Source organism: Crassostrea angulata, chromosome 5, assembly GCF_025612915.1.
Source record: "Crassostrea angulata isolate pt1a10 chromosome 5, ASM2561291v2, whole genome shotgun sequence".
Lineage (NCBI taxonomy): Eukaryota > Metazoa > Mollusca > Bivalvia > Ostreida > Ostreidae > Magallana > Magallana angulata.
This window is the reverse complement of record NC_069115.1, coordinates 10390159-10462247: the sequence shown is the minus strand read 5'-3', so window position 1 is coordinate 10462247 and position 72089 is coordinate 10390159. Positions and strand designations below refer to the sequence as shown.

Here is a 72089-nt window from a genome sequence, read left to right as displayed (position 1 = left end):
TTTTAGTCGAAAGTCATAACAACGACAACACCTTGTTACTTTCTTGGATTCACTATCACGTATTTACCTCTTAGGCTGTAGTGCCGCTGGGGCCAACTATATGATGTAGACAGTGTGCACTCTGTATATATGAAGGTCACATGTGTTCGATGTGCTCGCGAAATAGGCAGCTTTATCTGTGATAGATAATAGCGAGCGCAGCTCGCCGGCGCGCAGCGCCGGCGCGAAGCGAGCTCTACCGGCAAGGCGTGTGTGAATAGAAAATTCGGACTAGTTGCACATTCATTCAACGGATTTTTTTGGCGTCAGTAAATCGGACCAGTAATGCATCGTTTTAATCGTCCCAGTAGTTCCCTGTAATCATGGCAATTTTTATCACTTCACACTCTCACGAGAATCAGCAAGACAAATTTAGACAGTAAAAACAATAACGATGTAAGCGACATACACAGTCAATGTTACCTCTAAAGTTCACCTCAGTACACTTTCAATCAAAAATAATCGTGTGACGTCACAAACGTTTACACATTGATCCGATATATTTTTTCGGAGTCAGTAAATTTTGACCCACAATTCATAGTACCAATGGTTTCCAACCTCACGTTCCAACATCACGTTCTCCCGAGAATCAAAGTAAAACCTTTGAAAAGCTTATAAGATGTGTAATTTTAAGAACATCATGCTTTTTAAGTAAATAAAACAGTATACTTCGCATACTTTTATTTCTCAGGGGAGTTTTAAAGAGTAAGACGACACTTAACCAACGTCAGCTTTGACGTCACAATAAGCACTGATAAGGGGAAATTACTCTAATTGAAGTTATTGTAAATCTGCTGAAATGACCAAAATCCTCTTAAAATCTTGCAAAGGCTAAGATAAAGAACAGCTGACGAATAAGGACATTTCTTCAGATACAGGAAACAGTTGTAAATTGCACTAATTTGGATGAATGCTCACAAATATTTTATTCACTATAATTACGGTAATTTCCTGAAACGTAACGTTATACGTAGCAGCACCTTTTTTTAAAGGGGGTGGGTGGGTGGATGGCAGCCTCATCCAAAAAATCTTTGCAAGCAAAAAGAAAAATAAATCATGAAAATTCTAATCCTTCAGCTCTTTAGCAGTTCAATGGTTTCTTTATTTTCTCTTCCATTTATTACATGCGGGGGGGGGGGGGGGGGGGGGGGGCAACACCATGTTCTTTTAACATGGTAAGGAAATATTTTTAAGCGTAAATTAAAAATAAAATTAAACATTAATTATTTTTTTTTAAGTGGAGGGGCAAATCCATGGTAAGTCGATTTTCTATGTATAAATTGACAAAAATGAAAAAAATTTTAGCATGGGGGGAGCTCTATGATGAGTCAAGTTTTATATGTAAGTTAAAGAAAAAATGTCTACTGCAAAAAAAGGGGGAAATCAATCAATCAATCATAATCACAATCACTTTAAAAGAGGAGATGCAGTGCAATGAATATTTATATATTAAAATCTTTATTATTTAACAACATTGTATCTGAGATTAAACTATTGTTCTACATATAAATAAATAAATTATAACAAATCTTATAAACTATGAATAATGAAAATTTACTGAAAAAAAGGTATGTTTTATTTTTTGGCATTCAAATTTCACGTTATTTATTTTATTTTATTAATTTATTATAATTCATTGTTTGATCACATGCTGTGCTCGCCCCAACGGTCGCACCGTAAAACATATTACTAATACAATACCTTTGGATTTTTTTTTTAAAGAATAGTACCTTGATGATTGTAGTTTCTTTGTTCAAACATATTGCTACAAAGTTAAGTTATTGCATTTAGAAGTCCATTCAACCTGAATGTCTCTTTTGGACAATTACTTTCTCAACCGGTATGTACATGTAAACATGTACCCCGATAATGTTCGCTTAAGCACAACTTTTGTCCAAAGGTAAAACAATCTAACTAGGTTCAATAAAATATCTATACAATCATAATATTTATTGTAATATTTCATATATATTTACAAATGCTTAAATGGTTTGCAAAAAATGCTACTTCAAACGATATCTTATGATTTAATGGAGTGCTAGAGCGCAGTTTGAAAATATATGCATTGTTTTATTAACTAGATGTTGACCAAAAGTTAAATTTCTTTGAATTTTTTTTTTTGTTTGTCAAAGTGGATAATTTTCAAAGTTTGTTACAACAATATGGTGTCTCAATCGAAACTGTATCAATTACAAACAAGTATCATTAAGGTGTTGGAATTAATGGTATACATAAATACACGTATTCAAGGAAGTGTATTATTATATTGCCACTGCGTATGAGGGTGCATGAGACCTTGAGGTTTAGGTATTATTGTTTTCCTTTTAACAAAGTTTTTCGTGGAAAAGTTTAAAAACTGGAAATTTTCATCATGTTAAATAGGAGGAAATATATATATATATATATATAATATTTCTGTTTATTCCTCTAGATAAATTCCCCAAAATCTCATTTGCAATTATGTTAAGGATATTGTTCCATTTTCTTATTATTATATTCTTATAGTCGATCACAAAAGCCAAAACAAATAACGTTTTCAAGTTTTTGCTTATAAATTTATCTAACACTTTCGTCAAAATGTGAACAAGATAATACAGAAAATTTGGAAGATTTTAAAACTATCAGATCGCCACGATACTTGTATGCTGTGCATACTCCACGTATAAATATCTCACCCCTCCTTTCCCATTCTTTTTCGATCAATTTTCATTCATCAATGCTTCTGCAGCTTGTAAAAAAAAATCAATACACGCAGAATAGTATTATCGAATCCAAGAATATCCTTTTTGTGTGTTGCTAAAGATTTATGAAACAAATATGATATAGGCTATGTCAATTTTAACAAATGCTAGACTGTTAAGTTTGAGATTGTATTGGAAAATTGGAAATGTTAAACTAATGCTCCTTAGGTTTTCTTAAAATCGATATAAAATGTATTCATATGTTCAAAGTTGTCATATAATTCTGGGGTTTTTTTCATGTCTGCTGAATACCATTTCATATGACTTTTATTGAGTTAAACAGCAAAGTCATATTTTTTCATCAAACAATTACAAACGAATTTTTTAATCATTGATCTCGAATATACTAGGGCTCAGAAATTGTTAACTCAATCTATAATATTTCATTCAAAGAGGACATAATGAAATCAAAATAGGTGCCTTACCTAAAATGAATTGAATGAATTTCTTGTTTGGTGATTAACAACCGTAAAAAGGGTAAAATGTATTTCAGAATGTTCTGCATGCAATATGAAGGTGCAAGAATCTCCAGGTGGGAAATATTTCAAATGCCTTGAATGCGACATTGTCCTCTGTAAGGTGTGTTACGAGCAGGAGGTTCAGCTTGAGGAACACAGCCTAGCTCATGATATGAGAAAAATGCGTAAGCTATACATGTATTCATTGCCCAGTAACGCTTTATAAAGTCATAAATCTATCTCGTGACGTTCATTTACTGTTTTTGATTTAATGTAATTCTAATTTTTAAATGCTTCATTTATATTTATCAAATACTTATAAAAATATTTCCTTTTTAAAAGCCGTAAATTCGCCCTACCGTGTAATATAAATCCTAGAGATAAATAAAATTCATTTTTTTGCACCCCTCCCTCTCCGACAATCTTCGGTTGATATTACACATCCCATTCGTTATCATCGGCTATTACGACGTTTAAGTTTGCATGCGTCGTTCAACTCCGATCTTCTACTATTGGCGTCAAATAAATACGTCGACGTCAACTTGCTTTATAAACGTTTTGAATATTTATAATGCTCATTTTTAATCATTGAAGTTCACAAAATTGCAAATTGGACTTTTTACAAAACTTAAAGACATTTAATACCATGTAATCAATGCGCATGTCGGAGTACTCTGTAATAGAATACAAAGACTCCCCGTGATTTGTGGTGGTATATGACTTTTATCCAACTCTCTATAGGGTTACTATGTCTGATATACTTTAAACCACATGTTTTCATCCAGTTTTAATGTGCAAATCCCTATTCCTTATTCTCTATGTTTTTTGCAAATGTTTCTAACGTCATTTCAATAAATTTACGTAAAATCCATGCATTGCGTCTGCATCTCAGTGCATTTTCAACCAATTTTTTGGCCCAAACTGGTGCTGCCGCAGATTTAGACAAATAAGTTTTTCATTTTATTCGTCCATATACTAGATATATCCAGCGAAGGAACAACAACAAAACAAGATGATGAAGACGACGACGAAGTGGTTGATGATGATGATGATGATGATGATGATGATGACGACGACGACGACGACGACGATGATGGGGATGAGGATTCAGATGACTGATGTTTCTTATTTGTTACAGATAACCAGTTGAACTTCAATATCCTGAACACTGATATCTCAAAAACAATTAATATGTCGAAAAGATTTTTAAGTTCTAACCACTTATTAATAATTTTGAGTACAATTTAAACATCGATATCTTGAAAAAAATGAAGCTTTGCAGGAGTACGCTGTAAGAAATAACATTTCAGAAAAAGTAAAAAGTGTACGTCTTTGAAATTTTAAACACATATTAATACGACAATTGGGGTGGATTTTTTTTAGTATAAAATAAATTAATTGTACCAATCAACATTTGCAATACTCCAAATATTAGGTAAAATTTGGTGGATTTTCTTAATTTGAGAATACCCTGTTAAAAACCAGACGGTAGGCTTTGATGTAATTTTACACCTAAGATTTGAAAAAAATGTGTTATCAATCACATAATTTAATTTTAGAAAAATTCCCATTGCAGTATTTTTCAGATCTGCTTGAGAAGTGTTGAGAATGACAATTTCTTATATTCTTCCTTTAGTAAATATATTTTTTTCTTTGTTTTTAATATAAAATGAAAAAAATAAATCGTCAAAACAGCCATTTTGTCTCGTTAGCTTGTCAAGAGGGATATGTATGGTTTTGGAAAGCTTATTTTAAAGAATTAATATGATTCGTATTCAAGACAATTTCCATCAGTGAATTCTAGTTGTTTAAAAAGAGTATGTTTTCAACAGCAATTGAAATACCAACATCATATTATTAATAGCGTTCTCATGTTTATTATTTTCTCAAAAAAACATATATAATCAGCTGCTCATAAAATTATACTAAAGCGTTGCATAATCAAAACGTTTAAATGAATTGGACTAGTTCACAATAGCTCTGCAGAAAAAAAAACAGTTTACATAGCAATGAGCCAACAAATATTTAGGTTTATTCACAGATTGCACAATTAACACTTTTCCACAACTAATATCTTCATGCTGATGATTGTTCACAACTCTTGTCTGGCACCTAACTTCTGAAACAGGTCTCGCAGACAGTGCTCTACAGAACCATCTCTACTATTCCTCACGGATGTGGTTGTCGTTCCTGTGGCTTGATCCACGCATATTCCGATGTATTTCCATTTAATTCCCATGAGTTTTCCTGTAAACGACCAACTCACTGTTTTTCCATCGCCGCGGTCAAACTAAAAATGTTTTCAATTAACAAGCTTGTCAAAAACAATGCGTCAATGTCTACATTTATTACTTTTAAAAATGGTTGATGAATCTGTGAATTATAACACATAGCTAGCACAGCCCCGCTTTTAATTTTTGAAGATTAACTGGTTATTTAGCTTCCTTGAATATGCTTACATTTTGTGATTTATGTGTTTTGGATATATGATATATCATTAGATTATTCCAATTGATATGCCATTGCTTCAAAGATATGTAATGATTAAATGAATCGTAATCATATTATTAATATTGACCATATCTAATTGTTTATTTAATAGTACAATTCTACATTTAATTTATCAAGTATTATAAAAGATGCATTGTAGTTAAATATATCTATCATAACAGTTCTACTTATTGAAGATAGGTGAGAGAGAGAGAGAAAGAGAGAGAGAGAGAGAGAGAGAGAGATTTAACCTGTCCTGAACCAGATGTTCCTCCAATGGCATTTACGAGGGACTCCGCAGAGGAAAGGAACGACCCTAAGTTGTTAAGAGCATTTCCTGATGACACCTTAAAAGGTACGGATATAATATTTAAACCAAAGATATTTTTTAACAGAAATATGTTACGTACACGTATTTTCTTATTTAAGACGTTCCGTTTATTATAATAAATATTTGGTAAACGAACAAAATTATAAATCAAAAAAAATTATATCCATCTATCTACTACTATGTCAATACATGTATGTACGTCATTTCGTTTGACTTTCACATTTAGTCAATGATCAAAATTAATGACAACATTAATATTAGAGGCTCATACAGAAAGGTTGTGCGTGACGTAAAGGTTAAAGCTTTTATCTTAAAGAATTCTCGTTCATTCATTATTAATCATTTAATCCTTTTTCAAAAAGATGATTTTTTTAAACAACAAAAGAAGACTTACAATGTACTGCTAATTATTTTCACAATTGTTACATTGTATATATCTCAGGATATTAACCTTTGGGTGTTGTCTGGATAACAAGTCTAAAGAACTTACCATAACCAATCCGTTTAGGATAATGCACAGCAGAATAAGGGATTTAAGCAATTTTGCATCTGTAGTGTTCAACATGGCGTAAACGATTGTTTCTGTGTATTCCCTCGAATGTAAAGCCACGGTGGTACAAAATGATAAAAAACATATGTATTACTCTTAAAACATTCAATGAATATAAATAGCGCCAACACCCATCTGAAAGAAAAACAAATATTGAATCTTGGTTTTTACTCACAACGCCACGTTCCAAGTATAGTTACATAATACTTAGTTTCGTTTTCATGTTTATAGCATTATTCACCGGCAAGAAAATGAAAGAGGAAATCAGAAAAATCTGCATTTGTTGCATGGATGACTTACTGTGGTTTCATCAATATTCGTTGAATACCCATTTCGTGGATTTCGTTGTTAAGTTGATCCATGAAATTAAATGTTCATTGAAACGCAATTTCTATTAACATTTTGTATTGAAAGTGTCTTTGGCCACGAATTTACGTATCCTTGAAACTGTGATTTTCACTTTATCCACGAAAATTGATACCCTTGAATATTAATGAAACCACAGTAATTTTCGGCTGCATTAAACCAATCGTTTTTCGACAAATGTTTTGTAACCTTTTACTTTAAATGACTGCACGCCTGAGACATCAACTATCAAATGAGTCACGGTCAGGCATATATACTATGAGCTAAATTCTAAAAAAGAAAAAAGAAAGATTATTTAAAAAGTCAGATCAAACTGGTACTTATTGTATGTTTGTCTGCATTATATATTTTTATTATTGAAATATCTAAAAAAAAAAAAAAAAAAAATCACAGTTGATGATCGAAGTATATATAAAAGATGCAAACGTAATGTAAATTTTGCGCATTTCTTAGGTCCGCTTGCTCTGCAAAAACGGCTGTGTAATATACTGTTAACTTTTATCTAGCACACATTTGTTAACGTAGACCGAAACTTTATTAGTAGAACAACTTACTATTTGCAGGTAATTAAGACGATTTATCCCAAACAGTAAATCAACTTTGCCACATTGAGACCTAACCTCTCATTCATTGAAAACCAAACGCACCATAAACACATTTTTGATTATTATTATTAAAGAAAAAACAACAAAGAATAATTTATCATGCTCCAAGATATTTTTTTTTTGTAGCGCATTATCTGAATTAAATTATCCAACATTCATAAATACCCAAGGGTTCAGACGATGTTCAATCAATGGTATCAGAAAATCCAAGATTTCCGGTTTGAAACGCCTTCTAGCTTGTTAAGGTTTATTACATGACTATAAATAAAATGTCTTCGCCGATTTTTCATTGCAAACAACATGAAAGTATCTCAAATGATAACATTAAGAAATTGTGCAAGGCGTTCCGAGTACAATCGCAACTTCTCGTGCCTTTTCGAGCCTGCTGGAAAGGCCCGAGAAGTTGCGATTGGTCCCGAGTACTAAAGGAGAAAAGTTTTACATACATTTCCTATTATGATAAAATTCCCGTAAGATTTGTTTCCGCGGGTTATATATTTTTTCTGCAATGTCGCTACCTTCATATCCCGAATCAATCACCAAAGAAAGCATTTTATTGTTTATATCATGATCTTCTTCAGAACTGCAATGCTTAGTTTTTGATTACTATGAAGTCCTCCAACATTACAAAAGGAGCTCAATGTAATACTTAAGAACATCTGAGGGAAATTTTGAAAATTCTTTAAATCTATACAAGATCTATTAAACTGTTCTACTGAACTGTTCAGATATTTTGTATACGATTCCATAAAGCTGGTTTTATTACGGCTATTGTTGCTTAGATTCATGAGCGATATGGCCCACAGGCCTCTTGTTTTTCCTCGTCAATTTCTTTTTCTGCCTGTACTCTCGATGAAACAAGCAAGCCCTCGCCACAATGACATGTATTAGTATTTTTTGAATTCTTTTGTTTACTTGTTTTTTTTTTTCTTTCCGCTTAAATATGGTAGCTCAGTAGCTCTAATGGGAAAAAGTGGTTCGATCATTTTCTGCAAACCTTTAAGACCTTACGATCTGTGGGAATAAAATGATCGACCATATTTTCTCCTTATAGCTTATCAAATAACTGACAAAGACAATGTAAGACTTTCAAATCGTTTTTAAGCATATTTTAATTTATTCAGCATTCACATGATTCATACATGTACAACACATACCTAAGTACTTGGTTTCATGAGGTCTCTTGTGGGCACCAAAATACTGAAATAATATTAAACGTAAATGTAAATATATATTTGATTTGGTTATTGTTAAACGTACAGAAAAAAAGTCATGTTAACAAGAGAAATCCAACCCAAAGTTTGTGATACAATGTCCTGATTATAGGAAAAATTAAGACGATGAATTCATGTAGATTTAAAACGCACGAAGTGCATGGTATATTCTTCGTACTAGCAGGGGATGGAGGAGGGGCCGGATTGGTATCCATAAACCAATTCATGTCAATTTACTTTCACTATCAGTTTATTATATTTATTCAGAAAATGTATTGGTCCCCTTGCTTATATAAACATAAATTACTTTGAAAAACTTATTATGAAATTTAATGTGAAAAAAAAAAACAAAGCTTTATTTTGAACGAGTTCTACCGCGCTCGTTTCCTGACAATGACGCTTAGTACATGTATCATGATGAACCACCTCAAAAGTGACCGCTACTATAGATCATTCTGTTTTCTCTGATATAGCGTTTTTTGTAAAATACATAAATAGAGCCGTTTTAACAAAAGCTTGGATAATGGGCAGTACCTGACTAATATCTGATTTAATGAAGGCGGGGACCACTCGTGGTTAATTGTCCAGTCATTGGCCAATAGATGCTTGATTTCACACAACAGAGCAGAGTTTGGCAAAAAAAAAAAAAAAAAAAAAGCAAACAAACAAACTTTCCAATATTGACAGTCTGAATGTTACAGTTACCGTACTTACATTGTATCGTAGCGATTTAGGAGATAGGAGATCAATATTTGATAGCTTGTTTAAATAAGCAAAAAATAAGGGGGGGGGGGGGGTAACGCTGAAAGTCCAAGCTCTTGTTTAAACGGCTCTCCGTGTATGTGATGTACAGGTTTTAATAGAAGTGTATCTTTTACTTCGTTCAATGTTAATTTTTAATTTTAGAATTATGTACTTAATTTGTACCCCTTTGCAATATAGTTTGATATTTTAAATTAGAGGAGATCTAAATGCATGATGCATCCGGATATAATGATGTCCATTATCAAATTAATGCAGTCATTTTCAGAATTTTTACTTTAAAAAATCGAATGCCGAGTGTTAGATTGCACTACACATCTAATGATTATATTTGAAAATTGTCCTTCTGCATACAATGAAGTGTTTTAATGAAAATAAAATTGATCATTTTCGTTGTCTAAGCGGTCGTTAATTTCGATCGTTACAGAAAAGAACAAGCTTCCATCATAGCCTCATAAACTACAAGACACAAAAAGCATATTTTCTTTTCAATAAGAGACTTCGTTGATAGCAGGGTGTCGATTTTGCATCAACAATAGCTTGAAGGGGGCCTAGTTAGATCCCTTTAACGTGGGCTATAAAAGATTCGGTCGATCCGTAACTTTGTAATATACATGTACATTGAATTAACTAAATGCAATAATATTAGCATTACCGATAACAAACTTGCGATATGTAACAAATCAGTATAATTTTATACAGGCTAAAGTTATCATAGTCTAGTGCGATACCTAATCTCGGGTCACAGTGATATAATTAAGAACCCACTACTAGTATACGATAACTTAAACTCTGGCTACAGAATAGTCTTCTTTTCATGCAGTAGATAAGCTTACTTTGATCTCTTAAAACTCGCCGCCATGTTACAGACAGGACAATAGCAATATATTTGCAAAGAATAGTAAATTGTACATTGTACATGTAACATGAATAGCATAGTACAATACATCATCTTCTACTTTAGAATAACCCCCGGATACCCGATAATAAAACCAATAGTAACTATAGGGTTACTTATAATATTCAACCAATATAGAATCCTTTTTCTTTATTTTTATAATAAGCTTGAAAAACATGGTAAGATAACTCAGGCTATCGCATAGCCTTGCCTATGATAACTTGGAAAGCCTGGTATGCTTACTATATAGTATTCAGGTGCGAAGACTTGAAATTGTGTTTTTGAATTTAGTATAATAACTCAAACGTAAACTACATGCTATCATATACAATATTTCTAAACTCCTGCTACAGGATATTCCTGTCCTATAACTTTAACAGCTTACATGTACAGTGTAGTACGTAATACATTAAACTCAGCCTATACCATACCCTAGTAAGATACCGGTATCTTGAGTAGCAAGGTAAAACAAACATCAATTTACCCTGGTATGGAATAATTTAGTCGGATAACGTAAGCTCAAACTACGTACAGAACTGTATATTATGGGAACATTAACTCGAGCAACAGATGACTTGGAAAGCTTATTGAGGAAACTTTAACTCACACTATCTAATAGTCAAACTATAGCTTATTAAGAAAACTTAACTCAGACTACATAAATGCCTACCTACAGAGTAGCCTTGCATGATAACGTAACTTCAACTCCAACTAAAAAGTCTATTATGAAAACTTAGATTTCGGCTACGAAATCTTAAGTAAGTTCAATCGCTGGTATTAACTATAGTACTGTTCTTGAAACGCGGGCTATCTTTAAGGTATACACCCCGGTACGATGACTGTAACTAAGACTACATATTGTCATATAACGATGACTGTAGGAAAGCTGGATGGGCAAAGCCATGTTCGGAAAAATGAAATATGTAGAATTTTTCTTTTTATATATATAGTTAATTACCTTACAATAATTATTTAGAATTTAAATGTAGATTTAATGGTTAGTTTGTTAAACAACCAGCCTCCTTAATATAACATATTCTTATAACTTGTGATTTCTATTGCTCGTTATATACCGGTACATTAGGATATCTTAGAATAAGGCTTTAAATGCACGTTATAATAACTTGTAAATCTGGTAAGTTAAATGTAATAGATATTGTCAAACTAATTGACTTTATAAAAATCCGACGAGAGATGAACAAACGCAATACTTTTGGTGTATTAGTAACCAAATTAAATTCCGTTCGTGCTTAAGGCTTTATAACAGAGCTTAATGTACTTCACTACACCGAGACTTAAACTTTTTAAGACACTACGTCACAAAATGGCGATTTAAATGTTTTGTTAAACTGTTTGTATCAATCGATTCAGATGTATATCGTCATAGCTCAGTGGTTAAGTATCAGGCTTGTGAACCGCAGTTCGATTCCACCTAAGGCTTTTGTTTACGTTTACTGAAGGAAATTTTGGAAAATATCATTTTTTCACTAGAATTGCACATTTTTTCGCCTATTTGAAATATGTGCTTCTTATCCATCATGCTTTCTATCATAATGAAGTAATTTTCTGCTGATTTGAGAAACTTTTTTCATGGTGTAGTAAGGCACCTTAAGAGGGTGTTCGTGGCACTTTTATACTACATGAATCTCCTAAAAATGCAGGTCATTGTCTGGAGATTTAAGGAAATTAAACTTAAAATATATTTATAAAATATAATAGTTTATAGCTAAACCAACGTTTAATCTTTAATGATTGATAAAGAATTAAAGAACAAGATAATGTAACTATACATAAACGATACTTTTATTGTGAAATTTTATTTATCCAAGTATCAGATAATAAACACTTGTGAACCAAATTAATGTGTTTTAATTAAATCATAATTAATAGTTAAAATATAGATAAAACGTCCTGAAAACAGCAGAACCACTCTCCATCTGGGTCATTCCAAGGTCCCCTCTGATGAAAAAATTATGGCTAAAAATAGTGCATTTTGAACCAGAAACATCTTCTAAATCATTTACCAAAAGAAACGAAATAATTGATTAGTAGAAATGATTTACACTTAAAGGAGCTGTACTTAAAAGTACAATGAGTTTGTTTTGATTTCCATGTGTGCATTCATAATGTATTACATTTATAATGACATGTTGAATGAAACCTGGCAATCATCTTACTGACACCAAACCCCAATCTTTAAATGTAGAGAGCTGTGGACTCTTAACTAGTCATCAAAAACTGTAATTAAACACATAAGCAACAATCCTCTCTCATCTGAGTTGGTCAAACAAAAACAAAACAACTAATCTACATGTGTATATATACAATCTATGATATATACATTGCAGAAACGAAATTTAAATCAAAATATTTCTAGTGATAGCAATGAAAATAAAATTATTTTCATATACATATTTCGGATACAAAATCCTCATCAGTGTTGCTGATAATTGTAAAATAAAATCATCATGCTTTGATGAACACGAAAAAAGAAAATAAAACACCCCCCCCCCCCTTTAAATAAAAACAAACTTCCGCAAAAAGAAAGTGACTTTGCAAAAAAAAAAAAACAACCCCAAATTCCCTTTGTCGCATTTAAAATTCATAAGAAAAATTTGGATGAAAGAGTTAGTTAATGTTCAGACCTACTATTATCCAATAGGTTCCTAGTTCTCCTACACTACATGTATTGTGTTGAACATTGATACAACATAACTGCACATTGTGCAACTTCTAATTATTTTAAAAGACCCACTACATTAATAGAGCAACATCAAGACAAAGAATTCTTGATACATTCCTTATTTTTGAATATTAGCCAAAATCTCATATTAAGCCACTACAACTTTCCTTTAAACATCCCTCTGCCTATCATTCATTCATGTACATATGGAATTTTATATTGTGCCCTTTATACAGATGTCATAAAATAAAACAAGCATAAGCAACCATGCTCCAGAACTCTAAACAGTCTCCGCTATTTTACTTCTTTTTTCTCTCCCTTTACAAAAACCATGTAGTTAACAACTGCTGTCAAGTGAATCTTTTCTTTTGATCAAAATTTCTGGTACAATTTTACTTTTCCTACCCCCCCCCCCCCCCTCCCAAAAAAAAATTGCAACATATATGTATATTATTTCTTTTCGTTTTACATTTTTTTCTAATCTTATATAAAATAATATAAAATGTCAGTAAAATGATAAAGTTCATGCATTTGCTTTGTTTTATGAATGATATATGATTTTTGTTTTTGTTTGACCAACTCATGCGAAAAAAACTCGTACTGTCCCTTTTATTGACTCCCGGCAAACTGGGCAGTTTTTTAAAGCAGGGGAGCACTGGGCACAACTGACCAAGTGACCGCAGGGTAAAAAAACAATGGACACTCTCTCCTCGCAACACAAAATACACATTGTCCTCTCTTTCATTTCACTGTTTTTCTGAACAAGGTCCTTCATATCTGGAAAAATTGAAAATAACATATTTCTGTATAATTAATTGTAAAAAAAAAAACCCCCAAAAACAACGTTCAGATTCTAAGAGTGGTAATTGAGGGAACTGACCCAAATATACACAAGTACATAAAATGCCTGGGGGAGGGGAGTGAGAGATAGAGAGAATAAAATTTTTTGTTTTAAAACTGGAAAAAAACTACTTTTTGATTAGAAATCATTGAGATGATTACCTTTTTTTAATTAGAGGCTGAAACTGACACCAATGTACAAGTGTACATAAAATACCTTTAAAGAGAAAAAGCAAGAGGGAGGAAGAGAGAGAGGAAGAGAGAGAGAGAGAATTTAATTCATCAATATTAATAATTACCTTCCGGTACTCTTTCATTCACTTTCTTCCAGGAACTATCAAACTCAACTTTTGGGACCATACAGCTGTTCTTGTCAATTTCACCTGATTCCTCCATATCGAAAATCTCATTAGCGATGTTTGATCCGGACATTCCATCCCAACCTGTTATATTTAGTTTATTGATTTTTTTAAAAATTATACAAGCATTAAAATGCTAAAAGCTTAATATAATTTCTCTTACTTGATCTACTTCAATTTCCCTAACAATTAAAAACGTTAAACTTGAAAGGATATCTTAATAATAAAATGAATGAATGAAAAGGTAATTTAGTTGAATATAACTCTTACATGTATGCAATACATGTTATGTAATAACGCCTTTATAGTGGATACAAATTGCCATGGTTTTTTAACATCATCAACAAGAATAGAAATTTTTTGTCATTAAAATATATTTCATAAGTGTTTTTTTCCAATTGTAACTGAGATACAACCAGTTTTATCAAACCTTGCAGGGAAAAATTCATAAAAACAGGAAATTCTATGAGAAAAAAAATGAAGTCATATTGATTATATCTCTTATTTTGAGGGCCAATGACCCTTTAATCTAATCTTGAAATCTTATGTCAATTTGTTCCTGTAATCTTTCTACTTAAATATTACCTTTAGACTGGAGAACTTTGTCCACCGCCATCTTGACAATTCGGGGGAGGTAACCCATTGCCAGTACACTCTGAGCCGCATCACTGAGGAGGGGGTTCTTTCTCTCGGCGTTCGTCGGTTGTTTTCGTCCTGACGTTGAGGGCTGACTTGATGCAGCATTACTCTGAAATTCTAATGAGCACAAAGAGAACAATCAACAAATTGACTGACTTCCAAGCACAATGTGACTGATTTCCAAGCACAATGTGACTGACTTCCATACAAATCAACAAATGTATGTTCTATTCCATATGATGCTACATCAATTCATTTAGCAAATTTCCTTTGCGTTAATATTACCAGTATAAGAATCTCTGCAAATATAGTAATTACGCGGCATCAATTCACTTAGCAAATTTCCTACGGTTAATATCATCTAGATTTATAGGACAATTCCTGTAGGAGCCTCAGATAGTAAACAAATCTTCTTTAAAAAAGATATTGATGGTGTCACAAATTCACAATCCTCCTTAAGTATATGTAGCTTTGGAATATTACACTGTGTAGTTGTTCTGTTCAGGGCACAAGGACAGACTTCCTCCTTTTGTAGTTATTTAAATGATTGCATTCATAGCATCTAGCACTCCAGAGAATTCCTGAGCTACACAGATTTACAACTATATATCTTGAGAAAAACTGATGGTGTGGTGCTCAGCATACACCATCCTTAACCATATTTGACTCTGGTGTATGTGTATATATATTTCAGCATGTTCTTTGATCTATGTATGAGACTTCTCCATATTGATATTTATAGATTATAAGTTGATTTGTGTGTTGAAGTTATTCAAACTGTCTTATCCTGCATACTGTGGATGTTTCAAGGTTAAACTGCCACTCAATAAAGCTGTTAAAAAGCAAACTGTTCAAATGTTATAATATACAGGCTACAAATGTAAACCTTGAAAATTCATATACCTATCATTCTCAAAAATGGCAAGTAAATTAAACATCAAAGTTTATTAATATTCATAAGGAACCTTATCTATAAAATAAATGCTGATACATGTACATAATGTGTAAGTAATGTGATATGCGTTAAACAAATTACTTACACATTATGTACATTTCTGATTTACATATGAAGTCATCAACAGGTGAAAAATGTTCTACCTGTTTTCTTGTATATTATGTATCTTGGTCAACTACACTGACTTTGCCTTACCTGTTTCTACATTGGGCGGTACACAGTCCGCCGCTATGTCCGTGGCTTCTCTTGCCATAGCATCAGTTTGCTGCTGTAATGCTTCTTGCTGCAACAAATACGGAATATATAAGTCATTCATCAACAGAAAAAGATATTTCATTATTCAAGTGCCCAAAAATCATGAGCAGTACTTTTAACATGTTTAATTTAGTATTTTGTGAATTAATTAACACTGATTAATAACTACATTCTCTGAGTATTTTTGCAAAATCACAATAATTCTTAGTGTCTAAAATATAGTTGCTAACACAGCCTCGAGATACACGAACTTATCCGCTGTATAACATTTATAGTGTGCATTGTATGTGTTGTTTAATATATATATACATGTATTAAAAACTCATATGTCATGTAATAGAATTAATTTATATATCTAAATGAAACTACATGTAAATGCAACAGAACCACTTTACATCTCCTCTATTAATTACATCTACATGTATGTAACAGTCCTGAGCATAATCAGGTATATATAAATAATTATATATTCTTATTCATGTGTTTCTTCTCAAATGTACTGCAATGATTAACATTACAAGTATGTATGACAAATAACATGAGTATCACACTGTGGAAAAAACACAAGATTGATGTAAGCTATGTGATAAGTACTATAACCAAAATGAGTCTTTTAATGACATCATAATCATGATAATGACAACTGTATCATGTATAAACATCAGTTGAATAATGACTTAGTCTGGGTAACATGAAATGGCGCCAGCCGAGCACCTCTGAATTAAAGTTCTTATGAAAAGTGGAGTATACAATTGCAAAATTTTGGTGTTTTTTCTTTCTTCTTTTTTAAAAATCTTTCCATGCATATTCATTATACAAGTGGATTTTAAAATGTCCTCAAAACACTTCCCGACTACTCAAATTTTTTCAATACATTCCTTGTTCATGTTGTGTTTTTGCCAGGATTTTACTTTCAAAATTTTACTACACATGTATAAAAATCTAAGACTACAGGAAGATTTTCTAGCTGCCAGCAAATCAACTGCCTCACAAAACAGCAGATAGAATAGGGTCCAAGTTATAGTTCCACTTCTGACTTTGCTTTTGAGTCCTATTTTCTGTATCTTGCCAATAGATGAGCACGATGGTCCAAAGTAGGCAATGAGCCATAGCTCTGAACATCATGAATAGAGTAGGAATAGCTAAATAAACAATGCGTGGCAATAACTTCTTCTTTTTTTTTTTTTATTTTACTATGGCTTCATTTCTGTCTGTTACCATGGTTACTAATAAAACCTTACACCAGCTAGACTAGGTATTGATTGAAGAATTATGTAACAAAGCTTTTTTTTCACTTGGCTCATTGTAAAGCAAACATCCATTATTCAACGAGTGGAATACTTCCAGATTCTGCACAACATTTTCTGTCTGCACTTAATCCTATCTGTATGAACAGCTGAATTTCTAAAGCTATCCACTGCACCTTGTGTACAGCAGACAAAAGATAACAATGCTGAAGTATTCACTTTAGTCCTCTCATCATCTGACACAATACATCAAACGGTCATAAAGTTCCAAAACAAAATAAACCTTTTTCACTGTTCAAAGTCGTTCAAAACTAATTCCAAATGAAAGCATCAGTGTAAAGGTCCTGGGTCATGTTATGAGATGATGTTGAATGCTATTGTATTGGTTGTTTGGAAGGGTCCTTGTGTATGCACAATCACATAAACTAGTAAATTAATAACTATATTGCATATTTTTCTGATAGAAACAGACCGGTCAAACCCTGATGGTATAGTAAATGCTGCACAATCCCCGCCCTGCGTCTTATGATTCTTTAAATTCATATGATGGTTGCCTTCTACCAGTTATGGCCGGACGGTCCAGTATTTTTATATGAATTTTTGGTCCGATCCATAGCTGGTATCCATTTGCTGCTTAAGCTAATTAGACAGAGGCAATCCAGATTGAAAAAATTCAACAGTTTGCATATCACATAACAAAATTTTCTTCGCATTTTAGGATTCCAAGCAGTGTCCTTTTAGTAAGACATAAATTCTATTTTCCAGGCTCTACTTATCATTTGATTTTTGAAAAAAAAATCCACAAAACCAAAGGAAAAGAAGATGCAAATATATCATGAGATTATAGCCCCTTACCATCTGTTGTTGTCGCACAGCGACCTGTACAAGATTGATGAACTCTTGACCCTTGTTGTCACGGACATAGAAACACTCTGGGGCCCAGCGAGCATGCTCCACCCAGGGCTCATCCTCGGGGTCCCAGTTACGAAGTCCTGTACCACACAAGTAACACCTCACACTGTCCGCTTGACCTACATTCATTAAATTATATAGTTACATGTTTATAATTAAATGGTTTTTAATTAAAATTATATATGCAAAGAAATCTCAACAACTGACTTCATGTGTGACAGAGCATACATATTTCAGAATTTCATAGAAAAATAATCAAATGTCTTGTTTACTTGGTAATGACATTTCATGATAATTAACATCTGTCATAACTGGCCGTGTGCTATGTACAAAATGTATGTATAACACATGTACTGTATAAATACATCACGTATGCATGCAACTTTCCTCTCAATATTTTGATAAGAAATTGAGAAACAAACAACATGTAACCTACTAATTAAAGAAAAAAAAACCCAATGCTTTATGAATCTTAAACAAGACAAATTCCTTTAACATGTTTAAATATCTCTGGAATATTAAAAATTAAAAATCTTAAAAATTAATTGTTCTATGGTTTGGTGGTTTTCCCAATGTCAGATACTTTGTGTATAATCCATTGAAATGACATAAGTAGGGTATTCCCCTCAACTTTCACAGAAATACAAAATTTGTGTGTCACACATATTGCACGCAGGGGAGTAACTTCCCTCAAAAGTGTTGACTCAGAAAATATCAATTGGCCAAATGACCAAAAAATGACAGACTTTCCATTTTTTCTTATGAAACCAAAACTGGATTCTATTCATACCATCTTGATTATCTTATTATAATCTAGCTTAGTATTAAAGAATCAAAATATGTTAATATTATGATCTTTATCTACAGTACCGATCAGACCCAACCTAACAGAAAGTAAACCCCAACTAAACCCTGGGTTTACTTTCTGGGTTTACTAGAGTGGACCCAGAGTAAACCCCAAGTAAACCCAGAGGGGACACAGAAAGTAAACCCTGATCAGAAGTATACCTTGAAAGCAGATGCTATATGTGTATTAGGAATATACAAGGGGCAGAAATCACAGGCAGCAGGATGATAAGATAAAATACAGGTCTGCTTCACACTTCAGTGCGTATAGTTGACTACAAAAGCAATTCTCGAGTAAACCCAGAGTAAACCCAAAGTAAACCCCAAGTGGACCCAAATTTTCAAAAAGTAAACTCAAAGTAAACCCAGAAAGTAAACCCAGGGTTTACTCTGGTGTTAGGTTGGGTCTGATCGGTACTGTAACAAGAGGTGCAGGGGCCACATTGCTCACCTGAGCAACAATAGCCTTAACTCTGATCAAATTAGGCCAAAAAAAATTAATCATTAGTTTCTCGGGCCAGAATTTTGAAATTTTGATGAGGCAGGCAGGTTTTTTTTTTTTTTTTTTTTTTTGAGACAAAATTTACAATGACGGTAACCCATACTTTATGATTTATTTGTGTACTCATCAGCAAATATTCATCAAGCTCATACATTGGCAAAGTTTAAACATTTGTTTTAATCTGTTCTTTTTAGTTTAAACTGTTTCTGTTTCCTATTCAAAGGTTGAGTTTTTGCAGATGAACAAAAATTACAAATGGTTTGTGCCCCTGGTTCATTTTGCCGCCCATTTTTCCCATTCACAGTAATAACAGAAGTCTAAACTGAAATACAAGGGGACCTCTTATGGCATTTTACAGTTGAATTTGCCATTTAAAAATTATCAAATAAAGCATTCATTTGGAGTGTTTTCTTATCAGTCTTCAGTGCCTTGAGGACAGAAATCAAGGAAAAGTAAATTAGTCATCATAAAATTCTCAAACAATACAATTGTCCTTTATTCCTGCTTCTATGCAATATCACAGAGGCTTCAATTTCTGAAGATTACAGAGAAATTTCAGTGGTTGTGTTAACAGGGACCAACCCAGAGCAAACTTAGTTTAGGGAGACTTCACTTCTGATTAAGTTCTCCCTCAAAGAAAAATAGGGAGAAATTTGAGAAATCTGGTAGACTTCCATTCTTTGACAATGGCATAATGCTAATGATGATACATTTATACACAGATTCAACCTTAATTTGAATTTGATTAGAAGCAAGTCAATTAAAAATAAAACAACTCCTAAACAATCTAAAATCTTATCCAATTTTTAAAATTTAATTTATTATGTGTATTCATATATTTTGTAGCTTAAATGTTTCATATTTGTGTTGGCTAAATGACAAATAAAATCAGTCTATGTGTTTAAGTGTATTTAGGAGGTATTAGTCCAACCTTTTGACCCGATTACTACCGTCATATGATGGTTGTACAGAATTTCTAAATGTTAAAGATAACTGTAGACAAACGGTTTTATGATTATTTTAGCACTAACTAGGCAGAGTTATTAATTAATTACAAGTTACCAATTAATTGTAATATCAGCACCTAAAGTTATACACTAAACATCGGTTGTAATTTCCAGTGCCCAGTATGTGGTTGTATCAACTGTATTTATAACCTCTGAAGATAAGACAGTCGCTAGTTATTAATCACAACAGGGGTTTACTTAGGCTATCAAAATGTGTTTTGAATTAGATCATTATCATTTTATTGCATTTGGGGTTAACTTTCCAATCGTGAACTCAGAATACAGGGCAACTTCCACCTCTCTTTCTGAGGAAATTCTGGCGAAGTTACCGACCACAAAGCGAGTAATTATATTTACATAAACTTGTATTTAGCCCAGGTAGCCCCCTAGGTTGGTCACTGGGTAGATGTTTCAGATAAAATAACGTTTTTCACTGACAGAGACAAGCATTTGTCTGAGCGTTTGTTTACATTGCATTGATTCCATAATAGAGAAAACCGACAATGATAAGATATGAAAAATCCGGAAAAATAGCGATAAAAAAGTTTGATGCGGCGATGATTTTACTGATGCGGCGGTGCCTGAGAAACAAATCATTAATTTTTTTTGGCCTTACCATTACATTATCAAAATCAAAATATCTTGACAACTAAGTACCGTAGATCTTGCTAAAAAATGTAAATCTGCCGATTTTTATCCACGTATTTTAATGGTAAATTAAATAGAAACCCCTTTTGTTGTTGTACCTGTAAGAAGATTTTTCTCTATTCCTATATACCCCCCCCCCCCTTTTTTATGGCCCCACTTTTCTCTAGGAAATCATTGTTTATCAGACTTTAATCTGCACAACCCGTTCTTTCACACAAGTTACTGCTTTTTGGACTGAAAACTTTCCAAGAATATTTTTAAAGATTTTCTCTATATACGCCTATGTAAAAATTCACCCTCCCCCCTTTATGGTCCCAACTTACCCCTGGGGACCATGATTTAAATAGACTTGAATCTGAGAATGCTTCCACTCAAATTTGAGCTTTTCTGGCCTAATAGTTTTTGAGAAGATTTTTAAAGATTTTCTCTATATATTCCTATGTATAAATTCATCCCCCCCATTGTAGCCCTACCCCAGGGGATCATGATTTGAACAAACTTGAATCTACCCTACCTAAGGATGCTTCCACACAAGTTATACTGGCGTGCGACCAGTTCTCACCGAGTACCATTTCTCGCCAGTACATTGTAACGTCATTTTATCAACACATAAAATAATAGACGAAAAATTACGTCACAATGTACTGGCGAGAAATGGTACTCAGCGAGAACTGGTCTCACGCCAGTAGCTTTTCGAGAAAAAGATCTTTGAAAAATACCAACAAATTTTCAATAATTCTAAATTATCTACCCTTTAAAGAGGGTGTGGCCCTTCATTTGAACGGACTTGAATCTCCTTCACCAAGTGATACTTTGTGCCAAGTTTGGCTTAAATCTGCTCAGATGAGCTAAAAGTACATTCTGACTTATTAATCAAACAACATGACCATACATGAGTGGGAATAGAAAAACATGTTCATGCATGAGCATACTAAAATTTTTAAAGGGAATAGAAAATTATACACATGATCATGAATTTAAACTAGCAGATTAGAAACTGTGCTTAGGTCTGAATTGATTATAAAGACTGACCTTAAACTTTAAAGTGCGTAATTCCGAATAGACTATTTATAAATCCTTGTCAGCTTTATTCTCAGCCAATGGAAATTTGCCAATCCTTACTGTTTACTGCATTTTATCCAATCCCCGTTTTTTTATCATATGACATGATTTACGTCAAAAAAGTGACCTTCCTTATCCAGTTATACATAATGGTACATATGACATTTCATATGACTTTGAGGTGGTCATTATATCAGGTGATTTTTATTATTTAAAGTCATGGGCAATTTTCCAAAATTCAGTAACTTGTCATTCTTATCTCAAGTGTCAAATTATGTTAAACATGGCGAGACAGTCAGACACTAAGTGGAAAACCGGATGAACTTTAAAAAAAAAAATCCATTTGACTCTTTCCTTGTTTGAAAAGCAATCATAATAGAAAAAGACATTCAATTTCTTATATAATACAGCTCCTCATATTTTTCTGTAGTGATGAGGGCGTTTGCCCAAACATGTTGAATAAATAAAAAATTAATCACCTGTATAGAAAAATCCTGCATCTACTAAGTTTTCTGGTTTTTGTTTTGCCGAAGGCGGCCAGTTCCTGTAGGACTCAACCCGTTTCTGTTTGAGGGAATAGTCAGCATACTTGGGATCGGGTCTTGACAAAGAGGTGAATTCAGACACAGGGTTCAAAGGTGGACAACCACCATTGGATGAAACACTGTCACTTTGATTTAAATTAGGTCTTCGAATAAAATCCCTACTATGATAATTTGACGGTACACGGTCAGAATTAAATCCCAGTGATCCCCTATTGAATGTATCTGGGGTATCCTGTCCATGTCCAATCAAAGGAGCACTCATCATGGAAGTAACTCAGAAAATCTGAAATTTAATCAATATAATTTTTAAAATCAACAACAAGAGTATAATTTAAACCTTTTTAAAAACAACTACATATATGTAAACACATTTTTAGCCTGATAAGGCTGAAAACTCATAAACTCTTCATGAAATTTACAATCAAATTTACAAAATATTAATATCATGTTCTGTTTTTTTTTTTTTTTTTTTTTTTTTTATTAAATATCACTTATATAAAGGTTATAGTGAAAATATATCGTTAAAATATTCTAAAACCTACTGTCTGACTTAAGTTTAATTTGTTACTATAAGAGTACAGTTTCTTACAAAAATATCAGAAGATTCCAAAATAAATCAAAATGGCGGAAAAAGATCTCGTGCATATTATGCCTATAATTATAGTTCAATCGGCCTACCATACATACCTTGTCCACTTTAGATGCACAAAAAGTGCATGCGTCACTTAATTTGCTGCAGCGGATTCAAATATTCCAATGTTCCTAGATATATACCGTCGACCAAACCTCATCGGCTGAATATCAAATGTCAATCATGTACGGCGTTCTCTCATTGGCTGTTTGTGAACATTTTTGTTATGCGACTCAGGGACATGGAAAACATGGAAAAGTAGGCCTACAGTATGCGATTTTTTTGGTTTTTTTTGGTTTTTGGGAATTAATTTGTAATTTTTTAATCAGTTCATATTTGTATTTTTATACTGAAAAAAACCCCCAAAAACCAAGACGCCAAAAATATTGCAGTTGATCAGGCATAGTATAAATAGAGGATTATAAATAGAACTGGAATTTTGCTCTAAATATAGAACTGTTTAATTTTATCGAGTAAACAGCTGCAGCTCTCCGACTCGGAACAGGGACGGCGGCTCTGATATAAGCATGATAAAGGTCATATTCTTATAAACAAAATTATATTACATGTTGACGGAATATTACAGTAGCCTAGCTTGCGTTTTTTTTTTAAAATTGTGTGATTTTTTTTAAAGTTGTCAGGTAAAGAGCCCATTCACGGTAACTGTTTGTATTTGGGTTGGTGAAGTAGCGTCAATTGTTTTGTTTACGTCATTTTTAATTATTTACATGTAGCCTACATGTATGCTAAAACTTCGAAAAAACTATAGCAAGTTAATTGCCCTGCAAGAGAGCAGTACGTACCGCAGTTATCGTGAATGTGTGTGTGTGTATATATATATATATATATATATATATATATATATATATATATATATATATATATATATATATATATATATATATATATATATATATATATATATATATATATCAGCTGAGATTTTCCATCCCATACTAGTGGAAATGATTGAGACAACACGAATATTTCCCTTTCTTAGTGACGAATAATTAAATTAAGGTGAAAATTGGCATAAACATTGAAGAAATCCCAACAAATATTTAAACAATCAAAATTTAAAAAAAATATAATATTTTGTTTACAATGGTTAAGGTTTTTTTTTCCACTGATTGCTTAAGTAGGATTAAGACATAGGGACTAGATATCAAGTACTTTTTACACACTAAGTTGGTAACTGATGTCAACAGTTCTGAAATATGTACACTGAATGACTGTCAGTGACATATCACAGGAATTTAACATTCGATTAGAAAAATATATATGCCAGTGGGCACGCAAAGTTGAGAAATAGGTTGAAATCAAGTTGCAACGATGATAAACCATTATTCAACGTTGAATAAACGTTGAGGTTTCAACGTTGAAACCCAAACCATAAATCAACTTTGATTCCACCTTGAAGACTCATTTTCAACATTGAAGACATCAACCACTTTTCAATGTTGAAATATTGTTTTAATATATAAATGAAACTGAACACATATTGTTAAATGTTAACTTAAATTTTAACTTCCTTGGCATATGTTTAATTTAGGTTTTACTTAAATTTTGCAAACAGTGTAAGCATTAAATGACGTGTTTTTACAAATATTCCTGTTAATTTGAATATACTTTTATCTTATATATTTTCGAATAAAATTATTATATTTTTGCATTAGCCAATTAAAATATCACATTTCTTTTAAATGAAATGTTAAACGAATATTTTACATTACATTTTTCAAGAAAGATTTTTTTATACAAGAATTTGAGATTGAGCTGTGCGTACAGCGAGTGGCTAATTGCATTTTAAAACTAGGTCAGTGATAAGGGGATGCACAGACCCAGCACTACTGCAAGCGCTGCTGATCTAGGAAGTTATGCAATTTACCAATTTACCAGGCTGCTCTATATATGTCAGCTTGACTGCTAAAGACGCTTAATTGGTGAAAAAAGAAAGTCAGTTCTTAGGTACACCTCGTGCAGTCATTACACAGATTTTATGTACAGTAAAATTTTAGCCTTAGGACTATTGTGGCTGTTTTATATTTTGCATTGGAGTATCATGGGAGTTTTTTTTTAAAACAACCTGCAGAGTGCAAATGATGACCTGACTATTGTGGATTGTACGTTTTTGTGTTGACATCCTTTGTTTGATGTCATGGAAAACAAGCATGGCTACCATTTGGCGGAATGTACGTGGTTTCTTTGTGATCATTTTCCTACAGCCTAACTTAAAACATTTTGAAATGCCAATTAAGTTCAACTTTTTAACGAGGACTTTATACACAAGTTGTTTAGCGAAGGATATACTCAGATACAACGATGATTTAAATAAAGAGCGACTTTATACATTTGAATTCTTTTTTTTAATAAAGTGTCAAAACACATAAAACAGCACAACAATAACAAAATAAAATATGTTTTACTTTATAAACAACATTTGGCAAAAAATCAATTTTAACTTATTTTCATTGTCATATCTATATATTTTAAACCACATTTCTAAATATTTTAAACACAATTTCTACGTTGGATCAACGTTTAATTTTCACGTTGAAACGACGTCACATTTCAACGTTGCCTCAACTTTCATATGCAACCTTATTTCAAAGTTTTAAAGCAGAATCATTACTGCATTTATTTAACTGTGCTTTACACGCGTGTTTTGAGAAAATTCGGACGACACTGACTTCGATGCACAGCTCAACTTTTCAACTGGATTCACATCCGTATTAAAACGCTCTATATAGACATTGAGAACAATAAGATATTCCAACTTAGATCAGTTCTAACTAGTTATTAATTTCCTGTGTATCTATTTGCTACATGTGTATAGAGTCTAGAGATTACACCCCTGCCAATGTTATTGTCGTTTGAATTTAGAGCTCGTGGTTTTATTTGATCAGTTTCGCAGTAAAAATCGTGCCTCGTGTTATAAAGTATATTTCCTAGAATAAAGGTTCTTGTAGTCAAATATATAATCTAGACGTTTATTAAACTTTATCTTAATTAGTTGGTGGATGAAATGAGTTCTCGAAATAAATGTTACATTATATAAATAGTGCCTGTTTGGGAGGGTCAACTCAGCCATGGCTCTTTGAAATTAACATGATTTGCAATCTGTGTATATTTCACTTGAAACCTGCGTCATTTTTAACTTCTTTTGACGCAAAAAAGATATACATGTAGTTACATGTTCTACCGAAAGTCCAAGGTCTTGTTAAAATTGTTCTACATAACCCGCGTGCGATAGCGCTATTGTAATTTGTATACATTTTTAGCTCACCTGAACCGAAGGTTCAAGTGAGCTTTTCTGATCACCTGTTGTCCGTCGTCCGTCCGTCCGCCTGTCGGTCCGTCTGTAAACTTTTCACATTTTCGACTTCTTCTCAAAAACCATTGGACCATATTTAACGAAATTTAGTACAAAGCATTCCTTTTGAAAGGGGATTATAGATTGTTAAAATATAGGGCACAGCCCTTTTCAAAAGGGAGATAATTGCGAAACAGTGAGTATAGGGTGCGTGTCTTTAAAAATCTTCTTCTTAAGAACCACTGCACCAGAAAGGCCAATTTTTACAAAAAAGCTTGTATATACATGTATAGTGAAGATTCTAAATTGTAAAAATCGTGACCCTCAGATCAAAACTGGGGCCTCAGGCGGGGTTCAAAGTTTAACATAGAAATACATAGGAAAAATGTTTAAACACTCTTCTTCTCAAGAAGCACTGCACCAGAAATGCCAATATTAACACACAAGCTTGTATATATAGTGAAGATTCTAAATTGTAAAAATCGTGACCCTCGGACCAAAACTGGGGCCCCAGGCGGGGTTCAAAATTTAACATAGAAATACATAGGAAAAATGTTTACATGACTTTTGTTCCATTTATTCAACTAAATTGTGCATCAAAGAACCCAACTGTGTCTCCCTGATTATTGACAACTCATTGCATAAGTATATAAGGTTGTTTAATCAAGAAATGACGGATGAATAAGAAAAGGTGTAAAAATTCATTAAATGTTAATTTAGTTTATCGCTTACATTTTATTTAGATACCGTGCTCGATAAAATAAAAATTGATATGTAAATTTATTTGTTATCGGGCACGGTCTCCAAAATAAATGTAAGCGATAAATTCATCTTGTAATTTTGTTGCAATATTGCAGCTAGTTTGGTTGAGCATTATAGATACGGCAGATCAACGCACGTGGTGTGGATTTATTTGTAAACAACCATCCCAAAGATAATCTTGTTTTACACGGGAATTGAATAAATAAAAGTATGTTTTATTATAATTAGGGAAACACTGTTACTGTTTTTCCCTCGTATACAAATGATGAACCCGTAAAATTTGTTTTTAAAAAGCAGAAAGAAGATAATTTATTTTTGAACTTTGAAATTTCTTCGATTTTTGTAACCATGATGAGTTATGATTCATTGTATTACAAATGTATCACTACGTATTTTATAAGGAGATATACTGAGTATACAATCACATAGTGATGTTAAAATTGCATATAAAAATATAGTTGCATATTGTGATATTTATGGACTTATTGTACGTACCGCGTACGACCTAACTCAGACAGCGCGTGCAGGGATTTCTATCTCGCGGGCTCCCTGGTCGAGGACGGATGTGTCCCGGTGCATGGCGAGGCTATTAATTGTGAACTCTTGTTGATGAACCCATGTTTAATGTGTATTTGTATGTTGTCTGCTTGGCAATAAATACTATAATATGTACAAATTTAGTTACACAAAATATTTGACATACGACTATTGGTACAGAAATTTAAATCAATGATACCTATATTAAAGAAAATGTCAGCTCGAGGCCTTTGTGGGCGTTCCGGCCTTTGATATCAGTACACATGTATAGTGAAGATTCTAAATTGTGGAAATCGGGACCCTCGGACCAAAACTGGGGCCCCAGGCGGGGTTCAAAGTTTAACATAGAACTACATAGGAAAAATGGTTAAAATTTTCTTCTCAAGAACTACCGCACCAAAAATGCCAATATTTACACAAAAGATTGTATATAGTGAAGATTCTAAATTGTAAAAATCGTGACCCCTGCACAAAAAGTGGGGCCACAGGAGGGGTTTAAATTTTAACATAAATAGGAAAATGTTTGAAAATCTTCTTCTCAAGAACTATAATGCAACAGTTGGGATATTATTATGCATACATGTACATCCTATAATAATGATGATTCTAATTTGTAAAAATCGTGACTCCCGGACAAATAATGGGGCACCAAGAGGGGTTCAAAATTGAAACATTTTAAAAAATAAACAGGAAACGTTTTAAAATTTTCTTCTTAAGAACTACAACGTTATAGTTTGTGGAATTATTATGCATGCATCCCTTACTTATGTAGATTCTTAATTGGTAAAATATTGACCTCCGGACCAATACTGGGGCCCCAAGAGGGGGTCAAAGTTTATTTAAGAAATACAAAGGTAACATGCTAAATAATCTTCTTCTCGAGAACTACAATGCTTCAATTTGTGAGATTACTATCATGCATACAACCTTGGATAATGTAGGTTCGATAGTTTTAAAATAGTGACCCCTCGACTAATACTGAGGACCCAAGATAGGTTAAAAGTTAAAGGTAGAAGTATATATGGAAAATGTTTAAAAATCTTCTTCTCAAGAACTACAATTCTTCAATTTGTCAGATAATTACGTAAGCATCCTCAAATAGTGTAGATTCGAAATTATAAAAGCCGTGACCCTCGATCTAATACTGGGGCCCCAAGAGGTGTTCAAAGTTAAGCATAGAAATATAGAGGAAAAATGATTTAAAATCTTTTTCTAGGGAACTATAATGTTCAGCTTGTGAGATTACTATGCAAGCAGCCTTAAATAATGTAGATTCCAAATAGATAAAGCTTTGGCACCGGACTTATACTGGGGCCCCAAGCTGGGGTTCAAAGTATAACATAGAAAGATATATTGAAAATGTTTTAAAAAGTTTTTTCTCGAGAACTATAATGCTACAGTTTGTGAGATTACTATGCAAGGATCCTCAAGTTGTGTAAACTCTAATGTAGTGGAACCAAGAGTTATCTTTCTTGATGTTGTTCTGTACAGTCTGAGAGGTATACCTCTTGATGTGGAACTCTTCTACGTTCAGTTTTTCAGGCTGTGTACGTACGGTCCCGCCGCAGTGCTACACATTTTCATTCCTTTGTTACTATTTATGTTGTTAAAGCCAACCATAAACCTCGGACCAATACTGGGGCCCCAGAAAGGGGTTCAATGTTTAAAATAGAAAAAGTATATGCTACGAAATAGAATGTTACAAGGAACTGCTGTTCAGGTGAGCGATGTGGCCCATGGGCCTCTTGTTTTATGCATTGATTCATACCTTAGTATATCGTATAAAACAACAAAGAAAGTATTTTTCAGTTTATACATGTAAATATACCGTCATCATCTTAATTTATATTTTAAACACCCGGTGTTTCGATCAGAGAGCGGGACTCGATAATTTTGTCGATCAATCTTATATTAAAATATATTAAAATAGACTTGTAAAAAAAAAACCTCTATGATAGTATGATTTTCATTATTTAAGTAATAAGGAATCATTCTTTGACTATTATGAGGTCATAATTTTGGTCCGGGCGTGATCAAATCCAATAAAGCCCGAGGGGCTTTATGATAGATTTGTATAGTTATGTTGTTATGAAAAACATTTTTAACAATATTTTGATGTTTCTGTCGATATATTTTGTCATATTTAGCTTATATTTCACAGAAGTCTAGAAAAAAAAATTAACTCCAATTTTTTCCAGTTTTAAAATTAGCTAATTTTCATGTCATATCTCAATTTTTTGAGATGTGACACCTACTTTTTTTTAACTTTAATATGAGACATTAAATGTATGTCTATTTGTATGCGAAGTTTTGGAAAGTTGGCATTACTATTATTTTCTTTTATTTGCGTTATAATTTGATTACTCCAAAAGTTTTCAACAATCTTTACATTTGTTGTTGTATTCATTATGTAGTGGCATTTGAAGCCATCGGTAAAGCAATGTTTTTTAAACTTTGACTTGGATATTACTTTGATAGCCACTCATGTGTTCAAATTCATACTGTATTGAAATCATAACTAAATAATAGACTATCAATCTTTCTTTGATTTTTTCAAATAATCAATTTCCATGACAGAGGATGACTGCACTCAGTGCCGGGTTTTGGGCCCTTTTCGGTTGCTTCTGTTGCATTTGCGTTTATTACTTAATCTAATATCACTTTTGTTAATTTTTTTACAGAGTCTAGTCAATTTCTAACATCAGTTAAGATTTTAGACTGTGATACAATAAGCTCCTTCTAAGTTTTTCTCCTTACAACTTTCGAGAAAAGGAGAATGTTCACTTATCTGCCCTTGATCAAACATAAGATTGAAATTAATATGCATCAGAGGTGGAGCTGACATCATCAGAATGGTACTAAAATTAGACTAGCATGAATAACAATGCCAGTTATAAACATTTATGTGATCACTCTTTCACCATAACCCTATTCCTTATGATACAAGTATCCTATTTACTATCGTTTCAACAATTAGACTACGCCCATGTTAGTACAGAAGACATTATAGATCAATGCTTGGCAACTTGACGTGTTAGAAAAATTGTCCTAGTTAGCATATAACATTCTACCTTACACGTCACGTGATTGAATTTACGTGAGTAACCTGAGGTGAGAAATCACGTGGTGAATTATATTGCATGTGTCATAACAGTATTTCAATGAAGGTTCACGTCTAAACATGGCTGAGACAAAATAATTCCCGAATTCCCCTTTGAATTTGGGACGTTCCCGCACGCGACAGGAGCTGATTTTTGTATGAGATGAAAAACAGAGGTCTAACAATCCCAGTTTTGTAGTAATGCGAGGTTATTTGAAGTTTTGATGCGTGTTGTTTCCGGAGGGGGGGGGGGGGGGGGGTGAAAAGGCCTTGGCTTGATTTTCAAGCACATGTATAACTTCGAGGTAAACAAAGTCTCACGCCTTGCTGGATGCACGTGTGTATTTTGCTTGAAAATTGTAAATGAAGTGTTGTTTAAAAAGATGTCAAGAGGATTTTTCCCAGAAGTTCGTTTTGAATTTTTAATCTGTATCTAAAGTTGCGCAATTTTTGTAAGAATATATAGTAAAATTTAATACTGAAGTGACACCTGCAATACTCAACATGCATCAGCCCTTGGTTACAACAGGGAAAGCAAAAGTAACTAAAGAAGAAGCATTTTTTTTTTCTCATTTAAACCATGTTTGTCTATTTATCTCCCTTCGACATAACTTGATAACGCAAATATACAACTACTGTTAAACGGAGAACAATAGACAAACATGTGCTGACTATGTATGAAGTCAGTATAAAAGTGGGCGTCCTCATTATCGTATGGATATTAAAGAACTCGTGATGACCCCCGCCTATGAAAGCAAATTCGTACTTGGTAACAACATACTTTTGTTTAACGCAATGACTTAAAGTTGCAGTTTAGATGTTGACCATTTTTGCAATTGAAAGAAGAATTCTTGTTTTAAAAGTTTATTTTCTCGCCAATATCGCATATCCTTAAGTGCAGTCATACTTTGAGCAAAAATTTAAAAAAAAATGTAATTTCTGACATAGGTCACAAATAAAATGAATGAACATCTTAGGTCCCCATCTTTATATCCAAGATGTTTTGGAATGATTGACATTACAAGTATTTCAGATGCCAACCTCCTTAATTCGTTAACAAGTTCATCGATCCACGTAACATCACCGTATGCCTTCTCCATGCAGTGGCATGCACAATGCTATATCTAGCATGCGGCAGATGTTTAATGATTTTCGTCATTCATTCAACACCGATGACTAAGGAACATATTTTCTTGGGAATTGATACTCTGGCGAAGCGAAAGTGAAACAGTGTGTGTTTGGACCTATATAAGCACAAATCACCGTCGCTATTCAGATCTAGACTTAGTACGTGAAATTAAGCTATAAACTCGATATAATGCATTCAGAAGTATTGTTTTTTCCAGGAAGCTTTTTTTCATAAATACCATGGAAATAGTCAGATTTTATATAGCATGAACAATTTAAATATTTTTAGTCGTATGTTTCTACGCCAGAGTTCAATGTTGCATGGATACAATTTCCAGAAATATTTTAATTACTGATGCAAGGTACGCGCATAATGCATCTTAGAGTTTGATGGCGTTAATATTACTTATTAGGTTAGTTACTGACTCACTACGGAAATGTATTGGGTTGATCAATCTCATAGATGGCGAGGCGCAGCCGAGCCGTCTATGAGATTGATATATATAAATGTATCAATTATTTATCCGCAATTATTTAGCGAAAAATGCATGCTTCTTACAAATAGATTAAGTATGGCAAGCCTCGCGAATATATACACCATTTCAACTCGTTGGATAAAGCAAATATAAAATCACACAATTATAGATGTTCTATTTATCTCATACAATTTGATTTATATTATGAAGCTTTTGAGACAGTCCCTTACATGACCCGAATTGATTTTTTTTCAAAGATTAAAAACGATGATGCAACGTTGTGTTATCCGGTTATTGTGACCTTGCGCAATACAATTTAGTACGTCATTTCTGAGATATATCTAACTGTTTTAATGTAAAGTATCACTGAAATAAACCTTGAAACGATTTTTTTGCTCTAAATAATTTTTCTTAGAGCTTATTCATTTGATTAAATGGAAATACTGATCAGAAGACTTGAATTATCAAGTTTGTTGACATACACAAAGTTGCGAATGCACGTTAGCCTAGTTTGAATTGACTCGAACAAGGAACAGTTGTTGATGTTTTATAACACAAACACCAGCCTCATGATTAGGGATTGAAATTAGTGAATAAGGATGCTTACTGCATGGTGGTGGAATCAAAGTCTTATGAAACATTATTTCGGTAAGGTCTTGTATATAAACACAATTTGCACAACCAGTACGCTCTGTTTCCATCGCGTCGTCAGGATGAACTCGTTAATAGTTAACGTAATTTGCATTTTTATAAACTACACCAAGCAAATTGAAAGTTTGAATGGGGCTAAACTTATCAAAAATCTTGACAAACAATAAAAGGTCTTTTGGTTACAGTTATGTATAACTTTGTAAAACGAGTTGGGTGGGGTGGGGGGTGGGGGGGGGGGCTAAGCCCCCCCCCCCCCCCCCCCCCCCAATAGCCCGGGTTCCGACGCCCATGCTACGCAGTTATGTGTTTTCCTTCATATTTGTAAGTAATTGAAGTCTTTGACAAAATCCATTTTATATCACTTTTTGTAGTTTATACTGGCGTGTGACCAGTTCTCGCCGAGTACCATTTCTCGGCAGTATATTGTGACGTCATTTTTCGTCTATTATTTTATGTGTTGATAAAATGACGCCACAATATACTGGCGAGAAATGGTACTCGGCGAGAACTGGTCGCACGCCAGTATAGTTATGTTGAATTCGAAAATAGGTCACTAAAGCGTTGAAGCGAGGGGCTGTGTCAAAAGTAGTTCCGACCGGAAGTATTTGATATAGCATCACCCGTGTGATATAGCAAAGATTTATCACACGGGTAATATACACCACACGTATGAGATAAATAACTATACGATTTTTTATACGATTTTTGGTACGGATAGTATTACATATACACGCAACACATAGATTTTAAGATAAGTAACATTTGACGAAATAAATAATTCAAGTATATAGAGCAGGATTATATTTCTACCCAAGTTGTATATGTTATGTATAAACATCCATCTTTGTTGAAGAAATGGAAAAGATTTTAAATAGAAGACAACTTTTGTGTTCAATAAGCTTTCATTATTTATTTAAGACAAATCACACGTTATCCATAATATTTTTCAAATCTTGGATCAAGATTTTCGTTGAGATAAAAATATTCGAGTATGAAATTTACATGCACAGTGTATATTTTCCCTTTAAAATGTATTCTTATTTTAAAACAATTGTTCAGTCACATGTGATTTGCACAAATCACAATTATTTTATACAGTTAATCAAAATTACGAAGTGATTTGTATCTTTTCTTATAGCAACATACAAAGAAATTAGCATTGTTTTGTGAACTTCTAAATCAACTGATTGTGTTATCTGAATTTTGCAATTTACAATTTCGCAAAATTTTACCCCGGCAGTATCATAATTGCAACGAATACAGAATAATAGTTTCTGTGGGATTGTTATATTGTTCAAATATTGCTATATCATTTATACAACATCAAAAAATCACCAGGCACAAAAATGAATATTTTTGTAAGTCATTAAAAACTCTTCTTTTATGGGAGATTAAAATAGTCTAATAATGGCAAAAACCACCCATCCCTTTAACGGTTTCTCGCTGAGGACCGTCTACAAGGCGTTTCTGGCAGCAAGTCTCTGGAACAGGTCCCTCATGGAATGCTCTATGGAGCCAGCTCTGCTTTGTTTGACGGCTGTGGCGGTCTCCCCGGTGGCTTGGTCCACACAGATCCCGATGTACTTCCATTCAAAGCCCATGAGTTGTCCTTTGAAGGACCAGTTAATTACCTTTCCGTTACCACGATCAAGCTTGAAAAACGATAAAAACAATAGTTTCTAAAGTCTTGCGCAGAGAGAGAGAGAGAGAGAGAGAGAGAGAGAGAGAGAGAGAGAGAGAGTTAATTAATTACCTGTCCCGCCCCCGATGTTCCTCCGATGGTATTCGCAAGAGTCTCAGCGGAGGAAATGCATGCTCCTAATTTATCCATATTGTTTTCCAGGAAAATTTCTGGAATAAAAGTAAACGCACGTGCATTAAATAGTTTTTTTTAAATTTTTTTGACCAAGTGAACCTATGATATATAAATTTCATATTTTTAGGCATTTGAGCCGAAGAATGTCAACTTTAAGCTTGGAACGAATTAACTTTTATACTTTAGACTTAAAAAGACGGCCTGAAGTTAACGTTAACAATCCCGTGTTTGTTAGTTTGTCCGTGATCATTATAATATAAAACTCCACCAGGATCACTAAACAAAATTCGACTGCATACAGTATTTGTTATTCATTGAATGAAGTGAACATAAATAAAAGACACATCTTGTAAATGAAGATATACACACATGTAATTGCAAGTAGAAAGGAAGCAAAAAGTCTTTTTGGATGGTTTTTCCTCATCACTCAGACATACTACCTCAGGTGTTCCCCAAGGATCTGTTCTTGGTCCATTTTAATTTTTATTATATATTAATGACATGTCTTATGATATATCAAACAATCTTCGTCTTTTTGCTGATGACACTTCTATATATGTTATTGTTGACAATGACACACAGGCTGTAACAAATTCACTTGTTTCTGATCTTGACAAAATATGTAAATGGTCTGACATATGGGCAGTTGATTTTAATCCCAGTAAAACCAAAAACCTTGATTTCAGTAGAAAAAATATATATCATCCCCCTGTGCAGTTTGGTGTCCATGGTCCATTTATACAAAAAGTTGATAGTCACATCCATCTTGGTGTAAATCTCCAATATGATGGAGGTTGGAAACAACACATTAATTCTATTCATGAAAAAGCTTGTATAAGGTTAAACCTATTGAAACTTGTTAAATATAAGCTATGTAGATGCTTTCTAAAAAAATATATTTTTCATTTATAAGACCAGTTTTAGAATATGCTGATATAGTTTGGGATAATTGTTATGATAGAGAAGTCAAACTTCTAGAAGATATTCAAGTAACTGCTGCAAGGATTATATCAGGTCTTAGAAGTAACTCATCCAGGTCAGCTCTATATGATGAATTGGGTATTGATCTACTATCAGATTAGAAGAAAGGTTCATAAACTCACATTATTTTATAAAATGGTCCATGGTCTTGCTCCCAAATATCTACAGGATTTACTTATGCCATGTACACCGCAAAATAATTACTCACTAAGACGCCAAGATGATTTTAAATTTGTTATTAACCCCAGATAAAAACAACTGCCTTTATGAACAGCTTTCTACCTTCATCTATAAAATTATGGAATGAATTACCTCTTCACATTAGAATTTTACCAACTGAGTCTTCATTCAAAACAGCCATAAAAACATATTCTTTAGAAAGCCAAACAAACTTTATGACTTTGGAAACAGAAAAGCAAATATTATACATTGTCAGATAAGAAATAATGCAAGCAATTTAAATGCTGACCTATTCAATCATTTTTTGTGTGAAAATTCTATTTGTGATATGTGTGGTTATGTATCTGAAAATGCTTATCATTATTTTTTTGTCTGTCCACATTATGATGCACAGAGGCAAGTTTTTATACAGTCAATAAGTAATTTACACTTAGATATCCCCATCTCTCTGGACTTATTGTTATATGGGGACAGTAGTTTGCCTTATAACGAAAATGTTGCTATATTCAAGATTGTGCATGATTATATATTAGCTACCAAAAGATTTAAGTTTTAATGCATTATTCACAGTGTCACTCAAACAGCTGAACTGCTAGCTTTCTACAACTATTTTTCATTTTGTACATAAATGATACCCGGTACCAAGCATTTTGATTCCACTTATTTTTTCCTTTATTTTTCTCTACTATATTTTATTGTTACATTGTACCATCAATGTTTGTCAAATTGACTGTTAAAGGAGAGGGCTCAAATAGGCAGATTGCCTGCTGCCCAATCCTATTATGTTATATTTTTTACATAATAAAATATTGTTTAAATAAATGTAATTGCAAAGCTAAACGCGGCAAGAATCATTTAAGTTTTAATACTAAATGTATTTTAGCCCTTTTTAGGTGCTATCCTTTATACATAAGTACACTTAATATCTTTTAAAAACAATTTATTTAAACTAAAAAAAGGAAAACAAACGTACATTAAAAGTTTGATTTAACAAAGTTCTATTCTAAGCATTTAAAAGACAATTTACTTACTTTGAATTCGACTACTTTGGTCAGTTTGAGAATATTCAAATGATCAGATATATGAGATTTTTGCTTTTATATTTTCCAGTGTGGAAAACCCTAAATACAGAATTAGAATACTAAATATTTAATTGACCCATATTTTGAATTGTTTTACAGATTTGAAAGAGAATTAGGATTTGGAAATTTCAATGCCCATCAAAAAAGAAAGTAGAAGACCGCTTTCATTTTAGCTGACCCCGCCTTTTGTGTTTTGTTCTATTTATAGAATATGATCTTTGAGATTTTTGCAAAATTTCAAGCTAAGAATAGAATGGAATATCTCAAACTTGGAATTTACGGTAATAAAGGGAAAAATTATATCAATATCGAAACAAGGGGCAGTTCACCAATCCTACAAAAATTCATTTTTTTGACACACACCAGTTTCTTATAAAACTCAGGTGAATCAATTACGTCTCAGTAACAGATTGATACACGCATCTGGAACCTGACTACACGCGCGCATTCGATGAATAAGATCACAGTTAAAACTTATTTCCTTTGAACACATGCAGGCGACCTAGCGGATAGCAATCCATGCACGTGTTGCCAAACTCTATTACGGTAGTTGTAAGTCTTAATAAATTCTGTAGTTTGCAAATTAATTGATTAATTAAATCATGGAATACATGTAGGTCAAACAATGAATATTTCACAGCTTACATTATACAATTACAATTATTATAAATTAATTTGAAAATGAATTTGAGTTACATATTTTGTGAAGAATTGTAGAATTTTCAACGGTTTTAAACGTGACGGACTTGTGGCGCATGGATATTCAGTTTAAAGACACTTTGTGATTGTATTCAAGATTCCACGGATATAAGGAAAGGTAGATTCCATTAATTTTAAACTCTTGAAACTTAGCCTTATATAACCGCTAGTTCTTTGAAAACATAGTTTTTCGGGCATGTTTCCACAAACTCATTTACTACTTGTACATTTCAGTTTTGTTTCAACATTTGAAAGCATGCAAAGTTCTCACATGGCTTACCTGTTACATGTAATTAAAAATATATATATACCGGTATACTTATAGATTGCCATGTTTGACCCTAAAATTTGAATAACGAATATTGTTTATGGAAAAGGTACAAGTTACAGAAATGATTTTCAGCTTGTCTTTGCTTTATTTTTCTGTTATTCATTTCATAGAGGGATAAATTAACAATCATATTTTATTTCTCATTTAGATAGCGTCAATAATATATTATGTAAAACGGTGTGACTAAGGAAAATGTATATATGTTAAAAAACTGAACTCTGTGATTTTACAATGATTGATAAACATGTTCTACAACTTATATTAATATCTTTCGTTGGTATGGATATTAATGCGAGGGGGTCATTGATGTGAGAGGAAGCCGTAGTGCCCGGAGAAAACCCACGTGTTCAACTGAGCGGGCATTATATATGTCACCCATTGTTAAGTAACGGTTTACTTTCTCTAAAATGCATGGATATAAATATATTATAGTTTTCATAATGAAAGGAAGTGAAAGTCACATAAATATGTCAATATTCTATTATTAGTTGTACAACTGCTTAAAATTATATAAATACTGTACATACACATAATAATTTCGATCGGAGCGCATCGGAGCGGGATCAAATTTATCGTAAATCCCACACCCGACCAAAATACTCAAATGATTCCTTCTAATATATTCCTTATTATTGTCATTTTGGTTAATAATACGTTTATAACGCTGGCGGAGTTAAGGAACATTACAAATACTTATTAAGAATCGTTTGTCTATGAAAATTCTAGAGAAATTTCTAATAAATAATAATTAATAATGTTAAGTAAGAACTCATCAAATACTGGTGTCAGAATGTATATTTAGTGATCGGGATCTCATAATGTAATTTCGATTACTCAGCATCTTCGCTAGCCGAGGCTTTTCGGTCCAATCCACTTCCCATTAGGAGCGGGGTGGACCGAAAACCCTTGGCTAGCGAGGATGAATACTCAGGCACCGTAAACAATTTTTTCAACGGTGAACTTTGGACATTTATAAACATTGTGAAAATATTATTATTTGATAATTTAAAAGTACGCGATCATGATACTGCATGCTATAATTCATATCTATATCCCCGGAAGTCCAAGTACCTTAACCTTAGGAATGTGGTCCATATTAATCTCTAGGTTGATCGTGTTACACTATAAATGAATTATTATAACATACCTAAAAGACTTCGTCGTAAAAATAATTAAATTGTGTCCGTTATATTTTATTTGCCTGATATAATGGCGTCATTAATTTGATGTGTTTTTAGATGTTATAAGCAACAAGGATGCTGCAGTAAAGATTTTTTTTAGCAAAAGGAGGATCACCCTGAATAGTAGTTAGTTGATGTGTTGAATCGAGCCATTGCTTTGCAATACCTTGGATTTTCGGAAAGATGTTATGTTTTACCGATGATATCGACAAAGAAAGAAATATGTTTTGTTAATTAGAAAAAACTATACCCATTGTTTTTAGGTAATGATACATGCTAATACAACAAACCTATTTCAGATAAATGTGTAAACATTTAACGAGACTAATGAATCAAGAAGAGCAGGATACTACGTATATGATGTACATTGTGTACATACGTCAATGATTTCAAGGACAAGATATACTCTGTGTTCAGTTGGCTTAGATTATTTAATAAGTCACACATTGTACATTTATTTGTTCAAACGTTGAATCAAAATCTAGTACTGATAAAAATATTATAAGTTATAAATTTACATGAATGAGGTAGTAGTTTATATTGCGTTTTAAAATGTTAATTTTTAAAACAATTAATTGTCCATTCGACATGTGATATGCACAAGTCACTATAAAAACCAAAAATATGAAGTGATTATAATCATTTCGTAGCAAAATACAAATATTTTAACTCTTTTTTGTTGTGTTCTTAAATACTTGAACGTACATTGTACAATCTGAACTTGGCAATTTGCAAACTTTAGCCATGGCATGCAGTATCATAAAATACAGAATTCCAAAGAATCTCTATGCCATACACTTGTCCTAATATTGCTCGGACATTCAATCACCAACAAGTAACGCGATACACAATATAATATTTTCCTATATCGTATAAAGGCTCTTCTTCTAAATAAAATAAAAATAGTCTTAAAAAATCCAGCCCTCTTGCTAAAGACCGTTTATAAGGCGTTTCTGGCAGCCAGTCTCTGAAACAGGTCCCTCATGGAGTGCTCTATGGAGCCAGCTCTGCTTTGTTTGACGACTGTGGTTGTCTCCCCAGTGGCTTGGTCCACACATATCCCGATGTACTTCCATTCAAAGCCCATGCGTTGTCCTTTGAACGACCAGTTGACTATTTTTCCGTTACCACGATCAAGCTTGAAAATGGATTTTAAAATCTTGTATCTATTATATGGTACATTGTATTTCACGAGAGAGAGAGAGAGAGAGAGAGAGAGAGAGAGAGAGAGAGAGAGAGAGAGAGAGAGAGACATTAATTACCTGTCCCGCGCCCGATGTTCCTCCGATGGTATTAGCAAGAGACTCAGCAGAGGAAATGTATGATCCCAATTTATCCATAGCGTTTAATGGGTAAACCTTAAAAAAAAAATAGATCAACTATTTTTTTCATACAACAAATTTTTAATTTTACCTACATGTACATGTATCTTTTCAATCCTCGGAAATTGACAGCCTAGCCCCCCCCCCCCCCATTTTACCCCCCCCCCCCCCCCCATTTCCCTGCCCGCCCCATCTCTGTCGACCTGCGTTGTCTGACATGTAGATTTTGTAAATTTTAATTAAAAGCTTTTTTTATACATACATAATCAACGTACTGCACGATTTGATATGCCAAAACATTATAACTAAAACCCGTTCACGAGTAAAAGAATTGTATCACACTAGAACAAACGACCAGTGTTTCTTAAGTTGTTCACAGTTGAAATTAGACAAAGCTTGTTTAATGGTAAACACCCCCCCCCCCCCCCCAAGAAAAAAAAGAAGAAGATATACATGCATGGAATACCATTTGAATGTGATTGTATTTATTTTTAATTTTATTTTGCGTTTTTTGCATGCATATACTTCAACTTTTGAAGAAAAAAAAGAGTTGACATGTTCTATCTTTCACAGTTAAAGTTCGATTCTAATGCTTCTACATTACTTACCTTGACTATGACTGTCTTTAAATATTGTTCAGCCTGATGTTGAATATTTTATGGTCACCCTTTCCGCTTTTATATTTGCCAAGCGGGACATCCCTGATTACCGAAATAGAAGAATAACAATTACATCTTTCATTGATCAAGTTTTTCAAACAAAGAATATCGCAGATTTGAAAGTGAGTGCGAGATCGGTAATTTCTTATTTTATTGTTCAGCCACAGAGAAAGTAAAATGGCCATTTTCATTTTAGGTAAGGTCTTCTGTTGTACATTTGGCTATTTTTAGAAGCTGCAACTTTGGAGATTAGTGGAAAATCGTAGACTAAATATAGAATGGAAATTCAACATTTGGATTTTTCTAAATAAGGAAAAAATTGGGTTCACAAAGGAAAGTAGGAAAATAAACAATTAAGGTTTGGGTTACATTTGTAATTGTCCTAGATCAATGAGGTGGGACTGGGTCGTAGATAATCACTCGGTTCAACGATCTACAGCATACATTTAAAGGATTGTGAAATTTCATTCCATTTAAATTCAACTGTAGTATACTACTTTTATCATTACACTTGTTGCGAAATACTTAATTTCTAAAATCAACGTAATTTCATTGTGAGCAAACTTATCTCAGAAAAACGAATTGTTAAGCTTAGCTAATTTTAAAAGTATATTAATTCTTCCCCAAATGCTCAATATATTTTATTTTTTACATTTTGTTATTCATTATAGATGTAACGCAGAAGCGGATACGATGCCTCTGTGGTTGAACAAACCAATATTTACCTTTTGTCAGATTTCTATAATGCCACTGGGTTACATGTAGATCTTCTTGTGTCAGTATTTAAACTACTAATTTCTTCTCCTTAATATGTATTTGAAAACACAAGGCCACCTTTCACGCATTTGCACGCATTTTAACAAAAAAAATTTGCAATAAACATTAGTGGCGTCGGCAGCAAATTGAAGGTGGGTGTGTGTGTGGGGGGGGGGGGGGGGGGAAACTAAACTTCCCTTGGTTATGTCTAACTTTGCAAAAAAAAAAAAGGGGGGGGGGTGTCGATAGATCGAAGCTACGGGAAGCTACACCAAATGCGCAAAGAGATAAACATCGTTTCGCAATGCGTTGAAATCGCCATGTTGTGACGTACTGTCATAAAATGTAAAAGTCACGGGTGTCGAGAATCAACAACTGAATTGGAATTATTCGCGGTCAGGATGCTGCAGATACAAATGTATAAATGTACAGATGGGAATGCAGCTGGATAAGAATTATTTTTTCTTTGGTAAAGTTTTCATATTAGACCGATTATTGTATTTCAAATGACCGAATGTTTATTATATATAAATAAATGTAAAAAATATGTAGAGTGTTCTGTGTATGTTCTAATAAAAGAGGTCCACGTAGTAATACGTACAGAATTGAAAACGTTAGGAACATTATTATTTACTTTTTTATTTAAAAAAAGGTTTAAAGTCACGATTCATTTCATGGACAGTCATAATCATGTTTTCATTTCTCATCGAATACTTAGAAAAATTACAGCGTTTCTCTGGAAAACATTCCTTATTGTGATAAGGAAAGGTATTTTTATCTACCATAAACATTGTTTTACGTCTTCCAGCCTGCTTTTAGACAGAGCTATTCTTGATAAAACCGTAAAACCGTAACAACTCTAACAGCAGTTAGTTGTACTTGCTCAAACGTTTTTGTGTCTGCAAGAGAACACTACTTCTGAAGCATATTTCAAATACGGCTGAACGAACGATGTGTACAAAAGTGATAAAGTTTCGATTTAGTTATGTTTTTCCCCTTAGATTTAACTTGTTGCGGGCCCCTAGTATATTATTATCAATATATCTTGTCATTCTGACATTTTTTAGAAAAAAAAATGATCTTAGGTATTTTTGGCTTGGCATTAATCTAGAACCTAAGGGAATACACAGGTAATAGTGAAACTCCACGCCATTTTAAACGCATGTTAAATTAGAAGTCTACTGTTACAAGTATGTGCATGATACACATGTTTTAAAATACCAGATTTGTAACAGAAAAGATCTATACTTTAATTAAGTATATTTTATAAAAACTCTGATTTTGCGGAACTACATAAAATGATATTTTGCATAATTATGTCCCAATAAAATGACATTCTTTTTCTATAATACACGTAGTTAAATATAATACCGGTCAGTCGTTTCATTTTCTATGTGTACAGTATGTTACCTTTTTGTTCATATTAAGGGATGACAGAAATAAGTATATTAAATCAATATTGAAAATATGTGTCAGGCCAGGGAATACAACTCGAACATTTCGTAATTTGTTCTTCAGGTGAATTACTTGTGCTTGTATACAGAAGGTTCGATGGCTGTGGCCCGCATATGGAGAAATAAGTCCGATTTGTCTAATTTGCATACGGCCGCCATCTTGAAATTGAGGTTGTAACTATTTCAAAGTAATGTATAATGAACATTTAAAATTTCTCAAATAACTCGGAAACGCTTACGCCGGAACATTTTGCCATGGTATGAATTTCACCTACACACCGGTAGAAAAAAAATGACGCTATTCGATTAAAAATTGGTTTATTTTTTATTGTGCCGTTTGAATATGAAAATTTGAAGCGAGAAATGAACCATTTTCATAGTAAAATAGTGAATTAAGTCGATTATTGCCAATTTTGACACAGAATTTCGATTTTTTTAATTGATATAAACGAGTTGCCATGGTGCTCTCTAGTATTTGATATTCCATTCTTTAAATAAATGTACGTTTTAATTTCTTTCTAACTAAAATGAATGTGCCAATTAGTTTTAAAAATTGTCTTTTTTGGGGGTGCTGCTTGTAGGAAAAGGGGCGCCAAAGGGGCACAAACCAGAAAACCTCTTTTAATGTATATTTGATTTAAGCGACATTTCAGGGGCACACAAAGGGTGTTTTAACTAGCCTATGGAGAGAGAGAGAGAGAGAGAGAGAGAGAGAGAGAGAGAGAGAGAGAGAGAGAGAGAGAGAGAGAGAGAGAGTATTAAGATTATTCTTACGTTATTTAAGTGAATCAGCCTCAGTTTTAAAATGATCTGTTCCAAACCACGGGATGTCAACTTGGATATATTCAGTTATATATAAATATACTTCGTACCCCAACCGCCCGTAACGCACATTCCATGATAAGTATGTTGCTTTTTGTCGTGCTAGTAAATTATCAGACAACAAATAGATTTTTTTCAGGTTTACAATTCTTTTTATTTCAGTTCTTAACAAATATAAACATATGAACATAAAACTCATTATTATCTTGTAACTTGATTCATATAATATATATGCGTTTTACGATAACAATTTAAAAACTGTAAATAATACATATTATAAATTTATATTAATTTAAGAATAAATAAATGATAAAATGAACTCATCATGTCAATGATGTCATGTTGTTCTATTTCAATCCAAAATCAAAGTCAGAACTGTGCAATTCAGTATAATTGTCAATATTTATATAAACTGCATCAATATGTACATGTTCGTATGTACACGTACTGTACATATATACATGTATGTACCTTTACGTAGAGACACCATGTATACTAGTATAGTATACAATGCATACACTTCAGTCGCAACAGACGAGGCCGGTTAAATTTTTAAACGTTTAATGTTTTAATTTTGCTTTATATCTCAGAAAAACGTGTCGTTTTCCTCCTCCAACCCAATACACTTGATTTTTTTTGTTGTATTTCCGCTTTATACGAGAACATTTTCGATTTAAGTATTTTCGATACCTTACACGCAGAGCCTCGGATGTAGCCGCATGTTTATTTGTTTTTCGATGATAAATCAGCTTAATATCATCATTGGTTTTTTCGACACCTTGTCGTGTGAATTGTTTTATCCCACCATACATTTTCATTAATTGTGGGACATGATACACTAGTATATGCATGTAAGGAGTTATGCATTTTGAGTCGTACCCTTCTAAACTTCGACCAAGGTCCAAAAATTCGTTTATCCATTTCTTACTTTCCTCGAAAAAAAAATCGATTTTGTCTAGAGGAGGGTTCCACTCACTTAGAGTTGAGTACAATTTGCCGAAAGCTACCCATAACTCAATAACTTTGGTCTTGTTGCTAGTGTCTAAAATTGTACTGTTTGCCAGCTGTTCTGGGAGAAACTTCAACAATTTTTTGAAGTCTGAACCTGTTAAACTTGTCCATTCTAAATTTTTCAAGAAGTCTCCCCTCCCATCCTTAACCTTTGTTTCCCATATACAAAAATTAACGCCACAATTTTGTATACAGTTTACTAACTCCGTTCGTTTTAAACTTGCCTTTGACTTTGTCGAAATACTGCTTTTTTGATCTTGATTCACCGAATTTTCAATCAAATTTCTTATGAGAACATCGCCGATGCGCATCAAAAGATGTAACTCGTCTACTATGACATGGTCTATTGGTATATCAAGAAGAGGGAGTCTAACACAGCCATAGTTAAACTTTCTAGTGGACAGTTTTTTCATGTCAACGATACTTCTAACCATCGATTGTCCCCAATAATACATCTCATCTTTCGTCATATCATAACGATCCTCTTTTGCAATTTTGCAATAGAGACACGCATATTTGGAATTAGCAGCATTTAAGCCGAGAGCCAACAACAAAAATTTCATATCACCCCCTAAAAACAGTTCCAAGTCAAATTGTCTACCACTACTTGTTGTGTAAATTATTTTGTCATTCCGTTTTGTTTTAATGATATCGTTTATATCATCAAATATGTTGTTGAAAGAGTCTTTGATTGAAATGTAAGACTCGTCAGCGCTTACAATAGCGAGAGTGTGTTGTCCACTAGCAGACATGACCTCTTCACCGGCGTTCAAAACCGCAACGGATAAGACTAAAAATGTTGATAACCGTGATACTTTTGCCCCATCCGCAGCAAATTTTACTTGGGCTTTCGGAGGATTTGATTCATCCGATTCAGAAACTGGGATAGTTTCGCATAACAATTTATCTAGGCTTTCTTTGAGACAAACCTGTGCTCCAGGAGAGTCACCTGGAGTCTGAGAAATTGTACACATTTCATTTAAACTGTCCCTGCATTCTTTTATTAGATACGATCTAACCATGGAATCGTTTGCAACTGATAACTCATGGTAAGCATCATCAGAGATGCCAAAAGAATCTAAAATGTAAAGGATGGATTTTATTTTATCCTTATCAGACTCTTCCATATCTTCATAATGAACAGGCTTGTTAAGCCCCTTTCCTAATTCGTAGGATTTACCGGCCATGTCACTAAACCTTACAGATTCTATTTTAACACCAAAAGATTTGGCAAACCAAAGTGCTTTTTCGACTCTTGATTTAAGAATTGAGACCTTATTCATCTTTTGTGACCGTTTACACTGATCGAGTGGTTTCCCTTTATTTACAAAAGGTAGAATATGTTCTTTGATATACGCGTTGAGTTTTGCATTTGTTTCTTTAAAATATTGAAGATCATCATTCAATTGCACTTCTGTTAGAACCTGCTTGTTTAATCTTTCCTGAACTGTTTTCAATTCATTATAAAGGGATGCAATTGTTCTGTGGTAAATTTCATTTTCCCTTTCATTTAATTCTTCACCAGTGTACACTTCGCTTTCATAGAGGTGCATGTGTACCGTTTTTTCAAAAAATAGTTTGCGTTTTGTACCTGACCGTGTTCTTTTAAATTGAGTAAATGTGTCTGAAACATGCTTTCTTAGTCTGTCCGACACGCGGTTTGCATTCTCTTTAATAGGCAAAATGCCTCTTGGTAAGTTTGCATTGACTATTTCAATGTGCTCGACACTTTTGATTTTTTCAACTGTATCGTTCATGAAAAGAAGAAATTTGCGGGTTAGGTCGAGTGAGTAACAATATCGATTCTTGTCCAATTTAAGATTGTTTGAACATCGCGACTTATCAGAACAGACTGACGAAGTAGCAATGGTAGTCCCATACTTGAGGTTTTCCATTTCTAAAATTAATGATTTGAATGACTTAAGCTAACAACGTAAAAAGTAAAAAGAAAATGTACACTAATGGTGGTACAACATTTAAAATTCTAATATGATATGAACACAATCATACATGCGTGCAAGAACAATAGGCCTAATTCAATATTGCCAAGAAAACGTCATTATTAAACATGGTATCTGGCAGTACTAATTTCAACTTTCCATGACTCCAGTGGCCTTCGTGGGGCTTCAACCAAGGACCCAGACACTACTCTATAGCATTTTTTACTCCACCTTAGAGTCAGCGTTACTTTGATTGGAAACGAAACAGCTCGTCCCTCTCCCAGTTTCGTGTATACAAAAATGTCCCAGTCCTCTGGAAGCAATAATCCACTAAAATCGTCTCTCTGTAGAAGTTTTCTCCCCTTTTGGACCTCCGTTCCTCTGTTATGGAACAAACGGCGGAAGGAATCAAACGTTGAGGAAATGTAGAAGTGGGACCCAACCCTTTGTGAAAGTCTGGCCTGCACTGCGGTGCGGAACTCGTCGGATATTTCCTGCAAAGTGTCTGGATCTATCTGCCAAAAAACATTACATTAAAAATATTTTATTAATACGGTTTTGAAATTACATCTGTATTTAACTCAAGTTTGTAAATGCGGATCTCGATTAAATTTTGCCAAAACATCTGGTACATACCGGTTCATTTTTACTTTTCTTTTGATTTTAAAAATATCATTCTAACTGATCAGTAAATGGCTCGATAGTTATATGCTTACCTCAATTTTTGGCGTACTGAAATCGTCTAAAATTATTTTGGGCAAATGGAACCAAGGCTCCCAGGTACATTCGTACTCCGAATACGACTCCCACTTTACTAGGTATTTCTGAATCTAGAAAAAATATGGAAAAATGAATTTATATTCATGATTAATAGATAAACAAATAGATAAATAAATAAATAAAAAAAATAAATAATTTGGATACTTTTACTTACTTTGACACTAAACAAAATTTTGTTTTATGATATTTTTTTCATTCCAATAATAACACTATTAATTGAGCACCCTGTCGTGGGCCTCTCATATTTGTATACAAGATAAACACAACGTAATAATCACTGCTCTGACTTTCTATTAAGTCATTTCACAAAAAATGTTGCTAATCTTAAATAAATTATACTAAAAATTAGTTATTCTGTTACATCACACCAATATATCATAATATTTGAGCGAACTGCAGCACGTCGCCATTACTGTACCCATTGGTGCTTAAACATATTCCCCATATTGAATTCAATAAATATGATAATAAATTCTTACTTACCAATCCATCTTTTCGTTTACATATGAGCCTCTCTACATTAAATTTGTTTTCATACACATAACACTTGGATGCTTTCCTAAGTTTCCTTTTATTCTCCTCTTCTGTTTGACCCTCCGACAACTTTTTAAAGTCAATATTACGTCCTCGCGTTTGCATTTTGGCGCCCTTTGAACTATATGCATTGTGACGTCAGGATTTACGTAGTGTGGTTAATGAATATTAATGAGAAAAAATCGGACTTATTTCTCCATATGCATTTGTAGACTGTATTGATCTTCTTTAGAAGAAGAGCTCTATTTAAAAATATAGAAAAATACCCAAATAGAAAAGGTTAAAATGTATGGATTTTATTTTACTAAATGCACTTTATAACGGAACAAATTAAGTATTTTATTATTAAACAATTTTTAGCTAGATCTGATGGTTAATTAATTGACCACACAACGTCCTTATTGATCCAACTTTACTTTTTCTTTCTCTTCAATTTGTCTTTACGCTGAAATAGAAGGTAAAGGTGTTTTTTTAAATGTTTTATTGATTCTTTAGCGGTGATATTACTTCTAGCATGATAACTTCCGAATCAAATAAACAATAGTCCTATATTCACTGAACATGGCTAGATGTATTGCGTTTTCTGGAAGTTAGCAACTCGAGTCTTCGGTAAAAATCCGGACCAGACCAAGACGTTTAGTCAATTTATTTTTGTTGTTGCGAAAATGAAAATTTGTAACCTTTTTCATTACATGTAGCTTCATTATTATAACAAAAGCAGGACATAGGGTGCCCCCCTCACCCCCGGCCTTCCCAATAAAATAACTAGAAAGCAATAAACCCCCCCCCCCCCCAAAAAAAAAAAAAAAAAAAAAAAAAAAAAAAAACGAAAAAAAAAAAAAACACACCAAAAACCACGCAACCGAAATTAAGACACTTATAATTTGATCCTTATATATATGTAATGAGACCAAAATCCCTCAAAGATCTCTGATGAATGATGACTATTGGACGCATCACTAATAATGATAGATAATAAGCAAATAATGAAAATATTCTATTCATGTGTCATCAAATTTTGATACTTTAATATGTTTAACATTCAATGTTTTCTCGGTTCAATACTTTACAAGAAAAATTAAGAATGTTCTTGCATGTTAAACACACTTTGCTCAAACCATAATGATGATAAGTGATCAGGTAAAACAAGCTCCAATGTACACAGTTAAAGTTCATGATCAGAGACTTAAATCATGCAACAAATATGCAACAAAGATCAGCACTTAAGTGGCGTGGGAAGAATGATAAATGTATACAGTACATGAAAAGAGGTGACGATAAAGGATTCAAAGTGTATTTTGGCTGATAGAGAGTTTAAACTTGTTTTGATTTTGTTTAAGTATCTTAAAAGCGTTCCTTCTACAAGCTCACTTGTTAATGAACAATATAAAAGCTACATGTTTGAGTAAAAGAACTATATATGATAAGAGTAAAATTTGGCACCAAAAATTCGCCATTTTTTAAGTGTTACGGGTACAATAAAATGTTAACTAATTTTTTAGAAGAGTTGATATAAAATATATTTTTCATCTATTTAATTGATTTATTTGCACTCACTGGCAGTATATGACGTCAGAAGTGACGCCATTTCTATAATTCAATCAAAATCAGCAAAAAATTGACATTTTTCTTATCTATTTACGAATGGGAAACATAGAGCGCATGCTTGAACAAGGAAATGTTTTTGTTACTTATTAGTCTTGGCTAGATACATCTCTGATTAAGATATTTTATTTGTTCAAGAATGCGCTCTATGTTTTCGGAAGGAAAAACTGCTTGAAAACAAGCTGTTTTACGCTAAAAATGCAAAAATGGCGGGAAAAGGTTGTCTTTACAATGTCATATTTCTAAATTGTATATTTAAGCATAGCTGTGGGTACAATCTCACGATACACATGTAATATGATTTCATATAGCGCGGGCAATTGAAATGTCAACCTTTACCTTCGCAGTCTCTAAAATTGGCTTTTTTATTCGAGCTATATTACTAGAACTAATTTTATCATCTCAGTAAAACAATACTGACAGTATGTACTAATGAATTAAAGTTTAATATGACACATACAAGGCTATATTGTGGAATAACAAAGGAGCAACAAAGACGGTATATGCCTTCTAACGAGATACATACATGTATTTAGATAAACTATAACACCAACACTGCCTGAAATTGTCGCCTTGTTGATTACTTTTTTCGGGAAATTTAATCCTTTTTAGCTCACCGACACAAAGTCGAGGGGATAAAAAATATAAAAGTACAGATCATTAACAACAATTTCCTTTTTTTTCCATCTTGTAAAGTGCTCTTCGTTTTGAATCGACTGGTACTAGTTTTTAAGTTTTATTTCCTTGGTTTTTAAAACACATTTTTTATCAATTGATAAAAAGAATGTGTAATAACTAAAACGCTTGAACAGGAAGTTAAGTTTTATTTCCTAATTTGATTTCAAATTTAATTAAATTCAAATTGGTGATTACTTTGAGTAACAACGGTCTCCTTTAGCATAGCTTTCTGTTGTTTAGGGTAATTATTATTATATAATAATTGACAAAGAAATATGTGCAAAGATCAAAATCGCGACAGAAAACCTAATATTTTATACCGATTGAAATGAAGCAAATTGCCGTCGCTGATTTGTCAAAAACCTGGATTTCGGTGATTCAATTGTGCTCTATGATGATTTGATCAGGTTATCTGTAGGAATATTTATGTGGATACAAAATGGTTTATATTTACGTACGTTAAACAAGAACAAGTGTTATTATAATCCTTTTTACATTTTAAAAAGGTTAAGTACCATGTGTTGCGTTATAATGACACCCTGTTTGGAAATTACAATTTTTTTTTACTGCATGTACATATGTCCATACGTAAAATAATGGTATTTTGCCGTGCAATTCAGTCCATAATATCCGGTTTTACATTCTGTCGATTATAATATTTAAGAAATAAACAGCAAGTTCTAAAGTTCACCGGGATATGAACTTGATCGGTCAAGTGATCAAATCCTGTGAAGCCTAAAGGGCTTCTCAAAACATTTGATCACGTAATAACTATTAACCAAGCTCATATCCCGGTAATAGAAAAATCTGCTAGTAGGACTAGTACTTTTGTTGTTCAATACATATTTTCCATTACGATATGCTTGCAAACCATTTAACTATCTCTTACCATCAGATAACAGTGAAATACTCAGATAATTTTGTTCTGTAAAATCTTTATGTCGACTTGTCACATATTTACTTGCTTAATTAAAAATTAAACACTTAAACGTTTCCACACCCAGTATGTGCCATCCAGTTGGCATAACATTTTCAAAAAACCGACATAAGGATCGGACGAGTCGACATAATTATCTTTTATGTCGACATATTATTATTTGACATGTAGTCATACTTATCTAGCGACAAGTCCACATATTTATTTGTCAAGTCGCCTTTAATTTGATATAAGTAATAATTTTCGTTTAATTAGTGACAACTAACTAGTAACTAGTGACTAGTTCTGTCTGATAATTATGTAAACTTGTCAGATCTTTATATTGATTTGTCAGATACTTATGTAAGCTTGTTGGATATTATGATGACATGTAAATGGCAGTTAGTGGCACAAACATGCTTTAACAGCAAAATATTGAGTTTTTAGTCAATTTGATTTTTTTCTTTTACAATCCAACATAATTATCTGACAAATAGACATAATTATCTGACAAATGGTGGCAGATCTATGCCACCATAGAAAACAGAGAGAGAAAAAGGATCATGTGCCGTGCGGCCCCTCGATAGAATGACAAAAAAAATAAATATCCGAATTTTGGACTTGTGTTTGTGTATATGTATTCTTTGACATATGCACCTTTATGAAATCACATTTTACTTAAAATAAAAAGACCATGCAGATTTTAGATATATTACTAGATGTTAGGTAGGGTACACTGTTTACTTTTAATTCCCTTTCATTTTTAACCCCGCCCACCTTTATAAAGCTTTTAGAATATATGAGCGCAAGAGGCTATATTCTTTTTCTTTGGCTAGTTGCTGTATTTTTATTAAAATCTACCTATCTGCAAAAGGAAAATAATGTACCTCAATGCTCTCGATTGCTGTGAGTAAAAACATTAAAAAATCTATTATCAAAACCGATTTGGTTTGACTTTTCCTATAGCGTCACGATCATTTCTGTCAGCTACGTCATGCATAAATTATACACGCCGCCGGTGTGAAAACTATGATTGGTTAACTCCTATTTTTAGGCCGAGTTATCAGTATACGCTTATGCAATGCCAGAGCTGAATGATTTCTCAGAACAGTTTATTTCCCCCCAATTTTATTCATTCAAAATCGACTATCCCGTATGTTTAAATTCTGTGCTAAACAAACTCTCTCTCTCTCTCTCTCGCTCTCTCTCTCTCTCTCTCTCTCTCTCTCTCTCTCTCTCTCTCTCTCTGTGTGTGTGTGGGTAAACGGGCGTTAAACCATAGCCTCAAGCTACGGTCCAGAGTACGGCGTTATAAAAAATATAATATTTAAAAGTTGCATGTGCTAAGCGTTCATTTCATGTAAATACCGTAAATGTATGATGCACATGTATTACCTACTAACTTGCCAGTCAAAGTGATAGGTATGAATTCCTCGATTTCTACAGCTTTCGATCGGCAATCGACAGTCAATAAAAGTATTGAACGATGGTGTGAAAGAACGAGACGGAAGTGGAGAGTGCAAGGAGGATTGTACATGTGCGTCTTCATTAGGCAAGTGTCCGATTCGTTTCTCTTCTGTTGCCCTATCACTTTCGGTGTAAATATATATACTAAAATATCCACAAACCATTTACTGCAGATTTCTTTATTTTACCTGTCTCTGAACACCCAATCACCCGCTCCATACATGAACACTGGTTTGTTTACATACATAAAAAATACAGTTCTTGATCCGCCTTCCGAGTACGGTTACAGGTTGTTTAATAGGAGAAAGTTTGGGGCGGGTAAAGCTACAATTATTAACAGTAGTAAACTAAATGAAGAATTATTTAAATGGATTATTTGCACAAAATGTGGTATGGTATGATTTAAATATTTTAAAAAAATAGTGTTATTTTTATACGCGGCAATTTATTGCCGTAAAGTTTTTTTGTACATGTAAGTATTGTATGCACTGTCGCTTTATATTTTTTAACCCAAAATTTATACACAGAGCTACAGCTATATATGTTATGTACCGTATGTATTGTTTTATCACAAGTGTACACTTTCGAAAAATAGCCCAATTTTGACAGTCACGAGTACCCATGTGAATTTTTCATTCTCTGATATGTTGTTGTTCTGCCAGTGCATAATTTAGTCTTAGTTAACCAGCAGCCAATCAGCGATAAGCTGAATCCACCAATAAAAAAAGTTGTGGTTAAGGTGCGGGTATTGTTTATGTATGACGTAGCTGAAAAAGTTGAACGCGACGCGATCGGAAAAGTCAAACCAAATCGGTTTTAGTAATAAATGGCCTTTCCCATTATAGACGATTGTTGTTTACCTTGCATGAACTCGCGTGACATTGCATAGCCTTACTCAATTTCTATATCACAGTTTGAAAAATAATTTTAATTCTCACTTTGCGAAATAAACACGTGTAGGAATTTTTGTTATCAAAATTACGTTCTGATCTCTCATTTAAAGGGGCATGGTCACGATTTTGGTCAAAAAATATTTTCGCGATTTTAATGTTAATAATGCTTCAGTAAGACATTTTTAATAGGCAACCAAAATTTAAGTGTCATTCCTTGAGTTATAAGCAAGTTACCGAGCTTATAATTCTTTGCTATGTAAACAAAGCTTTTGTTTACTTTTTGAACATTGAAGTGATAACTCCAGATTTAGACAGAAAATGAATGTAGTAAACGTTAAGATCTGTATATTTATGCTTAAAATGAATAAGAAGATGGAAAAATCAGCTTGAAAAAGAACTTTCACCGGTATATTGAACTTATGTAAACAAAAACAGGGCACGAGCCTTGTTTACATGACCTGTATCTTGCTTATAACTTCACTACTGACTCTCCAATTTCATTTTGTCATTGGAAATGCATTCCTAAAGCATTGTAAATAATAAAAACAGAAAAATAGAATTTGACCAAAATCGTGACCATGCCCCTTTAACATTCTTAAAACTTTATTTGGAATCGGTAAATCATCCTGTATTTCTAAAATTGTCACGAACGTCAGAGAAGCTATGATGACTCAGTTCGTTCCACAATATATGGGCTTCCATCATATCACACCAGATGAAGTGATCAATTACACAGCGATATTTTGTGCGGGCACTTTTGGCATCCGGAGATTCAAACACCACAACTCTTCTCCTCGATGGTACATATATTTACATGGACAAAAGTTCAAAATATGCCTTTCAAAGAAAGTCTTACAGTGTTTACAAATTTAGGCCGATCTCTTGTCAAAACCTATGATGGTTGTGGCATCCGACGGAAATATCATTGACACCATTGGCCCGTACATTGTAGATGGGAACAATTTTACACAAGCATTTATCCAAAAAGAAAAATTGTATTTCAAAATGGTCTGACAAAATGACATTCTTGTGTGAGACAGTGGTTTCAGGGAATCTCTTGATATTATAATTAATTGGGTGAGTGTACGATCAGAGTCGCAATACGTGTATTTTTTGGGAAAGAGACAAAAACAACACTCTGTATCTGAAGCTAATGCATCTAGGTTAATGACCAAAATTAGATGGGCAGTTGAATCCATAAATGGTAGACTAAAACGATGGAAACTCCTAAAAAATATAGCTTCAAACATGCACATTATGTAATATTTCAAGCTAAGATAACAACCGAATGTCGCAAATTTCTGATTTACTGTAATAAAGTGGAAAAACGTACATCAACGACAATCAGGACAACTGTTCACCAATCCTACAAGAATTCATTTTGAGGGCTAAATACCTGTTTATTCTAAGAGCCAAACCAATATATTCTAACTGGGTAGCAAATGAATACACTCATTTTGAACTTGACTACACAAATATTTAAGGCCTTGGGATAAACATTTTATCATAAATCGATCATAGTAAAATTAATTTTATTTGAACACATGCAGGTGACCCTCGAGAGTTGGGAAACTACCTACCTGTTAATCGTATTTAATTCCGTAGTCTGCAAAATAACTGACTAATCGATTTCATGGTTTCGGTCATATAATCGATAATTCATGGACACTTGTCTATAAGTCCCTTAGTTTTCAATATCTACCTTTCTAAAATGAGGTAAGAATGGATGAGTTAGACTAATATATTGAACACATTAATCTAAAATTTGAATAGACATCGTCGCAAACTACAACCAATATTTGCGATCATCTCTCACCCGACCGTGGCTGTATACAGTGACTATATCATAGCTTATAAAATATTGATCTACATGTGTAAAACATAGTCGGAAATTAAGTTTTATATTTTTGGTTTGCGTGTAAAATGTTACACAAGTTCAAACGTGACAAACATATGGTCCATTAATTTTCAGTTTTACGACAATTTTTGATTGTATTCAATATTTCATGCGTAGAAAACGGCAGTTGTCTCAATTCATTAAAACCGCTAGTGAGATATATCTGGTGAAATATTTCAGAACAAATTTTCTCGGACAAGTAACCAAATTTACTACATTACTGCATGGTCCCCCATATTGTTTCATCTTTGAAAACATACAAATTTCTGAAATGTTTTACCTTTCAGTTAAACAGTATATTTGATAATGCAAGAATAACGTTGGCGGAGGTAATAACCATTACAAGGGCATAAAATGTGACTGTAAACATTGTAGAAAGAAGTCATACGTAAGACGATTGGAATCTTGATACATAATCCCGATTAGTTGGACACCGTTTATAGTTCTTTATAAACATAAAAAACCTTGCGTAAAAAATGATCGTCGAAATTCGTCATATCGCATGATATAATTTGAGTCTTATCATAAACATTTTTGAGCCTCTATTCATTAATTGTGGTTTATTTTTTGGCTACTTATTCAATGAGAAATGCTTATTTGTACAACCTGTATGATGTGTTGTGCTGTACTTTGAAGCAATAGATTGGACAATGTCTTGAATTTATGAATAAATAAAATGTGTTGCGGTAAATGTGTTTTCAAAACAAAGGGAGGAGCCTTTTTTCGGTGGTATTTTGATGAATGGTAAAAATGATTTTTGATCTGTGCGGTTTTTTAAATAATTATTTTGAATAGAAGCGTGGGGGAATACCAAGTATGCACCATTAGCAAGTGGTTAACACATGGCATTTACGCTGCATTCAATTCATACCTTGATATTAATCGCATGTCACTTGCGGTCAACGTACATGTAAGGTGATCGCAATGATTAAGAGGAATTCCCACATGTTATTCGTGCGTGTCACAATGTGCATGTGCTTCAGTGCTAGCCCCGCGAGAGCTTATCGGAAACGAAACCAAACCGATGTCTTTAAAGTTCTCTCGAATATTTGGGGCTCTGACTCGATCGTAGTATTGAAGTGGTGCTATTTTCATCGTCACAAAAATGACTTTTTTCTAGCCTATATTGAAATTCCTTGCATACATACCAAAGTGAGATCAATGTTCGATAAACATATTTAAACACTCTTTATGAAACCTACATATATTGATTACAGGGCCTGGGCACCGTGAGACACCTACATGTTTATAAAGCACACGGGATATGTGGTGAAAAGTATCTAAATGGAATCTACATCAAATACATGTAGTTGCTCAATCGATTTGGGCTTGTTTTATGTTCTCACGAAAGTGCAAGTTTTTTATAACTCTATAACCCTAGAACAAAGCTCATTATATAGTTTTGTTTACTAGTAAAACATCATTCACTGTATTGACAATTGTACTTTTTTTGATGCATTCACGTGATTTCAAGGAATGTCAACTTGTGAAACAGTCAATGTTTACTTTATTTCATTTATACAACTAGACTAAAATTGAGCCGACCCTAACTAAAACGTTTAATTAAACATTATATGTAAAATACAGTTAACGTCTGAGTTAAGCCTTAGGATTTTATTTAGTAACGGTGGTCTGATTCCAACCAACTATGATTTTAAATTCAACTCCACACAAAGTGAACGATGAAATAACACAGTAAAGTAATTATAAAGAGATATAAAAAAACCTTATAGCTCTTGATTAACTCGTGGCAGCATTTATATGAAAGGTTAATTAAGATGAAAAATTAAGTGTGTAAATTTATTCTCAGAACTCGTTCGAGGTTATAATCAAATGATCGTCACTGATTGAGTTGGGTTCAAGCGATATATATTTTTGAAATTTCAAATCACTTGTCGAAAGATAAGAAATTGTTTTATAACAATTAACACACTCTACATGTGTATCTTTTAATTTGATAGTCAATTCATACCACCGTAATTTTAATATGACTTTAATTTACAAGTATTTGCCATCTTTCATCGATAGAACCCGTTATTATAGACATATATACTTTCAACTACAATTTATTCTTTATTTTTTTTATAACACAAATTCGGTGTTAATCTAAATCGTGATCTAGGATATGCAGTCTGCAGTTTCATACTTATGCGAAACAGTCAATCAGGCTAAATGATAAAACATAACGAAAAAAATCCCCGTATCAAATATGAAACAATAACGACCAAAATAACCTTCTGATTTGAATGCTAAAGATTTATCGGTTTTCATTTCAGCACTTTTTATGACAAAATAACCTAGATCTGGTTGTCTCTCTTTCCATAAATAAGTGATCTCTCATATAGAAATACGGTCACAATCCTGAGTTTTTATGTTGTTTATTAGTGTGTTTACATGCTTTACGGTCATTGTTTACAATAACTCAGATCATTTTAAAATATTTTCTTATCCATCATACGGTATCGATCATTTTAATTTGTATGAAAATTTATGTGCGTAGCTCTAAATTTCGAGTAACGTAGAAATTGTCATCATTAAGAATAGATATTTTGTGAATTTATCATCTAAATTTGGCCTGACGTAACTCAATTGATGTTGCAATTTATGAATGTCATATTGATTAATAAGAAAAACCTTGGCGGAGTTTAAAGAACAATACAAGGACTTAAAAGTTTGTTTTTAATACTTCTAGAGAGAAAAAACCTATCAATGACCGTTGTCAAAAATACGTATTTAATGATCTGAATGTTTATAATGCTATAACGATTATAAAAGAATCGTTAATAATTTTCTAAGAGTGAATAGTGGCTATTTATAAACATTATTGAAACTTGAGTCAAACTCGTTATCGGAATGCGTCATATCGCATGATATAACTGAAAATCTTATTATAATCATTTGTATGCCTACACTTTAGACTCATTCCATTATGAAACGTACATAGGTTGATTAAAGGGCCTGAGCACCATGGGATACCTACATGATTATAAAGCACTGGGTATATATGTGCTGAAAAGTCTCTTAAAGATATCAACATCAAAATCAATTTAGGCTTGTTTTATTTTCTCACGAAAGTGAAATTGATTTATAACCCTGGAACAAATTTCTTCATTCTATAATTTTGTATACTAGTAAAACATCATTCACTGTATTGACAATTGTACTTTTTGATGCATTCACGTGATTTCAAGGAATGTCAACTTGTGAAACAGTCAATGTTTACTTTATTTCATTTATACAACTAGACTAAAATTGAGCCGACCCTAACTAAAACGTTTAATTAAACATCATATGTAAAATACAGTAAACGTCTGAGTTAAGCCTTAGGATTTTATTTAGTAACGGTGGTCTGATTCCAACCAACTATGATTTTCAATTCAACTCCACACAAAGTGAACGATGAAATAACACAGTAAAATAATTAAAAAGAGTTATAAAAAACCTTATAGCTCTTGATTAACTCGTGGCAGCATTTATATGAAATATTAATTACGATGTCTAAATTTATTCTCAGAACTCAATCGAGGTTATAATCAAATGATCGTCACTGATTGAGTTGGGTTCAAGCGATATATATTTTTGAAATTTCAAATCACTTGTCGAAAGATAATGTAAGAGGGCAAAGTATATTTAACGTCGGGTTCGAGATTCACATTTATATTTTCTATAAAAGTTAAAATTTGGAAATGAAAAAGTATTTTTATGTTTATATCCTAATTGAATAACTGTTATAATATCAGTATTCGGTTGTAAGTAATTTATATTATTAATTTTTTACACTTGTGAATCTGTCCATTGATTGGTCAATTTACGGTATAGGCAGTAGGCCATCTTTTGGCGGCATTTTCATCGTAGATGTTGACCGGGAAAGACCTTTTTGTCTGATAGATGTAAGTAATGATATTTTTGTCTTGCATTCATATTAGATCAAATACTTATGTTACAAGTGATTGATTATTCTATTTATAACTATATTTTGTGGAATTATAAGTTCTGTGTAATTAACAGATCGAAAGTTGTTTATTTCTAGTCAGAGAATTGATGTAATATTGACATCTAGTCAGTTGTGTATAAGTACGTTTATAGGTTAAAATAATAGGTGACCCGATGTTATAAATGATTGTTTGATACGAAACGTTTTTATTATAATAGTGGTTCCTTATCAAATATGTTTAGTTTTTATAAATTGAGAAGTAAGACCTGATATTTATATTGAACAGTCCTCATATGCTGACGTCACAGTCACAGTGACCGGAAGCCCTAATACAGCATTCCTTACTTAGGTTTGTAAAATGTGTACATTATTATTACATTTTTTTATACTTCATATTATTTCTTGCTTAGATGTTATGTTGTATGATAAAGTGCCTTCTCGATACAGGAGCAGAAGTTTCTACTATATCTGAAATGTTTTATAAACAGTTCCTACATCAACAAGATATTACAGACACGAGAAAATTTCTACGACTGTCAGCTGCTAACAAAATCACAATACCATATCTAGGATACATTGAAGTAGACTTGAAGATTCAAGACCAATTATTCAGTGACGTGGGAATGTTAGTTGAAACTGTAACAACAGATCCAAATGCTGTACAAGTGATTCTTGGATGTAATGTGCTGAAACATATTAGAACAGCCTGTCAATGTGATAATGTTATTATGAAAGACCCTATATGGAACAATGTTATGTCTGTCTTAGCGTTAGCTGAGAATGAAGTAGATGTGAAGATTGGACTTGTCAAAGTGGCAGGAAGAGAAACAATAAGAATTCCAGCAAACTCTATGAAAACCATAGTGGGATCAACACGACAAAATAAGAAAAATCATCCATACGTAGCAGCCGTCCAACCTATTTCTATTGAGAATGGATCTCTACCTCGAAATATACTGGTGGTGGATACTGTTAGTGTTGTTGAAAGTGGAAGAATTCCAGTAAGAATGTTAAACATTGGAGAAGAAGATGTTTGGATTCAACCAAAGACTCGTATTGGAACTCTACATCAGATAGAAATTTTGAAGAGTTCAGACCAAGAATATACAGTTGATATTGAACCAACAGAATTGAACATTCGTAGTGTCTCGGTGTCGAACAAAACTTTAAATTCTGATAATTCCGAGCTAACATCTAAACTTGATCTTGGAAATGTTCCATTTACATCCAAGCAAGAACAGAAACTGCTTGAACTATTTTCTAAGCATGAAGATGTGTTTGCGAAAAGTGATGAAGATTTGGGTTATACGACAACTGTAACTCATCCTATAACTGTGACAGATAGTCAACCAGTGAAAATTCCTCATAGGAGAATTCCTCCAAATCAAATTTCTGAAGTGAAACAACATATAGAAAAACTGTTAAACCAAGGAGTTATTCGTAAGAGTACCAGTCCATACGCTTCACCTGTTGTGATCGTCAGAAAGAAGGACAAAAGCATAAGACTCTGTGTAGATTATAGAGCACTCAATTCAAAGACCGTCAAAGATGCATATCCACTACCGCGCATTGAAGACAGTTTGGATATTCTAAATGGAGCCAAATATTTCAGTAGCATAGACCTGATACAAGGATACCATCAAGTAGCAGTAAGAGAAGAAGATATTCCTAAGACAGCATTTCGTGTAGGTACTGGTGGACTTTACGAATATGTCAGAATGCCGTTTGGCTTGTGTAATAGCCCAGCCACCTTCCAGAGACTTATGGAGGCATGTTTAGGGGATGAAAATTTCAACATACTAGTTCTTTATTTGGATGACATCCTAGTGTTTTCAAGGACAATAGAAGAACATATTGATAGATTAGATCAAGTGTTTATGAAACTTAAATCCAATGGATTAAAGATTAAACCGACAAAGTGTCATTTCTTCCAAAAAGAAATAAGATTTCTTGGACATATAGTCTCTGAAAGAGGTGTATCTACAGATCCTGACAAAACAGCTGTTATTGAGTCATGGCCTATTCCAACTACAGAAAAGCAACTCCGCTCATTCCTCGGACTAGCTAGTTATTATAGGAGATTTGTCCAAGGATTCGCTAGCATAGCAGCTCCTCTTCATGCATTACTATCAAGACCAAAGAATACCAAACTGAAAGCAGAGCAATTTCAAAAATTATGGACTGACGAGTGTACCAAGTCATTCAACGCCCTAAAGGAGAAACTTATTTCACCTCCAATTCTTGGATTTCCTGATTTTTCACAAGAGTTCATTTTGGAAATAGACGCAAGTTTTGAAGGACTCGGAGCAGTTTTATCTCAAGAGAGACCAAATGGAAAGATTGTGATAGCTTACGCATCAAGATCACTTAGAAAATCTGAAAGGAATATGGAAAAATACAGTTCTATGAAGCTTGAACTTTTGGCACTCAAGTGGTCAGTTAGTGAAAAATTTCGTGATTACCTTCTTGGATCGAAGTTTATCATTTATACCGACAATAATCCGCTCAGTTACATCAACAAACCCAAACAACGAGTAGATGCAACGACGATGAGATGGATAGGAGAGCTAGCTCAGTTTGATTTTACAGTGAAATACCGTTCTGGTAAGGTTAATCGCAACGCGGATGCGTTGAGCCGTAGACCTACTTCACTGGAAGAAGAAGAATTGAAAGTTTCCTTTAATAGGATTACTCAGAGCACATCGTTAGAGATGTTAGATAGACGTTTACCGACTCAGTTGAATTCAGAAGAGATGTCAGACTTTCAAATGCGGACAGTGAGCGCCATGACAACGCTTCCAGAGTATATTCCTGCAGATATAGCAGCACTTCAAGACCATGACCCGAAGTTGAAAAGAGTTCGTTACTGGATGGAGGAAGATCGTAAACCTTCAGTTAATGACTTGAAAAAGGAGCACAAAGATGTGAGAAAACTTCTTAATCAAAAGGATAAACTTTTCATTGACAATTGTGTCTTGTACAGGAAGATCATAGATGAGACCGGTGAACAGAGACAGTTATTACTTCCTGAAGTCCTAAAGAAGACAGTTCTGGAAAATATTCATAACCATGCAGGTCATCAAGGTGTCGAGCGAACATATTCTTTGCTGAAGAAAAGATGTTTTTGGCCGAGGATGCTACAGGATGTCCATAAATGGTGTAAATTTTGTGAAAGGTGTTTAATAGGGAAAGCCCCTGTTCCAGCCATTAATCCTGCAATGAGTAATTTAATAGCTTACAAACCTCAAGAAATTCTCGCCATTGACTTCACTGTATTAGAAAAATCATCGGATGGACGTGAGAATGTGTTAATCATGACAGACATTTTCTCTAAATTTACTCAAGCTGTACCGTGTAAAGATCAGAAAGCAACTACGGTGGCAAAAATTCTTGTTAAAGATTGGTTTGTGAATTATGGAATTCCTAAACGTATTCACAGTGATCAGGGCCGTAATTTTGAGAGTTTCATTATTCAAGAACTGTGTAACTACTACAACATTGAAAAATCCCGCACAACACCTTACCATCCAGAAGGGAATGGACAGTGTGAGAGATTTAATAGAACCATGCATGATAGACTAAGGACATTACCTCCGGAAAAGAAGAAGAAATGGCCTGAATATCTTCCATACTTGGTGTATATTTACAATGCCACTGTTCATTCATCGACCGGTTACTCTCCACATTTCTTGTTTTTTGGACGAGAACCTATTCTTCCCATTGACTTGATGCTTGGATTATACAAGTCCTCAGATGATGACAGTGAAAACTTACCTATTGATGACTGGATTCAAGACCATAAAAAGAAGATGTTGGAAGCATCAAAGTTAGCATTGTCAAATACAGAAAAATCTGCAGAGCAGCGAAATCATCAGAAAAACAAGAAAGCCAGTGTTTCATTCATCCAAGTTGGAACAAGAGTTCTTACGAGAAACCGCACCCTTGGAAGGAATAAAATTCAAGATACCTGGTGTTCCACTCCATACAAAGTTGTGAAATATCTTGGTGATAATGTGTATTCTATACAGCTGGCAGATGGATCTGGCCCGATCAAGAACGTGACAAGGAAAGAAATCTTAGACACAGGTGAAAGAGTGAATTCGAGTGATGGATATTCCAGTTCTGAAGGATCGGATCTTGAGTATATTCCAGAACAGGCCATACAAATTCAAGACGAAGAAGAACACTCCGCAACCGCTGAGGATTTAGAAGAAGCTGCGATAGAAAAACCATGTGCACCTGCAGCTAGCAGTGAGGATTCAGAGGAAGAGATGGTAGACGTGACGCAGCCTCGACGAAGTAAGAGAACGACCGCAGGAAAACATTCCAACCCGTTCAACTTACCTAAAAGTACTGTACCGTGCAATCAAATTTCCGTCCAACCGTCAAAATTCAAGGAACTCAGTGATGCGATTGTGAATCTTGGTGCTACATTAAGTGCTACTTTAAGTGATTCGTGGGCAAGACAAAATCAGATGTGATTATGTAGTAACAAAATCAGATGAAATTATATAGTTTCATTGCTTTGTGCATATATACCTGTACTTTTTGTTAGTTAAATTTTTTTATTATGTTTTTATGCAACCTTTTCATTGCTGTGGAAAGCAATGATAAAAAGGGGGGAAATGTGTAAGAGGGCAAAGTATATTTAACGTCGGGTTCGAGATTCACATTTATATTTTCTATAAAAGTTAAAATTTGGAAATGAAAAAGTATTTTTATGTTTATATCCTAATTGAATAACTGTTATAATATCAGTATTCGGTTGTAAGTAATTTATATTATTAATTTTTTACACTTGTGAATCTGTCCATTGATTGGTCAATTTACGGTATAGGCAGTAGGCCATCTTTTGGCGGCATTTTCATCGTAGATGTTGACCGGGAAAGACCTTTTTGTCTGATAGATGTAAGTAATGATATTTTTGTCTTGCATTCATATTAGATCAAATACTTATGTTACAAGTGATTGATTATTCTATTTATAACTATATTTTGTGGAATTATAAGTTCTGTGTAATTAACAGATCGAAAGTTGTTTATTTCTAGTCAGAGAATTGATGTAATATTGACATCTAGTCAGTTGTGTATAAGTACGTTTATAGGTTAAAATAATAGGTGACCCGATGTTATAAATGATTGTTTGATACGAAACGTTTTTATTATAATAGTGGTTCCTTATCAAATATGTTTAGTTTTTATAAATTGAGAAGTAAGACCTGATATTTATATTGAACAGTCCTCATATGCTGACGTCACAGTCACAGTGACCGGAAGCCCTAATACAGCATTCCTTACTTAGGTTTGTAAAATGTGTACATTATTATTACATTATTTATACTTCATATTATTTCTTGCTTAGATGTTATGTTGTATGATAAAGTGTAATAGCAAGAGGTCATAAACATTTTTTTTATGAAATCATGTCAGTTGATGTATGACTATCATTTTCAATTATTGATATTGTTTATTTTAGGACCACTGTCAATATTACCAAATATTACCAAATATTACCAAATATTACCAAATATTACCAAATATTACCAATATTACCAAATAATAAACCATCAAGAATTAAAGAACTGCAACATATAAGGACCGTTTTTATTCTTATGTGCTACATGATCTGAATGTTTATAATGCTATAACGATTATAAAAGAATCGTTAATAATTTTCTAAGAGTGAATAGTGGCTATTTATAAACATTATTGAAACTTGAGTCAAACTCGTTATCGGAATGCGTCATATCGCATGATATAACTGAAAATCTTATTATAATCATTTGTATGCCTACACTTTAGACTCATTCCATTATGAAACGTACATAGGTTGATTAAAGGGCCTGAGCACCATGGGATACCTACATGATTATAAAGCACTGGGTATATATGTGCTGAAAAGTCTCTTAAAGATATCAACATCAAAATCAATTTAGGCTTGTTTTATTTTCTCACGAAAGTGAAATTGATTTATAACCCTGGAACAAATTTCTTCATTCTATAATTTTGTATACTAGTAAAACATCATTCACTGTATTGACAATTGTACTTTTTGATGCATTCACGTGATTTCAAGGAATGTCAACTTGTGAAACAGTCAATGTTTACTTTATTTCATTTATACAACTAGACTAAAATTGAGCCGACCCTAACTAAAACGTTTAATTAAACATCATATGTAAAATACAGTAAACGTCTGAGTTAAGCCTTAGGATTTTATTTAGTAACGGTGGTCTGATTCCAACCAACTATGATTTTCAATTCAACTCCACACAAAGTGAACGATGAAATAACACAGTAAAATAATTAAAAAGAGTTATAAAAAACCTTATAGCTCTTGATTAACTCGTGGCAGCATTTATATGAAATATTAATTACGATGTCTAAATTTATTCTCAGAACTCAATCGAGGTTATAATCAAATGATCGTCACTGATTGAGTTGGGTTCAAGCGATATATATTTTTGAAATTTCAAATCACTTGTCGAAAGATAAGAAATTGTTTTATAACAATTAACACACTCTACATGTGTATCTTTTAATTTGATAATCAATTTAGACCACCGTAACTTTAATATGACTTAAATTTACAAGTATTTGCCATCTTTCATCAATAGAACCCGTTATTATAGACATATATACTTTCAACTACAATTTATTCTTTCTTTTTTTTAACCCAAATTCGGTGTGTATCTAAACCGTGTACTAGGACAGCAGTCTGCAGTTTCATACTTATGCAAAACAGTCAATCAGGCTAAATGATAAAACATAACGAAGAAAATTCCCCTATCAAATATAAAACAATAACGACTTAAATAACCTTCTGAATTGAATGCTAAAGATCTATCGGTTTTCATTTCAGCACTCTTTATGACAAAATAACCTCGATCTGGTTGTCTCTCTTTCCATAAATAAGTGATCTCTCATATAGAAATACGGTCACCATCCTGAGTTTTTATTGTTGTTTATTAGCGTGTTTACATGCTTTACGGTTTACAATAACTTAGATAATTATAATAGATTCTCTTATCTATCATACAGTATCGATCATTTTAATTTATCTCAAAATTTATGTGCGTAGCTCTTAATTTTGAATAACGTAAAAATTATACGTAATAAAAATATATATTTCGTGAATTGAAAATTCTAAATTTGACTTGATGTAACTCATTTGATGTTGCAATTTATGAATGTCATATTGATTAATAAGAAAAACCTTGGCGGAGTTTAAAGAACATCAAAGGACTAAAAAGTTTGTTTTTAAAAATTCTAGAGAGAAAGAAGATTTAAGCAAAAACCTATCACTGACCGTTGTCAAAAATACATATTTAATGATCTGAATCTTTATAATGCCAAAACGATTTTTAAAGAACCGTTAATAATTTATATTTATAAACATTTTTAAAACCTGAGTCAAACTCGTTATCGGAATGCGTCGTATCGCATGATATAACTGAAAGCCTTATTATAATCATTTGTATGCCTACACTTTAGACTGGTTCTTCCGTTTAATTTATTCATCGAATAATGTTAATTTGCAAAATCTCTATTGTTTCCTGCGCTGTTTATCAATCGATTGGCTAAAGTCTGCAAATTTATAAATATAAATATTGCATTGACTTGTTATAAGGTTTTTTTTCACAACTGAATAAGTAATTCTTTTCCTTAAAATGAACACGAAAAAAAAAAACCCCGAAAGTTTTAGAAAAGTTAACAAAATGGCTTTCTGTAGCGTTTTTTTTTTAAGTTGACATAAAGTCAAACTAGTTATGCTTGAACCCTCGTCGCATTTTGTTTCTTCCAATTGACGGATAGATACTTTTCGTTAAAAAGGTAATTTAATGCAACTTTGAAAATATAGAAAAACTTCATACATGTACCATTTTATACTCGATAGACTTTTTGCAAAATAATGCCATGGCGATCAGCAATCACAGAGTGAAAACTACTTAAAAATATTTTAATTACAATTCAATTAATCTTTTCCTTTGAATTCCTATTCTGAAATGATAAACATAAAACAAATTTATAGGTGTCTCCGCTTATCAGTCGCGATAACTTGTTCAGAACAACGTCTTTCAGTGTCTCCCTGCCTTCTGTCCTCCACGACTAAAACACCCAAGAGGTAAAAAGTACAATTATATATGCTAATAATAAACAAATGAATATTCAACATAAAAAAAGATAATGAAATATTCGTTTTTCAATTTAGAGAGTTTACACACAGAAATAAAGATAAATGATAGCTAGCTGTTAGCAGCTAGCGTTAACGAATGTAACCTCCGTGTTTGGAATTTAATTCCTTTTGACTACACAAAAAACGAGTAATGTTGTTAAAGGTGTTCAGCATTTCAAATACAATCACATGTTTATCGCATTAATCAATGAATTAAACCAATATGTTCTGATTTTATTTGAAATGTATGTGTGAAATCGATAGAATGTAAGAATTACAACGCCGAGCTGTATATTACGCTTACTGACATTGGCATAACTAAGGAGTTATCTTTGTGTAATAAATGATCGTATTCCAATCATAGTCATGCATTACCGAAAACACTTTTATTTTTTTTTTATATAAGAATAATGAATAATGTGAAAACAGGATACACTAACACTTTATGAATACGTGTCTGGTTTCCTATACAATTGTTTATGATTTTATTACTAAGAACGACATAGAGTAGCAAGAACTTCCGCGTTAAGTGTAAACAATTGTAATTGTTAGTTTTAGACAGCAAAATGAATTTGTAAATGTACATGTATCAATGAAAAAGGAAAGAAACCTAAAACTCAACATTTTGGTAATATTTCCTTGTTATGCATTTGTCTGTAAAAAACCCCAAGCAAACAAAGAAATATATAATCGTAATTTAAACAAAACTTTCATTCCTTAACACAGCTGATTCAAACAAAAACGTCCGCAAATTTAATATAGCATTACAGCAGGCATGTGATTTATAACGCTTCTTAAGATTTACCTTCCTGCTTAATCGCAGTTGAAATCTTATGATAAAATTGTGGCCCGTGTTTGTTTTATATATTAGTCTAGGTATAAGATAAGGGCTGTAGACATTTTTTGAATAGCTGCACGTGTGAAAAATATATATGTAAATTCCACTCGGTCTAAAAATTTTAAGTACAGTTGAGAATGTTCTTGTGGGTGACCAAACCCGTCCACTTTGTCGTGAAGGTATAGGTTTGTGTTTAATTTTGACCAAAAAAGGAAGGTGTACTAGTTCCAGTTGATTGCATGTAGATTATATAGAATTTCATTCTAAGAATAAAACGTAAAACAGGTTTATATTTACTTCATTTTTCACTATAAGAACATCTAGTACTCTTTAACTGGTCATACGTACAACCTGGTATTTCCCTGTAATATGAATTAACAAACCCCAGTCATAAACAACTAGCTACCTGTTCATTAGGTAATACATGTACATTAAATTTTAAACCCCAATACTCTCTGTTTCTCACGAATCCTACTTCAAAATGACTCTTGTATTTAAAAAATCAGCTAGTAAATAATGGTCAAAAGCAACGATATATAGTTTTGACAAATATAAGTTTTTCTTGCTAAGGAATAATAAAAGCCATTGTAAATCTCTAAACTTATTCAGTAAGCAGACTATGGGAAGTTTTAAAAACATCTTACTTTTGCCTGTTACCTTTAAAATTTGAATACCTTTATATACATGTAATCCATAAACAAACTCTACTTTGTCTTTTTGGATTGTTTTAAAAAATACACGATGAGAGCGAGTATCAATCGTTTAACTGTAAAAGATTTAAACTAACGATAGTTATACATGTGTATTGAGGCTGGCATTAACAAGCAATACAACGAATTCCTTGTGATTCATGTAGGCTTAATTTCTAGATTTTTATTGGTAGTTGTTTTTTTACCTATTCCCCATTTCAAGAACGTGAGTCATTTCCCTTGCAAAATCGGAACTCATATATATTCCGCTTACTACAACATTTGTTGTTATGGACGCCTCCGCAGAATTAACGCCATTTAATGACTGGACGATTGTCAAACTAAGAGAAATTTTGAGGGAGAATAATTAAATTATATCAGGTAGCAAAAAGGAACTTCCCGAGAGAGCCCGCGATGTTAATATTCATAAACTAACGGCTGTCCAAAGGCAAAACAATATTATTCAAACTAAGAAAAAATCCAAAATCGTCAACTTTTCCAGATGGAGAACCTATACCCGTTATCCGATCTCGGTCTAACTGGTCCACAGATTTTATTAACATTTCCAATTATTAAGAGAAAGATATTTATAATTATCTTGTAATTAAAATGAAAACTTAACATCAACTTAAATCAAAAGTGTTCCTTGAAGATAACATGTCTATTCGGTGGAATACAGCCCTATCAATAATGAAAGTTATACCATCATTCCCATCAGCTGACATGAGCAAGCGTCCTGACTATGATGTGTCAACATTTTTGTCAAAGGTTTCAGGGAATGTGTTTGCTGCACATTGCACCTGTACAACAGGGTAGGTTTATTGTAATTGTGTACACTATCGTACCAAAAGTATGTACACTTTTCTTTTTTCATTTTTTGTTGTTGTTATTTTTTGTCAGATTCTGAAGAAATTTTTATTGATTATATTAGATTAAATTTGCACTTTTTGACATACATTGAAATAGTTTTTTGTCAATCCATTTGTAAAATATGATATTTCAAGCACAACATTAAAGACTCTACTTTTGCAATATGCGAAAATAAAAATGTTAATTTGGATTGTGAATATCAAATCTCAAAAATTGAAGGTTGGAAAAACATTTAAATATGATGCCAACAAAACTAGAGAAATTTTGAATTGATCAATCCAAGTTTATTCAAAAATTGTCAAGGAGTTATTTTTTACCGAATCTTTAAAAAAATGTTGGTTTTCATTGAAATATATAGTGAAAAGAAAAAAATTTGCACACTCTTGGCACGTACAATCGAAGTGTAATACATATAATCAATATCTTAAAAAAAAAAATCTTTAATTAAAAAAGAGAGTGGGAAAAAACTTGTTTGACGTTAGATATTAACTCATGAAAATTGTGAAGTTATTTTTAAATAAATAATTAACACACATTTTTTCTATGATAATTAAATCATATTTGGTTTGAATGCAGAAAAGAAGGTTGACAAGTTCAAATTTTGGAACAATTTGTAAGTTAAGGCCAGGAACTGACCCCCAAAATCTATTGAAATGCTTGTTGTATGATGTTTCCTTTCCCACCAACAAATTTGTCAGGTGGGGAATTGAATATGAGCCTCATGCGAGGAGATTTTATTGTAAACTATTTACTTCATATATAATGAGTTAATCAGAACCTATTGTTAATCCCAAATACCATCATCTAGGTTGTAATCTTGATGGTATTGTTACATTACCAACTGGTGAGATTAGTCTGCTAGAAATTAAATGTCCAGCATCAGACAGATGGCGAATCCTTTCACCAGATGAATGTGGACTTGATTCTGAATTTTGTTGTTCACCTGATGAAAATCAAAATTTAAAATTAAAAACAAACCATAATTATTATTTTCAGGTACAAGGCCAAATGGCGGTTTGTATCAAAC

General features: G+C 32.9%; 8 protein-coding genes across 8 annotated transcripts in view; 2 read left to right on the top strand and 6 right to left on the bottom strand.

Annotated features, from left to right (window-relative positions):
* Nucleotides 1–3275: 3275 nt before the first annotated feature.
* LOC128185029 (calsequestrin-1-like) lies at nt 3276–4927 on the top strand. The gene is made up of 2 exons (XM_052854699.1): nt 3276–3423; nt 4218–4927. The coding sequence occupies exons 1-2, from the start codon at nt 3291–3293 to the stop codon at nt 4355–4357; spliced, it is 273 nt and encodes a 90-aa protein (XP_052710659.1). The 5' UTR covers nt 3276–3290; the 3' UTR covers nt 4358–4927.
* A 149-nt stretch (nt 4928–5076) lies between these two features.
* On the bottom strand, nt 5077–7133 carry LOC128185024 (uncharacterized). Its single transcript, XM_052854694.1, has 3 exons — nt 6550–7133; nt 5980–6075; nt 5077–5528 (listed from the first exon to the last, which is right to left on the bottom strand). Exons 1-3 carry the CDS (start codon nt 6622–6624, stop codon nt 5331–5333), a joined length of 369 nt encoding a protein of 122 aa, XP_052710654.1. The 5' UTR covers nt 6625–7133; the 3' UTR covers nt 5077–5330.
* Nucleotides 7134–13552: 6419 nt separating this feature from the next.
* On the bottom strand, nt 13553–23778 carry LOC128185006 (E3 ubiquitin-protein ligase XIAP-like). The gene is made up of 7 exons (XM_052854678.1): nt 23642–23778; nt 22889–23237; nt 18288–18463; nt 16126–16213; nt 14922–15092; nt 14277–14420; nt 13553–13914 (listed from the first exon to the last, which is right to left on the bottom strand). Exons 2-7 carry the CDS (start codon nt 23217–23219, stop codon nt 13718–13720), a joined length of 1107 nt encoding a protein of 368 aa, XP_052710638.1. The 5' UTR covers nt 23220–23237; nt 23642–23778; the 3' UTR covers nt 13553–13717.
* Nucleotides 23779–34445: 10667 nt separating this feature from the next.
* Nucleotides 34446–37650, bottom strand: LOC128185028 (uncharacterized). The gene is made up of 3 exons (XM_052854698.1): nt 37561–37650; nt 35306–35403; nt 34446–35204 (listed from the first exon to the last, which is right to left on the bottom strand). Exons 2-3 carry the CDS (start codon nt 35381–35383, stop codon nt 35007–35009), a joined length of 276 nt encoding a protein of 91 aa, XP_052710658.1. The 5' UTR covers nt 35384–35403; nt 37561–37650; the 3' UTR covers nt 34446–35006.
* Nucleotides 37651–40234: 2584 nt separating this feature from the next.
* On the bottom strand, nt 40235–41794 carry LOC128183801 (uncharacterized; the record flags this gene model as incomplete). Its single annotated transcript, XM_052852959.1, has 3 exons — nt 40235–40960; nt 41085–41180; nt 41753–41794. Coding segments are annotated over 3 exons (336 nt in total), but the record flags the coding sequence as incomplete, so codon positions are not given.
* Nucleotides 41795–44805: 3011 nt separating this feature from the next.
* LOC128184997 (uncharacterized) lies at nt 44806–47741 on the bottom strand. The gene has a single exon (XM_052854667.1). The coding sequence runs from the start codon at nt 47739–47741 to the stop codon at nt 45396–45398; it is 2346 nt and encodes a 781-aa protein (XP_052710627.1). The 3' UTR covers nt 44806–45395.
* Nucleotides 47742–47907: 166 nt separating this feature from the next.
* On the bottom strand, nt 47908–49292 carry LOC128185016 (uncharacterized). Its single transcript, XM_052854685.1, has 3 exons — nt 49050–49292; nt 48503–48616; nt 47908–48301 (listed from the first exon to the last, which is right to left on the bottom strand). The coding sequence occupies exons 1-3, from the start codon at nt 49203–49205 to the stop codon at nt 47909–47911; spliced, it is 663 nt and encodes a 220-aa protein (XP_052710645.1). The 5' UTR covers nt 49206–49292; the 3' UTR covers nt 47908.
* Nucleotides 49293–72070: 22778 nt separating this feature from the next.
* Nucleotides 72071–72089, top strand: part of LOC128183800 (uncharacterized) — a 6595-nt gene continuing 6576 nt past the window's right edge. The window contains exon 1 of the mRNA XM_052852958.1: nt 72071–72076. Within this exon, the coding sequence (XP_052708918.1) occupies nt 72071–72076 (6 nt within the window). The remainder of the gene's footprint in view (nt 72077–72089) is intronic.

Bases quoted from the DNA above. Each gene is read 5' to 3' on its own strand.
- LOC128185029 (XM_052854699.1), top strand. From the start codon at position 3,291: ATGAAGGTGCAAGAATCTCCAGGTGGGAAATATTTCAAATGCCTTGAA. The intron at 3,424-4,217 runs GTAAGCTATACA...TCCATATACTAG, and splicing joins TCATGATATGAGAAAAATGC to ATATATCCAGCGAAGGAACA.
- LOC128185024 (XM_052854694.1), bottom strand. From the start codon at position 6,624: ATGTTGAACACTACAGATGCAAAATTGCTTAAATCCCTTATTCTGCTG. The intron at 6,076-6,549 runs GTAAGTTCTTTA...GTACCTTTTAAG, and splicing joins TCCTAAACGGATTGGTTATG to GTGTCATCAGGAAATGCTCT. The intron at 5,529-5,979 runs GTTAAATCTCTC...AAACATTTTTAG, and splicing joins GAACATCTGGTTCAGGACAG to TTTGACCGCGGCGATGGAAA.
- LOC128185006 (XM_052854678.1), bottom strand. From the start codon at position 23,219: ATGATGAGTGCTCCTTTGATTGGACATGGACAGGATACCCCAGATACA. The intron at 15,093-16,125 runs GTAAGGCAAAGT...TGTGCTCATTAG, and splicing joins ACCGCCCAATGTAGAAACAG to AATTTCAGAGTAATGCTGCA. The intron at 14,421-14,921 runs GTAATATTTAAG...TAAATATAACAG, and splicing joins CAAAGTTCTCCAGTCTAAAG to GTTGGGATGGAATGTCCGGA.
- LOC128185028 (XM_052854698.1), bottom strand. From the start codon at position 35,383: ATGGATAAATTAGGAGCATGCATTTCCTCCGCTGAGACTCTTGCGAAT. The intron at 35,205-35,305 runs GTAATTAATTAA...TCGTTTTTCAAG, and splicing joins GAACATCGGGGGCGGGACAG to CTTGATCGTGGTAACGGAAA.
- LOC128184997 (XM_052854667.1), bottom strand. From the start codon at position 47,741: ATGGAAAACCTCAAGTATGGGACTACCATTGCTACTTCGTCAGTCTGT.
- LOC128185016 (XM_052854685.1), bottom strand. From the start codon at position 49,205: ATGCAAACGCGAGGACGTAATATTGACTTTAAAAAGTTGTCGGAGGGT. The intron at 48,617-49,049 runs GTAAGTAAGAAT...TATTTTTTCTAG, and splicing joins GTAAACGAAAAGATGGATTG to ATTCAGAAATACCTAGTAAA. The intron at 48,302-48,502 runs GTAAGCATATAA...GTTTTTTGGCAG, and splicing joins TCAGTACGCCAAAAATTGAG to ATAGATCCAGACACTTTGCA.